This window comes from Arachis hypogaea, chromosome 20 (genome assembly GCF_003086295.3).
Source record: "Arachis hypogaea cultivar Tifrunner chromosome 20, arahy.Tifrunner.gnm2.J5K5, whole genome shotgun sequence".
In the NCBI taxonomy this organism is placed as follows: domain Eukaryota; kingdom Viridiplantae; phylum Streptophyta; class Magnoliopsida; order Fabales; family Fabaceae; genus Arachis; species Arachis hypogaea.
The window spans coordinates 4,779,684-4,847,631 of record NC_092055.1 but is presented as its reverse complement, the minus strand read 5'-3'; the positions used below and the strand labels follow the sequence as shown (position 1 = coordinate 4,847,631).

Here is a 67,948-nt window from a genome sequence, read left to right as displayed (position 1 = left end):
TATATGGATATCAAACATAAAAGCTTATTGCTGGAATAATATATATATGTGATTTAAATATTTTTATATATAATTAATATATATGTATGTATAAATAAAGAAATATTTAGAATTATTTAACAAAATTAATATATATGTATACATAAATAAATAAACTATTGTAATTTATGAAGATTACACATAATTTTTTTCTTTCAAATTAAATCAATTTATTCTAATTATATTATAATTAGCTCATGAATAATGTATAATTATATTATTTTAAGAAAATATCTTTATTATAATTATATCAAATTAATATTCAATACATTGTTAAACTAATTATAAATCATCAATATTTTTATTCATTCTAATTATATTAATTAATATAGTTTTAATTCTCATTCATGTTCAACAATTTTATTAGTAGATAGTTGTATTCACAATAGTTCATGTTATAATTCTCACACATTCTAATAATGGTTTGTTAATTATATGGTTATTTATCTTCTGCTTTAATTAGTGGATAATAATAATAATATTATTATATGGACACAAGATTAATTATTTAATAAATTAAATTTTAATTATTATGTTATATTTTCTACTAATATTTTTATTCATTAGTTATTTTACTTTTTATATTTACAGTAAATATTGAATGTTAAAAAGAAAAAAATAATATTGATTGTAACCTATTTTATTTATTTAGATTTATAATTAAATTTGATATAATTGTAGCACGTATCTATAATTAATAGTAACATGATACTATAACTTTAAGTTGTATAATATAATAAAAAAGAACGTAGCAATTTATATTTGCTTCCTATATAGCAATAATATTATATATATTTATATATCTCTTCTTTTAGCTCTTTCCTAAAATTATTGGCACATAATTAATGTAGATATATAATATATATACCGAATAATTATTTCCATTAAATTAATCATAAAGGTTAATAAAAAATAATAACATAATTTTTACTTAATTATAGCAAGTATCTCCATTAAAAATTTAAATTTTTCTATTAAAAAAATTGTATACAGTTTACATATAAATGAGGCTGGGATTGGAGACTATATATCGATATCAAATATAAAAGCTTATTGCACGCATTGTGGAATAAAATATATATATAACAAAAAATATTTAATATATGTGATTTAAATATTTTTATGTATATTTAATATATATGTATGTATAAATAAAAAAATATTTAATAAAATTAATACATATGTATACATAAATAAAGAAATTACTGTAAGTTATGAAGATTATGCATGAATGTTTTTTTCCAAATGAATTTATTTTAATTATATTACAATTAGCTCATGAATAATGTATAATTATATTATTTTACGAAAATATCTTTATTATAATTATATCAGATCAATATTCAATGCATTATTAAACTAATTATCAATCATCAATATTTTTATTCATTCTAATTATATTAATTGATATAGTTCTAATCCTTATTTATGTGCAATAATTTTATTAGTAGATAGTTATATCTACAATAATTAGTTGTATCCATAATTTTATTAGTAGATAGTTGTATCCACAATAATTCATGCTATAATTCTCACTCATTCTAATAATGGTTCGTTAATTATATAGTTCTTTACCTTCTGCGCTAATTAGTGGATAATAATAATTAATAATAATAATATTGTATGGACATAAGATTAATTAGTTAAAAAATTAAATTTTAATTATTATGTTTTATTTTTTACTTATATTTTTATTCATTAGTTATTTTATTTTATTTTTATATTTATAGTAAATATTGAATATAAAAAAGAAAAAAAATAATATTAATTGTTATCTATTTTATTTATTTAGGGTCATAATTAAATTTGATATAATTGTAGCAAGTATCTATAATTAATAATAACATGATACTATAACTTAAAGTTGTATAATATAATTAAAAAAAATGTAGCAATTTATATCTGCTTCCTATAGAGTAACAATATTATATATATTTATATATCTCTTCTTTTAGTTGTTTTCTAAAAATATTGGTACATAATTAATGTAGATAATATATATATTGAGTAAGTATATCTCTATTGAATTAATCATAAAGGTTAATAAAAGATAATGGCATAATTTTTATCTAATTGTAGCAAGTATCTCCATTAAAAATATTGGCTAATTATTACCGTGTACAATGAGTGTGTGTGTGTATGTATATATTTAAGGAGTAATAGTAAATTGTAACAATTATTTATCATCTAGAAAATTTGTACCTCAGACATAGTTCTTTTTCTATTTATTATTTTTCATGCCTAATGGCCTACGATTCTATCAACAGTATTACCTATGATAGATTATATAACGAAAAAGTTTGAAAAATAAAGGTAAGAGTAATGAGTAAAGATGGTCTGCAAGTGCTGTTGCAATATCACAGACACTTGGAAGATAACTGCACGATAAATGTGGTATATAGAGAAATTTTTGAGAACTTATAATAAAAAGGTAATAACGAAATCTCTAAATTAAATTTGTTAATGTTTTTGTACACTAGTTTACAAAATTATATCAATGTTAATGTACAAAATTATATAATTAACATAATTACAAAGTTGTTTATGAGAAGAATAAAATAATACATATTAGTGCACTACATATGATTAACATAATAATAAAATTGTTTATGATTACTAAACAATTTTAAATTTATTAATGTTAATTAAATAAACATCGACTGCTCCATCATTCCTTTGTGCATGGATGCACATCTCCCTTAATTCATCATCAGTGATCAGAATTCTCAATTCAACCTCCAAGCTCCTGTACGGAACCAGCCATCAGCACTCAACTACTTTGTCATATCCCAACTCCTTGAAATAGTTCTTGACGAAGAAGACATCAAGTGTATCCTCATCTAAATTTCCTAAACAAGTTCTATTGTCAGGTGAGTAAACCAATCTTCCATCAACATTCTTCTTAAACGTTCCACCATGATGGAACATGATATCCAGTAACTTTTCCATCTGCATCGAAAAAAATATAACATTTTATCTAACATATAGAATCAGCAAACAACAACAGATCATATTCCAAAATTGCTTACTAACAACTACTTCAGTGACTATGCCATTATAGAAATCATATTTTCAGTTCGAAAACAGAGCATTCCGAAAATCCCTACCCACACCATCCAGTGCAAAAAATTTTACCTACTAATATAGCATCCATAGTTTTTCATCAATCTACACTAAATTCCCAAGTAAAATCCATAATGATGGATACCTTACCACTATGGAAAACAGAACAAGACTATCTAATATACTGCATGCCTACCTCTGTCACAGGGGATTTTACGCAGAATCTTTGCTCCTTCCTTCACCGATCTTGAGCCAACGATGACCAAGTTCATCTGAACTCCAAATTGTTTCAGTTCGAAAAGTCTCGCCAGGACTCTCGAATTCCAGGGTTTGGCGCTTTCAGTTCGCAGAAGATGAAGAAGATGAAGTGATCTCTTTAAATATTGGGGGTTGGGGGTTTGAACGTTTTGTTAATACTTCCTAGTTGAAACGGCGTCGTCTAGTTATGGGTTTAGCGCCAAAACCCAATACGACGATGTTTCCCATCCTCCAGCGTGGCAATCATTCACCACGTCACTCCCGCCGGCAAGACATATGAATGGAAAATTCGAGAGGGACCACGTTGATGCATTTTGTGAATATCAGGGATCACTTTGGGGTTTAACTCTAATTCAGGCGTAGTTCTTCTTCTATTTTTTATTCTTCATACCTAATGGCTACTAGCTACGATTCTATCAATAGTATTACCTATGGTAGATTATATAATGAAAAAGTTTGAAAAATAAAGGTACGAATTATAAGGTTATGAAAAGTTTCATCTAAATTTGATAAGAGCAAAACGGCTTACATAGAAATGGTTCTTATAGATGATAAGATTAGTTGATTATTTTTCATGATTCTTTCAAGTGATGCTAGGTCCAGTTTAAAAATATTTTTTGTTCGTATTTTAAGTTTATTTAATAAGTAAACCCTTACACGAATCAAAGACAGTGCGATTTAATAGGTTTATAAGTGATAATAGCTTTTATATTTAATTTGTTTTACAATGTGATAAAATTCATTGTTCAATCAAGAATTATTTGAACAAAATGAATTATAATCTGTTGTTCAAATTTTTATGGTCACATTGAGTATATATGTCTAATTTATTGAAGAAAGTAGATTACTAAAACTAATTAATAACTATTAGAGTTAATACACTTAATACTAGATTAAGAAAAAAAAAACAATACATAACATGTTACTTTTTTATTAATCAAATTATTATAATTCAAATTAATCTTAACAAAACAACTTAAAATTATAATTTCAATCTTATCACGTGTATGACACGGGTCATTACACTTGTTATTCTTAACAATCAACTTTACATGAAGATCGTAAATTTTCACTATATTTTAAATTTTTTCACTTATCCAAATACTTATAAGCCCAAAAAATTTATCTAATAAGCAATAAATATTTTTATTGTGGAAAGAAATAAATTTTTAATACATTCAATACATAAAAAATATAAAAAATTGTAATATTTTTAAGATGCATATTAGAAAAAATAAACAAGAAGATGGCATCCAATGCAAGGACAGTATAATTAGTTATCCTATAAATTTCAGCTTTTGATCAGCTTTTAGAGGAAAGAGAAAATAAAAAATAGATAATTTTTTAATTTTTTAAATAATTATTATCATAAAAATAGATATTTAAATTAATTAAATAATAATAAATTTTTAAAAAAATTGATTAAAGACTGAAATTTAAAAAACAAGTAGCATTTTTTATGCAAGAATTATTCGCATCAAGCCAAGCCGCCAATAGAGTATGGAAAATGGAAAGCAATCAAAACCACAAAACAGGGGCCAAGTTGGATTGACTCAGAATGGTTGTTTAGTGTATGCTGTTTTGTTGAGAAAATATGCGAATAATTTAAAGTTCTGTCGTGGATCCAAAAACAACGTACGTTCTGCCCATTCCATGCAAAGTATGTACGTATTGTCCTCACTCGACCACATTTTATCTCTAGCTACCACGTAGGAACGAATGGATCACAATAATATCATAACACTTGTTTCTTTTATTTATTTTCAAGGGATAGCTCTGATCCAAGAGGAAGGTACGTAAAAGATACTAGCTAGCTACTTAATTGTAATATAACTCGAATGTATTCTCTTCTAGCAAACTAACATTCTCATAAATGTTCATGAAACTAGAGACAGTTGAATTTGGGACCAGACAGGCAGGGCACTCTTGAAATTGTCAGTGTCAAACTGGGTCATAGCTCAGTTAAGCACCTACTAATAATCATCATGGCGATATTATTAGCCATATATACAAACATGCAAATACTACCATATCTCCATGTGGTCCGATCCTAGCTGTGGTGGGAACTTTATATGGAAGTACCTTACCACGTTGGCATGAACTCATCCTTCAAAAATTAGAAAATTAAATAAATAAATTTAGGTATAGACCACACAATATGCTAATATGCATACATTAATATATATATATATAGTCCCACGTCTTGATATTTTTGCCTTCATAATTAGTTTAGCTTCTTACGTACTTAATTGTAAGGAGTTCCATGAGGGATCGAGAGACCTACATACACCTACTTCGTCACCAGGCACGGACCTACGTACTACAGGGGGCACCCCACTCCCATTTCAATTTTTTTTTTAATATATATATATATATATATATATATATATGTATGTATATAATATTTTTATTTTAAATTTTAAATAATTTCATTACAAATAAACGAAATCCAATTATTTAAAGTCTCAAATTCATTTTATCTTTTTATTATTTTAATTATTAGTTAACTTAATTAAATTTAATCTTCTCTTATTATCAAATTTTATCCATCACCACTTTTTTATTCTCTTAAATAATTTTTTTTGTTTTATATTTTTAATTTTCTTTTTTTATTCTTTTTTTAGTGGTCATCTTTTCTTCATCAAAAAATAAATTTTAAATATTTTTTATATAACTCTCTATATAACTCTATGTATATATCTTTTAATTTTATTATTTTTTTTAATATTTTTAATTATAAATTTTAATTCAAACAATTATAATTTAGGTATTAATCTAATTTGTCATAGTTTGATAATGTTGTACATCCCTTTGAAAGAGTGATAGTTTGATAATGTTGTACATCCGTATGAAACTTGAATAATTCCTTGAATAATAATACAGCGATAAACACGATTTTTGTCTATAAGTGATGATACAAAAACATCATGCATGTTAAGGAAAGATACAAAATAACAAAAGGCTGTGGATAGCGACGTGAAAATTGCTTTATAGTTAGGGTAGATAGGTAAAATCTAATAAATTGAGGAGTAAAATATTATTTTTATCTATAAAAATTAAAAATACTGACAAATTTATCTATAGAAAAAAAATTACCAAATATACCAATCAATAATGATATTTATATGACAAAATTAACCAATCATTACTTTGGTGTTTGACTCCGTTAATAATCCTTCTTACGTGGTATATTACAACATTACATAACTTGGGTGTTTTCATACGTGACCTGATGAACTGTTTGAGCATTGTAATGAATCCTAAATCTTAAAATTTCCTAAATTTAAAATTTTTCTCATTTCAAATCCTAGTCCTAGATTAATAAAATTCTTTAAAGATATTTCAATGTCAAGACAGAAACTCTTTACCTCACTTTTGAATGGAAGTTGTAGTGTATCTGAAAGCTCAATTTTAAAGCGGGTGCATGATAGGAAGTTTAATAGGAGATGCTTTTGTGGATTGAATGTGACCTTGTTGCAGTCAGGAACGGCAATGAATCTTGGGAAGTGGTTCGTCCGCTATCTCAAATAGAAGGTATACCCTTTGTACACTTTGTTTTATTCGAAGTGAATATGTCTCCGATTTAAGTTTTCTTTGCCATTGATAGAATTTAGATTGCAGCTATTTTGTATGGGTAGACGAAATCGAAGGTCAGTAGGAGGATTTGAGGAGAGCATGCATTTTTCGAAAAAAAGATGCATAAAGATGTTCTTGAAACTGAGGCTGAAGTGAAGATGCTTATAAAGTTAGGAAAGATTGAAGTTGAAATTAGTAGACTTAGATTGTGACTTGTGCTATGTCAATCATTGTGGTGTTTAGCTTTGTGTACAATGTGTATCTAGTTTTGAGTAGATTTTGAATATGAATAATTCTTCGTGTATGATTATGGAATGCCATAGCTAGTAGTTTCATGTCTATTTGATGTTGTTGTAGTTGATGTTATTGATTGTGTTGTCTTTATCATGACAAAAATACCTATACTCAATTGATAGATGGACATTTGTACACATGACAAATGAAAAAATGTTAAATATAGTCTTATAAAATATAAAACTTGCACAATATATTCCTTTATAATCAGTAATTTTCTTTAGTCTTTAAGGTATACCGAAATAAGATAAAACATAAGCAAAACAACATGCTATGTAAATAGTAACTGAGTTATTGAAACATGAAAAATAAGTACCATTATCAATCATGATGATCAATCCAAACAAAAATCAAAACATAAGCAAAATAGCATAAAGTATGTGACATATCCAACAAAATGACATAAACTACATATTAGTTGTCTACTGTGAACTAGAAGAAACAAAACACCCTAAAATTTAAACATGTTTGCTTCATGGATTTGGAGTAGAATTGTTGCTTCTGCTTGATTCTCCATTTAATTGTGCAGTGATTAACCCTTTTCTTGCTGATGGTTTAAAGCTGGTTTGGACCACCTAATTGAACATGATCATCTAGTTGTAGGAGTTAGCATGAACTCTATGAACCTTGAAGTAGTTTTCGAAAAGCAGTTTGCATGGTTTGAGGTGTTATAGTGTGGATCAACAGAGAAATTTGAGGTAATGGCCTTATTGATGGTTGCACATTTGGTGTTGGTGGCCTCACAAGTGATTAAGCACATTATGGTAGTTAAGTAGCATTTTGAATGGTTGGTGGAGGTCTTTTCAAATTATTCTTTTTTTTAGGGGGATCTTTTTGTACTTGGTGGCCTGACTAAAGGAGGTCTAATTGAAACAGGAACATGTTGTGAAATTGTGGAATTTTCTACAACTGTTGGTGCATATTAGTGTTATTTAAAATAAATTATAAAGTTAAGTAGTTAAGCACATTATTAGATGGACTTTCAGTTGAGCTAATGTTGTTTTAACTGCTTCAACAGTTTTCATTGTTTTCTCTCATAATATTTTTTTATAGTCTTATTGTCTCTTCTTCATCATCCACAGCACCTCTATCAGCAGAAGGTTGTTGAGTTGAACTTTGTCCTCCAACACTCCTAGTCATTGCTTCCTTCCTTTTGAGACAGTTACGACTGTTGTGACCAGTTTGCAATACAAAGTTTATGCATATAAAAGTGTCATCAATTATAATACTAAATTAAGTAGGGATGAATTTGTATACCTTTAAGCAATATTTACAGGTGATGAGACCATATTTTTTAGGAGCCCTATGAAGATCTGGGTTGGCCTCTTTTGGTCCATCATTCTTTTTGTCTCTTTTCAACTTTGGTCTCCTAATTTGCTTCTTGTAAGCTGGGGATAATATTTGTAAGAACCAGATTTTTAATAAATAGACTTTTTTGTTGAAAAAAAAGAAAAAGAAAAAGAAAAAGAGAGTTACGAGGTTAAACGTAGCTTTATGAGGGTAATTAATCCCTCTAAGTCAAATTTGACTAATGGATATTAAATACTATCTTACCATTGGGTTGGTTACCACACCAAAAACTTTTGAGCCACAAAAATGCTTTTAGTGACGATTGTGCGTGCACCGAGAAAAATTATAGTAACCGAAAACGGGAGTGGATCCTCTCCAGTGAAGAAAAAACTGGATGGTGTCAATTGTAATATTTTACCCTTTATTACTCTCTCTCTCATATTTAATTTTGGCCCCACTTATAAAGTTAACGGTGAGAGATCACACTGCATTTCCTCAAGTGTTGAAAAAACTGGAGAGGATCCATTTCCAACCGAAAACATCAGAACCAGTGGTAAAAGTAATTTCTATTCAAGTAAATGTGTCCTAGATTTATATTAGCTATCTCTTCATGATTTACTTCTTTAAGATTAGTTATTAGCCGTTAATTATTTTACTGTCCGATAAAAGTTATCCGAACCGAATTTCTGCCTACTATTCCGCAAATGATTCCTAGAGGCCCCGAATCCTCTTGCTTGCCATCCTAGTAACTCGGCCCCACTCATTTAGCCTGTGGATCGAGATTATCTCAGCCTCTCACCTCTCTCTACTGTATTTTTAACCACAAGTAATTAACCGCGGTTAACTGCAGATAAACACATCATTATGACGCTGACTATGTTTCCTCGAAATCACGCCCCTTCTCTCTTGCTATCAGCCCATTTATCTCTAATTTTTTCAGCCCTCTTTTACCACATTTAATTAGGTTAGACTTCAAATTTTTATTTAAGAAAATTACCAATAAAAAATCAATAACATTTTCCCATAAAGAGAGAGATAAGAACCGTAAGTGAGAAAAGAGGAACAGAGAAAATTCTGCACATACTACTCGTATTTTCAGCCCCTTATATCACCATTCATACACTATTCTTCAAGTGTTCTTCAAGGACTCAAACCATACAAGTACAAACTCTTGTCCGTTTTTGCCAATCTTTGCGTTTATACTGAATTCGGCTAGGTAAACTCTTGTTCTTTCTTCTTTTCTTTTTCTTTTAAAAAGAAACAGTAACCATGATAAATCCTTACTCTCCTCCATGTATAGACCTCTTGAAGCACCCATGGAGCACGCCTAAGGAGTTAAGGAGTTTCGAGCTCACCGTGGTTGAATTTTGACGTTTTGCGACACTTTAGGCCCCAAAACAAAACTCACCACCACCAGCTGTGTTTCTGCCCTTGTATGTACGCTTTCTAGTATGAGAAAGGTTTACTAACTGAATTACATAAGAGGTAAGCATTAGGATTAGTTAGAGTATGGTTGTGCTTGTTTTCGGTGCTTATATGAGCCACTTTGTGGTGAATTTATGCTTGTTTTGAATTTCTAAAAATTTTGTGAGTTACCACTGTTTTGGCTTGCTAAATATGTATAATTTACTGTTGTATTACCTCTGAATTTTGTGTGAAAATAGCCGGAAGTATAGAAGCGCTTGCGGTTTAAGTTTCAAGCTTTAAACGTCACAAAAAGTGAAGAAAAATATAAAAACTGCACCTCTAAAATTTTCAGTCACTAATAGCAAGAAAATTATGATAGAAAAGTATTAATAAGTAGTTACAAAAATAATTTTAATCCTATGGAACAAAGGAGGAAAGGTAAAAAGGGTGTTATGGTCATTTTTGGATAAAAAGAGAATTAAAAATATAATTTAAATAAAAAAAAAGTAAAATTCTGAATTTAGTGTCATTAGGGATAAAATAATAATTATATAAATTATTTGGGTTAAGATTATAATTTTAAAAGGTTTCGGTCCTAAATAAAAGGTTTAGTAAAAGTTAAAAGTAAAATAGTAAAAAACAGTAACTAGAATAAGTAAATAAAATTAATAAAGGGTAAATTTGGTTTTAGGTCCCTTAAGGTAAAAATTGGCATTAAATAAAATTATTAGGAATAATTTTAATCATAGGCAACTAATAGGATTAATCCGGCAAAAATTTATGCTAAATAAGGTTAAACGGTAAAAACTAGAGAACTTAGGGGCATATTAGTAATTTCAGGCATAAAGTCAAATTAAAAATGAATAATTAACTTAATCAAGGAGAAAAGGTATATTAAGAAAAATAAGAAGATACAATGATAAAATAATAACATTAGGAGTGAAAGCGTCATTAAAAATCAAATGAAAACGGTAAAAAGAAAAGTTAAATAAAAAGGACAAAATGGTAAAATGTGACCAGGCTGAGACATTTTAAGAAAGATCTGGGCACAAATTTTTATAAAAAGGGAAGAGAAGTCCCTTAGAAATAAATTCTGTTGAAATGTGCCGTGGAAAAAGAAACTGTAAACCCCAAGGTGCTAAGAAGTACCTGGCAGAGCGGACTTCCATTCCGCCTGACCAGAGACTATATGAACGTAGGGACGCCCGCCATATGGACTGCTACTCACTGGGAGCACCTTATATTTTTGGGTCATTCTTTATTAGTGCCGCGATTGTATTTCGGGCACCAGTGCGCGACCGACCCAGTGGAGTATCCATATCCGGACTTGGGCCGGATAACGTTGGGCTGCGGGTAGCCAACCGACGCATGAGCTCATGACCTGCATAGAACCATACATGCATCATATTTGTTGCTGCATTTCTTGCTTGTGTCTGCTTTTACTTGTATATGTGACTGTTATACTGTTATATACTTGTGATTGTATCTGTTTGTATGATTGATTATTTTTGTGACCTTATAAACGATTAGACTTAGGCTGCGGATCCCCTTAGGTTTTTCGTATAGTACCCTATTGGGAACCTTAGGTTCTCATCCTCTTTTTCCCATGTCCGCAGATGAGGACCGGCGTGATCTTCTTTGAGTACCCAGCGTTCGGCAGATACGTGGACTCCGCGACGAGGAGCGCGGTGTTTTGGGGTAGTCCACGTACACGCACTTACTATCTTCCCGACCATCCTTTCTCTCACCCTCTGCTCAGCCAGGAGTTTGACTCTGACATGCCTTATGATACACTACTATTCGAGTTTCACCCCGGCAGAACCCAGTATCCTTTTCCACCTTACCCTCTGAACATGGCAGAGCTAATACCGGAGTCTTCGATCATTGACATACCCGAGTATCCACCATGGTTCAACTCCGAAGAGGATCAAGTAGTTCCTGATGTACCTATGCCCGAAGCTCTACCACCATCCTCTGTAGCTAAGCCAGGATTCGACGGGTCAAGGGTTTCTGAAAGCTCTGGTTCTGCACCTTCAACTGAGTTTAGCTCAGAGGTGTCGATTGACCAGATGATGGCGGATCTGTACTCTAGCTCTTTTGAGACCGGGGAAGAGGACTCCACAGAGGATGCGAGAAGCAGCAATATCACCGACGCATCAGAGTGATTCTCTCGCTTCAGCATATTGTGACAGTAGATTCTGGAGATCCAGTATCAGCAGCAGCAGTAGTAGTAATGGTAGTGGTCTTAATAACAGTGGTCCTTGCCCTCGCTCTTGAATAGTCTTTTTAAGAGGGCTACCTTTTTTATTTATTTAATAATGTAGATCGGGTCCCAGTTTAGGGTGGCTCTTGTGAGCCGAGACCTATAAACATTAAAGATGGAGTATGTACATAATAAAGTAAGTAATTAAGTATGAACTTGTGTTTTGTGATGAATTAAGCCTCCGGACGTTTCATGTATGATATGAGTATGCTATGCTATGCTTTTCCGTTACTTGTATTAACTGCTTAATTTACAATTATTCCAATATGCGCGACTAGATACACGATTCTTGACTAGCGCTACAGGCTCATATGTATACACTTAATATATGGTCTAAAGTATCTAAAGTCAGCTAAATAGTAGCGTCTGGCTGCTAGCCTTGTTCATGACAGGCCAGAAGTTGGGTCGTTACAATATTAGAGGTAGATCCATGTGTTGCCAGTATTCTTGACTTGGTACAGGCCTGATAACAAACTGATATGTGCTATTGTATGTCTCCATAGAGAGTCAATTGTGTGCATATTCTTCTGGTCTCGTATGCTGGTATGCAAGGGCAGCACATGCATGCCTACAGGGCAATCCAATTAGTTGCCAAAATCTGCAACTACATGTCCTCTTTCCAATATCTACCATAACTTGTGTGGCAAGCACTGAACTTCATAGTTTTTTAGGATCATCTCCTGTGAGAAATGGCCTCCACTTGTTACTCTCTTTTTTCTCTTTCTCCAACCTACTCTGCTGCCTAGGAGTGATGACTCCACTATATCCCACCAAGGTCTTCTTGTTTCTAGCAATGATGCTCATTTTATAACACCTCTTCAAGCATAGTTATAATTGGCTTCCCCATCATCTTCTTGATCCTATAATTGAATGATTCACAATTATTGTTCGTATAATTGTCCGACTTCGGTTATTCGCTAAAATTTGACCTACTCCATTGATTTGGGGGGATTCTGTTCAGATACACCCAAGCATGGGGATTAACCCGTCTGATCATATCCATAACAACATTAAACTCCTGAGACATTGTGACTTTGGCACATCTCCACATAGCCATCTTCAACTCTGTATTTTTCTACTGTTTCCTAAAATTTTGTCATATGTGCACAGTACAAAATATGTGATGTGCTCCTAGTATTAAGGGAGATTGAGAGGTAAGTAAATTAGGTTGGATAGATACATTTGTCTTCTGAATGCTAGTTTATGGCTCTTGGAATGTTACTTTTGAAACTTGGGTGGGTACATTTGGTAGCTCTGTGGTCATTTTTAGTTGATTACTGCTTTTGTAATAGGGTGGATATTTTTGTCTTGTAACTCATCTTCTGTTTGGATCTCCAGTCCAAATATGTCAGCATCCTCGTCGTGAGTATTACCTGGTTCTGTCTCACTCAGTTTCAACAGTCTCTTTGCTCTTGACACAGAATTTTGGTCTATGCTTAATTGGAGTCCTACTAATATTTAAAATCTTAACTTCTAGTTTAGGAGCTTTGTTTTCTTCTACGAACTCAGAAAAAGTTAACTGGATGCTTAGTGAATAGTTCAACTCTCCTCCCATTAGCAATAGTTGTTTCGTACATGGTCACAATATCCATGTCAAATCCTAGCAACTTAAACCCACCATCCAACTCTTTTCCAAATTATAGCCAGTAAAACTCGCCCACATCAATGTACCCCTATATCCTTTACTAAGTCAGCTATGAAGAACTTATTTAAAGTATCCACATTCACTCTTTCAATCTCCGTTATCTCACCGCCAATATATGCTAACTTTCTATCACCATCCTTTTCAAACTTTTCTCTGTGACTAATAACCAATGTAATGTGGATGGTAACCATTTGTACAAAGACAAACACAGACAACAAAGTAGAATATCAAAAACATATCAAAACTAGTACAAACAAACTTTAATAAAAACTCCAAATCGACAACCATACATCCAAAATCGAGAAATTGACATCAGATGGATGACATATTACTACTTAGCTATGAATGACACCACGCACTTTCAAGAGGTAAGACGTTCCACACTAACAAGCACTCTCTCTTCAATACGATGATTATTGTCTGCAGCTAACCCACACAGAAATGGGATGGGATGTAATGTTTGAGTGAAGAAGAAGAATATTTTGTCTCTCCTAAAGCTCTTACCTGTATTTTGTAAAACGCGCGAATATGAATAGTCTTGCTAACTCATGATTTTTAATTTCCATTTTTTAAAATAAATTTCTAATTATCATTTATATTTTAATACAAAATAAATTACAATTTTCACGTATGAAGACTCCTAAGTCACGTAACGCCGTAATGTGCCACGTAGGGAGGGTCACTAACGTAGTCAACGCCAGCTAATGATTGGTTAGTTTTATCACACGGATGTCATTATTGATGAATAAATTTGATAATTTCTTTCTTTTATGGGTAGATTCGTCAGCGTTTTCAACCAATGTTTTGAAAATCGGTTCGAACCGACCGATCGAACCAGTCGAATCGGGAACCATTAGCAAACACGGTTCGGACAGAAGACAAAACCGTCAAATGCAAAAACCGTAGTTGGACCATCAAACCGGCCGGGAACCGGTTAGTCGAATCGAGCTGTGACCCGAACGTTTTTTAATTTTGCCAAAAAACGCACGCGTTTTGATTTTGCCAAAAGGTGAACCCTAGCACTCTTTCACGCACACACCCACATTGCAAAGAGCCACTCTCGAGCCTCCCCTCCAGCCCTCCACTCTCACCTCTCGCTTTCACCACGTCCAGTCTCCACCGCGAGCTTCCAACGCAACCTCCGTCCAGCCACCGCCTTCGTCGCAAGGTCCTTAGAAGTCACTCACCGTCGCAAGTTCCTTTCAGCCAGCTTTCCGTTCGCGCAGCCAGCTTTCCTTTCAGCCGTCGAAATCGCAGCTACCGCCAGCGCCAGTTGCCGTCGCGCAGTCTTCTCACTGGCGCCAGCTCTGTTCGACCCTTCCACCCGAGCCATTGTCCCTGTCGCCGCCAGCTCTGCACTCTTCCCTGTCTTCCACTAACCCTAGGTATAAATTTTGTTTTTTGTAATAATAATTGTTGAAACATTGATTTATTGTTGGTTCTAAACCTTGCTGTTGATTGCTTGAAGTATGATTAATTATTGAAGCATTGATTAATTGTTGGTTCTAAAGTCTAAATCTAGCTGTTGATTGCTTGAAGCATGATTAATTGTTGAAGCTGATTGCTTGAAGCATGATTAAATGATTAATTGTTGAAGCTGATTGCTTGAAGCATGATTAATTGTTGAAGCATTGATTAATTTTTGGTTCTAAAGTCTAAACCTTGTTGTTAATTGCTTGAAGCATGATTAATTATTGAAGCATTGATAATTGATTAGTTGTTGGGTGCTAAACCTTAATAATTAACATTTTTTCTTAATTAGATCCTTATATATGCACACACGCAAGCTAAGATTGAAGTATTTATAGTTTTCTGTATCTGTGTGTGCAGGGTTGCTTGCAATTATCCACACGAGAACATAACATTCAAGATAGATGAGAGTAGTAGCAACCCTAATTACTTGGAATTTGTGATTTGGTATCAACAGGGAATTAGAGACATAACTGCTGTCCAGCTTTGTGAGGTATACTATATATATACACATTCTCCTACTTTTAAATTATTCTGCTGAATCAAGCAATTATTGTCAAGAGTAGTTGAAATTTGAGTCTTCAACATCTTACACTAATGCTACTATCCTAGGTAATGAAATAGTGGTTATTGTTGTGACTCAAAAAATTATTTTCCATCATATATATTGCATTGGAATCACTAAATAGACACCCTCACAAAAACCATTACTGAAAACTCTTTATTGTGTTATATATATGTATGTAAGAATTAAGTTCCTAGTATATAACTAATATGTATAAAACATTATTGAACAATTAGTCAGTAATATTTAAAAATATTGGTTAAAAATATTGTATTAGACTATTAAACTAAAGGCATTAAACTGTTGACTAAAAGTGTTAGCTAATATGAATTAAAATTGTTGACTCCTAGACTTCTTTCATTGTGGATGGTACTAGCAGCTAGTATTATTGATCATACATATAACTATTATGCAGACTGAGAATTTTGAGTACAAGTTGCTAGATCGGAGCCATGGTGCAGTGTGGAGTAGCACCTGCGGCATTGATGGCATTGATTAGTTGATTAGTTGATTAGTGTTCATGAGAGCATGCATGTTCAATAACCATTATAGAGTTTTCATATCACCTACGTATTTGTTGTTTGCATATGTTGTAATATGAAATGAAATTTTGGCAAGAGACAACTTTTTTGGATGTCTGGTGCCATTGATTTATATGGCTCCGTTTTAGATGCATGAACAGGAGGAACCTTGGATGGTATTTTTCTGCATAATGTATTTATATTTTTTTATTTTATTATAAAACGATTTTTCGGTTCAATTACGGTCGAACCAATTGAACCTATAAACTAGTAAACCAATAGTTAAAGCGGTTCGATGACCAATTCGATTTTCAGAACCTTGTTTTCAACTCCCATGTGTAAAAATGGTACTTTACTCTAAATTAAAATACTATATTTATATAAATGTTTTTATTTAAAGACAAAATAAAATCTTATTAAAAAAATGTGTTATAATTTAACTAAATTAATTAACATAACAATAAATATAAATATTCTAAGCATCTTTCTAATTATATAAAAATATTCTTACAAAAATACCCAAGAGAAACAGCCGAAGCGAGCTGAGCTGTAAGACTGAGACATGATTTACGCGCAGAGCAACTACGGTGTTCGCTCAACCCTGGTGTACCGAAACACAATCTCTGACTCTTGACTCTTCCCTCCGTAACACGTAACGTGTACGTTTTACCGGCTCACCAGGTCACCAACCCCCCTATTATGCTATAAATATCCCCATTTCCCAATTCCCACTTTTGTATCAACTAATTAACCCGCTGAAGCTGGAAGCTGAAATTCTGAAAATCAATCTGCGTCTAGAACCTTCTTGTGATTCGTGCTGTGTATGGCAGTTAGATTATTGTCAGGGCATGAGGTATCAGATCTGTGTCTTGGGAAGCCAGCACTCAGGTCCCTTTCTATCACCGACACCTTAGCTGACGCACTCTCCGCCCTAAAGAGGATCGACGACACCTTCGTCTCCGTCTGGAACTGCAACCACTCCCTCGTCAGGTCGCACTTCCCTTCTCCTCCAACTCAAGAAGGATGTAAAGCCAAGGAGGACGATTGCAGGTGTGTTGGTAGGCTTTGCATGCTCGACATCATCTGTTACCTTTGCAAGCCGGAAAACCTCTCGGCTCCCGCCGCCGCGCTTCGTTCCCCAATTTCCCTTCTTATCACCGACCATTCCGCTCTCGTCAGCCATCTCGAGCCCAATGCTAGGTAATCTTCCGAATTTCTCTCATTTCCATTTCGATTTCTGTTACGTTCTTTTCTGTTAGGTCAAATTTGGGAATTCGTTGGTTGTTTTGAGCAGGCACCGCGGCGCATATGTGGCTCTGTGGAACTGTCAATTATTATTATTATTATTATTATTATTATTATTATTATTATTATTATTATTATTTTGGGTTTTGGTTTGACTTGGTCCGAAAAAATCTATGGCTGCATATTCTTCTGCGATGTGAAAGTAACTCTGCTTTTTTGGACCTTTGGCTTTTTGCTATCATGTACGAATCTGCTTTACAAAAAGCAGAAAGAAAAAACCCAAAGAAAAAAAAATAGAAGAAGAAGCAGATCTAAGATAGATTGGTCAAAATTATATTTTATAAAATATGAAAAATTAGCGGATCCTTATTGCCCTGCTTAGAGACATGAAAAAAACGTTGTTAGTTGGCGTCTCAATCAATTGATTAAACAATAATTGATTTCTTTATTATTATATACTACTTGCCGAGAACATAGTAGTAGTAGTAGTAGTATTAAAAAATTAGTAGCTAAATCCACTTTCAGCAGATCTAAGATAGATTGGTCAAAATTATATTTTATAAAATATGAAGAATTGATTTAAGTTTTTGTGCATTGACTAAATGTGATTTAATTGTTGTTATGCAGCTTATTGGATGCTATAGATGCTATGCATGAGGGAGCACAGAACCTGGTGATACCAATTAAAAGCAGTATCAGCTCAAGGAGAAAGTCCGTTGAATCTTTGGACTCCATTTTCCATAATAACAACCGCTCCTACTGCTGGGTCACCCAAGAGGATGTGATCCGCTACCTCCTCAATGCAATTGCAGCGTTTTCGCCTACGCCGGCTAGCCCAATCAACACTCTAAACGTTATTGACGATCAAAACCTCTTTGCCGTCAACTATGATGACCCTGCATCGTCTGCTTTAAACCTCCTATCGTTGTCCCTAATCCACCAAAGCTCTGTTGCGATCGTTGATCCGGAAGGCAAATTCGTCGGGGAAATCTCACCGTTCATGCTCAATTCTTGCGACGAAGCTGTTGCGCTGGCGCTGGCCACGCTCTCAGCTGGGGACTTGATGGCCTATATTGATTGTGGTGGACCTCCGGAAGACCTTGTGCAGATTGTGAAGGAGAGGCTGGAAGAGCAGAATCTTGGTGCGGCTTTGGAGCTGCTTGGAGATGAAGGGGGGCTTTCATCTTGGTCATCGTTTTGTTCAAGTTCATCAGAGGATGATGCATCTTCCGGGAAGAATTGGAAGCTTGGAGGGTACTCGGCGAGGGTAGTGAGGAGGTCAGAGGCCATTGTTTGCTACCCGTGGAGCTCTCTGGTGGCTGTGATGATTCAGGCACTTTCACATAGGGTCAGCTATGTGTGGGTTGTGGAAGATGATGGAACCTTGACTGGGATTGTTACCTTTGAGGGCATGTTGAAAGTTTTCAGAGAACACCTCAAGTCTATGTGCTAACACACCAAGATGATGGGAAACAAATAAAATAAAATAAAAAACACTTTAAAATCATTTGTAATTTTGTATAGACCAGCCCATGCTTTGTGTTTTGTTAAAAAAAAAAAGCAAGATAACTCGGTTTGTAGCTGTGTAATCACAGTCGTTTTTGGTTCGTGAATAGAAAACAAAACGGCTCTTTTTCGTATTCTATTACTTGCATGTGCTTGGGAGTTGGGACTACGTCTTTCTTTTTATTCTTCTGGGAATATTTTTGGAGGGATTGAATTTGGGTTCACTATAAGTTTGATATTTTAATTCTCTTAATTTATTATTTTTTTAAGGGATATATATGATATATGTTGCTTTTGAATTTTAATATGGAGGCATACTGGTGCTAGACGCTGATATGGGGAGGAGAGGTGCTTGACATTGGGGTGGTGTCAGGGAAAATATAACTCGGACCGTGCGACTGGGAAGACGCAACTACCTTCACCCATGTGTCGTTGGCTAGGTGCTCTCTAAAGACGGTGTCCATTTAACACAATCAATCCCCTCTATAAAAGAGAGTACTATAAATTTTATAATGTTAAACAAAAAAAATATTCTATAATTTTTCTAATATTACCCGTACTCTTTAATTTAGTATTATTTTGGCTTATAAATTTTCATTATTTATGGCTCTATTATTATTTATAATTAATTTTTTATTTATTTTGTCCTTTTTTGCAGGATCATAGTTTATATTATATAAAATTTTGATAATAAACGTAGTATATAATAATTACAATTACAAAAATTTTACAAAGTAAAAATAAATTAATATAAAACAAAGATAGAGTACATTAAAGAATAATACACTTTCAAAAGAACTCTATCATCCATTTCTATCACTCACTAAAACAAAAATAAAAACTTTACCAGCAATTATTTTTTTCCAACCCAAAAATACAGATCCCACACACTGAAAAAGAAGGGCTAATTTTTGTATATTGGTTAAATATATGTGTAATACATTGTTATTGGAAAATTAGGTGTTTTTTTTATATGGTGTTTTATTCAAATCGGACGGTCCGATTTGTTCGATAAAAAAAATAAACTACAAATCGGAGGGTCCGATTTGCTTGAAGAAGAAAATAAACACCAAATCGGAGGGTCCGATATGTATTTTTTATTTTTTTTAATTTGTTAAAATGAAAGTCGGACGGTTCGATTTCAACATTAAAATTTTTTTATTTTCGAAATTACAAATCGGACCGTCCGATTAGTTTTGTTTTCTTTTTTTTTCTTTTTTAAATCAAAACGGATCATCCGATTAGAATTTTTAACTTTTTTTTTTCAAACTCAAAACGGAGGGTCCGATTTCTGCTAATACCATATATATATAAAACATCTCTCTTCTCCACATTGTTGTATTGCTACATTCTCTTCTCCATATAAAAAATCAAAAGCGGAAAATGAAGAAGAGAAGTCGAAAAAGATGAACAAATTTGGATCTGGTCGACTATCTACGGTTCGGGAACTTCACTACTATATATATATACACACAACTCGGACCATGCGACTACTAGAACCTATTTCTCTAACGAACAAAATGGACCATCCGATTTGTTCCATGAGAATTCGCAGGGTCCGATTTCGATTATGTGAGTTTCATCTCCTCCAAACAAAACGGACCATTCGATTTGTATATAAATTTTTGGAAACAAAGAACTTAGAGGGTCCGATTTCTCCACACCAACTCTGATAAAAAAGCTGTCCCACAAAAGCGGGAAAGTGACTTTGCTGATTTTTTGGCTAACGGAAAATGTTAGTTGACCAAAAATATTGGTTTCTTAGTATATGGTTGATTCAACTGCACTATAAAGTATAAACACAAGAAAAATATTGATTATCTAATATTTTTTCTTAAAAAATATTCAAACTCAGTATTGATTGGCTAATAAAAAATAAGTTTAAACGTGTTATCAATCTATATAAATCTTCGTCGCTTTTTGTTCATATTCTTTAAGACTATTGCAAAAGAAAAAATCAAAAGAAATGAATACTATTTTTTTTGAAAGAAAATCAACACAACAAATAGAGCATAAAGCCAAGAAGCAATAGCTCAAATGGCATAGTCTTCCCATATTTAATTAAGAGGTTACGGGTTCGAGTCTCTATATCTTCAGTAAAAAAAAAAACAAGTGGAGCATAAAAGATAACAATACAAAAAAAACTAACAAATTAATAAAAATTAAGCAAAGCAAATAATAAGTAGAGCATAAAAGATAACAATACAAAAAAAAAAACTAATAAATTATGAAAATTAAGCAAAGCAAATAAAAGCAGACATAGATATTACTTTGTCATCTTTGGCATTGCCATTAATAACAAAAGGGGTTTGTATCTAACCACTCTTTATAGTTCAGAAAGGACATGTTGATTATCTTCTCAACTCTTTTTTTTTTTGTTCTGGAAAATTCTACGGTTTTGTTCCAATCATATATTTCAAATGATCGCACAAAAACTCATAATCCATCTCTTGCACTCCTCTTTTCTATTTAAGATCTCAGTCCAACTTTGGAAGTGCTCCTTTATCGTATCCGGACAAGTCCATTGCAAATAAACATATGACAACCAAGCACACTATACCTGCCAAGAAAAACTATAGCCAAAAAACAAGTGGTGGCCATATTCAACGCCATTGTTACATAAAACACATAAAACATCTTCTTGGTGAATGACTCCAAACCGACTCAATCTCTCTTTCGTATTGACCCTGTCAGTCAGGATAAACCAGGCAAACAATTCCACTCTAGGTGGAACAAGACCTTTTCAAATTGTTCTAGTAAAGTTGTAGTTTGATATATCCTCCGGGACTATTTCCACCTGCAACATTTGCACAAATGAGTTAGTAGAAAAAATTTCTTATTTATTATATTTTCAAACAACTCTATCCTCTCTTCCATATGCAAGTTTGACTAGCCTGAAAGTTTGGTGAAGCTCGTTTACTAGATCCAACTCCTATTGGAATAGGTCTTTCCTCTACTGGAAGTTTCATATCCAAGCTAACACATCCCAAAACCCACAATCCCCTATCACTGATCCTGTTTGGTTCGAAATTGAGAAGAGTCTTGGAAAGCGATCTTTCAAATAACCTCCATGAATCCAGACATTCTCCCAAAACCGAGTTTGTCTCCCGTCCCCCACCTCCATGGACAACCCAGGAATCATATTCTGCGTTATTTCTTGATTCTTGAACTGTAATTGACAGGTAATTTTTGTGAGGATAGAAGCTCATTTGGATTCAGGTTGTTACAGGAGCAGACCACCTTCTTCCATAACGGACACTCTTCTTTAGAGAATCGCTACCACCACTTAAATAGAAGAGCTGTGTTTCGTATCATAGCATCCCCAACTCCCAATCCGCCTAACTTTTTAGAAGCATGTACCACTTCCCACTTAACCAAAGTCATACCATTCCTTCCATCCCCTTCACTCCATAAAAATCTCCTCTGCAAGGTAATTAGTTTCTCTGCAATAGCCTTTGACATCTTATACAAGTTCAGATAATAAACCGGAAGGCTATTCGACACCGATTTGATAAGCACCAATTTACCGGCTTTATTGAGTACCTTGGCCTTCCAGAGGCTAAGTTTCTCCTCCACTTTGTCTATTACTAGCTTCCACGTCTTAACTAACCTTGGGTTTGCTCCTAACAAGATGCCCAAATATTTAACCGGAAGAGTGGCTTGCTTACCGCCCAACACACTGCACATACGTTGTACCAATTGCTCATCACAGTTAATAGGAATCAAGCTTGATTTATCTAAGTTAATACTTAAACCTGACATTAACTCAAATCAACGAAGCAACCTCCTATAATTCTTGATCGTCTCTTCCTCAGGAGGACAGAATAAAATAGTATCATTTACAAACTGAAAATGCGATAACTTAATACGATATTTTCCAACCAACAACAGCGGTACTGTTTCTCACAGTCTCTCCAATTATCCTATGTACGACATGAATAATAAGTACAAACAAAAATAGAGACAAAATATCACTTTGTCGCAGACCCTTTCCATCTTGAACGGCAAACCATTTACTATTTAAATATACTCCCAACGTCTTTGAATTCCAATTTCCAAAAAAAGTGTGTGACCAGGCCAAGTGATAATCAGGGCTTTGGCAAACTGCTTGCAAATTCGATTATTACTTATTAGCTTATACTTTCTACGAATTTAATTTTGATTTTGACGTGCTATCCGTAGTTTTATACGTACGCATATATAATTATATAATATTATATTAGTAAAAATAATTATATTTTATATTAATTATATAAATAATTATTTAAAAAATAAATATAATTATACAATTATATGAATGATGACTTAAAAAAATAAATATAATTACACAATAAAATAAAATATTTTACACGGTTAATCAAAATTAAATTCTACTCTTGAAATGTCAGATTCAATTTAACTACGCGGTATTACCTGAATGAAGAAGGTTCACGGTAGCTGGGATTATCAAATTTGATATGACCCTTTTGGGAAATGCCTTTCACGTTGATTATGCCTATCTCAAATTTTGATAAAAAATACGTACTAACTAATAACATTTTATTAGTGAAAATGACTTGTTCGACTTTTGTGCTCTACTTGTTGACAAGTTGGTTATGGTTAGAATTATCAGGAAGTCAATCCAAAGATTTGGATCTTAGATTTAGGGACTAGAGAAGAAATATTGACAAATTAGGGGACAATTCTGCCGACCAGGATCTACAAATTATTCTAATAAATATTCTGACTAAACTAGACATTATTATAATTAATGAATTTGATCTCTGATAGTTGGCAGGCTAAACTGAAATTGACCGAGAGTGACAATAAGATAATTAAAAATACTATGTGATCCGTAACCAAAAAATTCGGAGATAAATACTAATGCAGATGATCTAAGAAACACATGACAAAAACTCTACTGAACAAAGCTTTCCCATCTATAGTTTGATAATTTTGGAGATAATAAACTGACTTGAGCGTTCGATTTTTTTTGTAGGTTCTTCACATTGCTCGGACAAAAGAGGAATCCGTAGTGCAGCACAAAGGAGGAGGGCGTCATTGGTGCTCTTCTCATTGTGGACAAACTACATTTTGGAGTCTAATTTCAGACTGAAATATTATGTATACACAAAAAATCAGTTATCAAATTAATTATTATGTGTTTATATATAAATATATATGTTATTTAATTTCTTTTTAATATGTATTCTTTATTACAATATGTATTTTATATCGATAGTTGATTTAGTAACGAGAAATGATGCAAAATTTTATTAAACATCTAAACTCTAGAATTTAATTCCATTTTACCTAATAAGCCACCCCAGCACCTTGCACATCATGCAATTTATGTGCCTCTCACTATTTTGTTGTACTTCCTAGTTTTTTTTTTCCCTCGTATTTTTTCTTTTTGGGCATGTCCTTGACACTATTTCTAAACTCTTTGCCATGCCAATAATATGACAACCTGGGTCAGGAATAAGCCCAGCCCATTTATCAGGAAGAAGCCCATTCTATTCATCAAGAAAAGGATCGGCCAAAAGTGGTCAGGCCTATGCGAGAGTGGCAATTACTTTTGTCTCTTGAATTCTCTAAGCTATTAAGATTAGGGTTATATGTATACCAAAAAAATAAGATTAGGTTATATATTTTTATTTTAGCATTTCTTAGTTTTAAAATTTTATAAAGAAAAATATGGGATGAAAATAAAAAATAAAATTTTATTTTAAAAATACAAATCATATACACTTTAAATCTTGTAAATATTATTTTAAAAATCTTAAGAAAATAAAAAGAACCAGATAAAGTTTGCTACTTTGCCTCTCCTTCGAAACAATAGCACACCATAAAGGGGACACCACCGAAAATAAGACAACACAAATTAATGAAATTATAATAATAGAACGAGACAAAATGAAATATAAAGAAAGAAGGGAAAAAAAGACAAAGCAGCTCCTGTAGGGCCTTATCCAAAAGGAGTTCATTTTTCATTACATACAGTGTAATAACTACTAGCGTTAAAAAATAAAGTTGGGTTGGTTTAGTAGTTAGTTAATTTATTTATTAATATATTTAAATAAATGTATATAATAATTTATTAGTTAATAACACACTCTTAAATAAAATTTTAATTTATAACGAATTAGTCTTTGACTTATCTGACGAACAATACCGTACAAAACCAAAAACTACTAACATTTAAAAAGGTGTAGTCATGAGTTGGACACCACCTATTTTATTTTAAGTCATATTTTTAATTCTCAATGACCTAATCTATCTTTGCAAATATGAACCCACCACCTAAGATATTTTTATTCCATGTCCTTGTACGGTGATTAATAAGTCCCAAGTCCCACCATACGCCAAACCCTTTTGCTTTGCCTTTAATAACCCTTCTATTTTCCTTATTCTTGAGGAATAATACTATTGTGTTGTAGTTTTTAGTTGATTTAAAATTTTAATGTGAGGAAGATTTTAAGAATTAAGCAAAAATATATGAAAGAAAAGCTGTAGTACTATTTGACCTATTAAATAAGGTCAATTATAGTATACTGATATAAATTCATACAGAGAATACAAATATTCATTTTAAGTCATACAAATTATTATTTAATAATACTAGTGTCACAATATACATGTGTAGTTATTTTTAACTACAAAAATTTAATCTGTACAAAATAAATCTTTACAGTAGTGCTTCCCAATAAATAATCATCCTTTAATTTGACACTTAGCACGGACAATAACTTAAGGTAATTAAAGTTTAAACAAATCTTTGCTTCTAACGATATCAATGAAGTCACGTCAAAAAGGGTAAAACTATAGTTTATAACACTTTAATCAATGGTCATCTTTACAAATCATTAGTTGTATATGCTAATAAATTGATAATAATTTTGGTGTCTAAGCTAAATTGACAATATATGAAACCATAGTGGATATTGACACTCGAATTAATAATATTGTTTTCAATTTAAGAGATCTTATTTTTAATATAAACTATATATATGTATAATAAGATTTTGTGAACTCTTATATCGGTTGAAAAAGAGAATTATACATTTTTTCATATATTTTTGTATAATATGTCTATTTTACACATTTAAAAAAAGAATTATACATTTAATCTGATATGAACAGGTAAAAGTCGGTTACGAATTATAGCTCGACAACGTTCCATTTACAGCTATAACCGAATATTACTATTAAATCAGCATTCATGTTCTTCTTATAACGTCGGATACATGGAATTAATACTCGGACGTTACATAAAAACGGTCAGCTACGACCAACCAGATATAAGGAGAAGAGCAGAGGCCAAAGAGGTAATCTATCTTTTCTAAGAAGCTTATACACAAAAATTCTCTTATTGACTTGAGCGTCGGAGGTCCTTTGCAAGTACCACCACCTCGGTTCCATCTGCCGTGTTTCGTGTCCCTATCACAAGAAGTTTGCCGACCTTTGTAGAGAAACGAGCCATACCTCGGTATCAACAGGTCAGAATATTTGGCGCTAGAAGGAGGGCCGATTTGAGATATCATCTGGAATAAGCACCAAATTCCTTATGGCTGATACTCCTCCTCCTACCCCATCCGAGCTCCTGAGGATGGTGACCGAGTTTCAACAAGCAAACCAACGGATGGCGGAGGACAATCAGCGCATGCAAAATCAAATCGCGCAACTGGAACATGCTCGTCTGGAGCATAATAACAATAACCACGAACAACACGGGAATGATGAACGGCAATCGCTACCAACTCATGTCTCTGATACACCTCAACACAGAAACGACGAGGAGCAACAGAATGAAGAGGCCCAACCTGAAGATGAGGGAGAAAACCCCGACAACTCTGTAGGACCGTTCACAGCTGAGATAATGAACTTCCAGCTACCCAGACAGTTCACTTTGCCGACCACACTAACCCCATACGACGGCCTGGGAGATCCAAAACAACATGTTAAAAAATTCCGATCAATCATGATTGTTAACGGTGCTTCTGATCCTATTTTATGCCGATGTTTTCCTTCTTTTTTAGATGGTCCTGCACTTGAATGGTTTTGTTCTTTGCCTGCAGATTCTATATCACGTTTTCAGGAACTAGCCAAACAGTTCGAGGACCATTTTGCAGCTTCGGCGATATATCTCCACGACTCTGACTACCTAACGACCATCAAGCAGGGTCCACAGGAAAGTCTAAAGGATTATATAACTCGGTTCACTAAGGTCGCCATGAGTATTCCGGATCTCCATCCCGAAGTACACCTTCACGCCATTAAAAGCGGCCTACGTCCAGGAAAATTCCAGGAGACCATCGCGGTGGCTAAGCCGAAAACTTTAGCTGAGTTCCGTGAAAAAGCCAAGGGACAAATAGACATCGAAGAACTCCGCCAAGCACGGAAGTCAGAAAAGTCGGCCACTAAAGACGACGAAAGAGCTCGGGATTCCAAGAAGAGTTTCAAATCGGTCCCTCGTTACGAATCATATACCCAATTTAATACCAAGAGGGATGATATCATTAAGGAAATACTGAATTCAAAGTTGATTAAACCTCCCCGCAAGGCAGGAAATTACCTCGAGCCCAAAAATGTCGACAGATCAAAATACTGCACCTTTCATCAGAAGCATGGTCACACAACTGATGAGTGTGTAATCGCCAAAGATCTCCTAGAACGGTTGGCACGACAAGGCCATCTTGATAAATTCATTACAGGTCATATGCAGAAAAGAACGGCATCCAACTCAGAGCAACCCCCAACAGGTCAACCATCAAAGGAAAAGGACAAAGCCCCGACTCAACCACGGGGAGTAATTAATTGTATTTCAGGAGGCTATGCCGGTGGGGGAAGTACCAGCTCAGCCAGGAAAAGAACTTTCCGAGCCATGTTAATGGTCGGAGATACTGACCATAGTTCGACACCAATCCCAGACATTCCAAAGCTGACCTTTCGCCCCACCGACTTTAATTCCAGACACACAAATTGCGACGACCCCGTGGTCATCTCTATCCAACTGGGGGACCTTATTGTTCGGAAAGCATTGCTTGATCCAGGGAGTAGTGCTGATGTACTTTTTTTTGCAACATTTCAAAAAATGAAATTGAGCACTAACATTTTGCAGCCATATTCGGGAGACTTGGTCGGATTCTCAAGAGAGCGAGTACCCGTCCTGGGGTCTGCATGGTTGCAGACTACACTAGGCGAACAGCCACTATCCAGAACACAGGATATACAGTACCTTGTCGTAGATTGCTTTAGCCCTTATAATGTTATCTTAGGGAGACCTTTTTTAAACAGATTTGCTGCTATTGTTTCTACATATCACTTCTGTGTCAAGTTCCCTGTGCAGGATAACATTGTTGAAACCATACATGGCGACTTGCAAGAAGCTCGACAATGCTACAACATAAGTTTGAAACCCATCAGAAGAAACACTGAAGCTCGGATTAACTCAATACAATCCGAACAACCAATCTTGACGGAATTAGACCCAAGGGCCGACTTTCAGGAACGTCCCATGCCTAATGAAGATCTTCAAAAGGTCACCTTAACCGACGATCCATCAAAGTTCACATTCATCGGAACTTCAATGGACGACGAGGCCAGAGTTCAGATAACTAATTTCTTGCACGCGAACTCCGACCTTTTCACATGGACTTCCGGAGACATGCCGGGGATCAGTCCGTCGGTAATCACACACAAGTTAGCTGTTAGTCCGGCAGCCCGACCAATTTCCCAAAAAAAGCGAAACCTCGGCGCCGAGAAGCGATCAGCCTCCATGACAGAAGTCAACAAACTCCTTGAAGCAAAATTCATCCGCGAAATCAGATTCACCACGTGGTTGGCCAATGTCGTCATGGTAAAAAAGAATAACGGTAAATGGCACATGTGCGTCGACTTTACTGATTTAAATAAAGCATGTCCAAAGGATGCTTATCCTTTACCTTGCATAGACACATTAGTAGATAACTCCTGTGGTTATGATACTTTAAGTTTCATAGATGCATATTCTGGTTATAATCAGATCCTTATGCATCCATCAGACCAAGAAAAAATAGCTTTCATAACTGAATATGGAAACTATTGCTATAATGTTATGCCTTTCGGTTTAAAGAATGCAGGGGCAACATACCAAAGACTGATGAACATAATTTTTGAGCAACAAATAGGCAGAAATATCGAGGTATATGTCGACGACATGGTCGCCAAGACAAAGGTCGGCCAATCCCACATTCAAGACCTTGAAGAAATATTTGCTCAAATCAGAAGGTATAACATGCGATTAAACCCCGAGAAGTGTGCCTTCGGGGTAAAAGGTGGAAAGTTCCTCGGATTTATTCTGACAAGTCGGGGAATTGAAGCAAATCCAGAGAAATGCCAAGCAATACTTGATATGAGCAGCCCAAAGACAACAAAGGATGTTCAGAGGTTAACAGGCAGATTAGTGGCTTTATCAAGATTTTTACCATGCTTGGCCTTCAAGTCTTTCAACTTTTTCCAATGTTTAAAGAAAAGTGCGAAGAGCTTTTCCTGGGATGAGAAATGTGAAGAAGCATTTTTGAGCTTGAAACATTTCTTATCCAAACCACCTATTTTGCAAAAACCAAAGCTCGGCGACCTGTTATACCTATATTTGCCCGTCACCGAGATGACCATTAGTTCTGCCCTTGTTACAGAAAACAGCAAAGACCAGCAGCCGATATATTTCGTGAGCAAGACACTACAGAATGCGGAGCTTAGATATCCAAAACTTGAAAAGCTCGTCCTTGCACTCATATTCTCAGCAAGACGACTCCGACCTTATTTTCAGAGTCATACAGTCATCGTCCGAACAGAGCATCCACTTCGACAGATACTCTCCAAGCCCGAATTAGCAGGGCGACTGACTAAATGGTCTATTGAACTCTCCGAGTTCGACATACAATTCCAACCTAGGGGATCTATTAAATCACAATGCCTGGCTGATTTTGTGGCAGAATTTACTAGCACTTCATCCGATGAAAGAAGTCGGCTCTGGACACTATTTGTAGATGGAGCTTCAAACCCTCAAGGGGCAGGAGCAGGAGTACTGCTAGAAAGCTCGGATGGTATAATCCTCGAACACTCTCTCAGATTTTCATTCAAAGCAAGCAATAACCAAGCAGAGTATGAGGCCCTCATAGCTGGGCTCAGGTTAGCCACTGATTTAAACATTAGTGATTTAAAGGTTTACTGTGATTCATTATTAATCGTGCAACAAGTAAATCAAACTTTCCAAACAAAAGATCCCACTCTTTCAAAGTATTTGCATATTGTTCAGACGTTGTTAAACAAATTTTCTAAAATACAAATTGCCCATATTCCTAGAGAACAAAATCATAGGGCAGATGTCTTATCAAAATTAGCAACAACGCAAGCACACACTGCTACACTTTTACAATCAACCTTAGACAAACCGAGCATTGAATCAGCCAAAATTTTAAACACCTTGAGTAAAGATAGTTGGCAACAACCTTACATTCAATACCTCCGCAACGGCTCTGTTCCGGAGGAAATTGAAGACAAAGGTAAATTCAGAAGACAAGCTTCTTTTTTCACCTTGATAAATAACACTTTGTATAGGCGAGGTTACTCTCGACCATTGTTAAAATGTCTGGATAGGTCAGAAGCCGACCTTCTCTTAGCCGAGGCTCACGAAGGAATCTGTGGCATACACTGTGGAGCTCGGAGCTTAGCACAGAAAGCCCTCCGAGCAGGATTTTATTGGCCGACAATATGGGAGGACAGTAGGCATAAAGTCAGAACCTGCGACAATTGTCAGAAGCACTCGCCGATCATTAATATGCCTGCTGAACATCTCCATCACTCAGTGGTAAGTTGGCCATTCAATCGATGGAGAATAGATATACTCGGCCCTTCCCCACTGCTCCGAGACAGGTAAAATTTTTAGTAGTTGCAGTCGATTACTTTTCTAAATGGATTGAGGCGCAGCCGCTTGCAAAAATCACCTCATCACAAATGATAAGTTTTGTGTGGAAACATATAATTTGTAGATTTGGTATACCTGGCCATATCGTAACCGATAATGGTCGACAGTTCACTGATAGCACTTTCAAGGAATTTTTACAGAATTTAAAAATAAAGCAACACTTCTCTTCTGTGGAACATCCGCAATCCAACGGCCTGGCAGAAGCAGCAAATAAGGTCATCCTGCAAGCATTAAAGAAAAAGCTTGACAACACAAAAGGCTTATGGGCCGAACTTATCCCTGAGGTTTTATGGGCATACAACACAACAATCCACTCAACGACCAAGGAAACTCCCTTCAGGCTGGTTTACGGATCCGAAGCAATGATTCCAATGGAGGTATCTCAAGAATCTATACGAACGTTAGCCGAAGATCACGAGCAAGCTCGACAAGCAGAGCTTGACCTAATTGAAGAAATTAGGGAAACAGCAGCTATTCGGCACAGAGCCTTACAACAACAAGTGGGCCGACGATATTCTCGAAAGGTAATCCCAAGATCGTTCAACAGCGGGGACTTAGTACTTCGGAAGACTGAGCAAGCTCGCCGACCTCCTTCTCATGGGAAGCTTGCTGCAGCCTGGGACGGCCCGTACCGAGTATCCGAGGTACTAGGCCGAGGGGCATATAAGTTGGAACAGCTAAATGGCACGCCAATTCCCAACACATGGAACATCAACTCTTTGAAACAATATTACAGTTAACAATAAGAAGCATACCAGTACTCTTTTTCCCACCTTGAGAATTTTTCTCCCAAAAAGGGTTTTTTGCTCATAGGGGGTTTTAATGAGGCTGGTTCACCTGAAGTACACTTGTACAGGTATCATTATAAATAACATTCATTCTGTTTTACATATTTTATGCCATGACCCCCACAAAAAACACCAAAAAGGGGAACTACTCTAAATTCTTCAGATGCAATATTCCTATAAAAAGGAATTACTAGTAACACGATAAGTCGCATTATCATAATACGGATGCGCAAATATTACAGTCATCAAGCCTTAACACGGCTACATCAAAAAACTGATTAGGAAAACAACGAAACCTAATCTACCAGTTTATAATACTGAATCACACAAATCAAAACATGGAAACATATCCAGCAGAAACATTTTTTCGCTAACAGAACCAAAAAATAAACTCCTGAAGAATTAGTCGGCGAGATTATCATCTCCCTCCTCAACAACTTCCTCGTCATCCACAATCTTACCACCTTGGATTACTTTACCAGGGTCCATGGCACCGAATTCTCCGTCAGGAACAAGGAACTTCGCCTGATTAACAGCTCGCTCGAAGCCTTCTGCAAAGGCATCTAAAATATCACCTTGCTTGTTTTCTTCAAAATTCTTCATCTTCACAGATAACTCGGTCAATTGATCATTTACGGTTGACAGATCATTTTCCTTTTCTTTCAATAGTGCAGAAATTCTTTCATGACACTCCTTTTCAACTTTAAGTTCGGTCTCGACCTCGGATAACCTTTTCTTCAAATCCTTAATACTCGCCTCACTCAGCACCAATTGCTCCCTTAACTCAGCAATCTTCGAAGCCTCAGATAATTCCTTCTTGTGTTTTTTCTCCTGACTACGACCAATACTGGCCAACCGAAATCCTAAGACCTGAAAACATAAAGCTAAAATCATATTAGAAGAAAGCACAGAGAGAAACACACAAGCCATAATATATTTCAGAAGAATACTACCTGCAGATACTGATCAACACCTAGGTCCCCAACCTCTCCGACCCGACCTATATCTGCCCTAGACTGCACAATTTCATCCGCAACAACACTAAAGGGAAATTTTCTGTTCCATACCGAGGAATTCTCCTCCTCCTCCCCAAACAAGTGTAATTTCTCTTGCCTTAAAGTAAAATTTGGCAAATCATCAAGTTGCAATTTCTCATCTTCAACCTGCACCTCATTCTCGACGACTGCATCCGATTTTCTTTTCTTGAAAACAATACCCTTCTTCTTCGGTAAGGGCTGATCAACCTCAGCCCCACCATCTGCTTTCTCGGCATTTGATGAGGATCCCTCAAAGTTTTTGCTTTTGAATCGGGATCTCAAACTAGAGGCAGTCACTCCGGGGAAGTTACCAGCTGAAACATTAGTAAGAAAACTAATTAGTAAAACTAAGCAGTTAAAAACAATTTTGAGGAAAGATAACCTCCAAATTCTCTCACCAAAATATTCTAGTACAACCGATTTATTTTCTTCCCAAGGAAGAAGGTCAGACACAGATATCAACCCACCCTTGTCAACCATTTCAATAAAAAAAGAGATTATACACTCATTCCGACTATTGATAAGTTCAGGACCCAGGATATGCTGTGGGTGGCAACACCAATAAAGCGAAAATTTTTCCCCCAAATGTTCGTCAAGGTAAAACGGGAACTCTTCATTTACTGATTTAACTTTCAAAAATATTTCTTTAAAATCCTTGAATGACGATTTATAAAGTTTGAAGATAGAAAATCCAAGGGTACTGTTTAAGTTAATCCATAAACCTTTCCATACCCCTTTAGCTTGAAACAAAGAAAAAAACAGCTCTAAATCTGGTTTAATTTCAAGAAAATCCATCAAACCCTCAAAACATCTGATAAAAGTCCACCCGTTCGGGTGTATTTGAGATGGCGCACAATTGAGTTGTTTCATCACATTACATTCAAAATCAGAAAACGGGAGTTTCACTCTTAATTCCTCAATCATGCAACTATAAACATAAAAATATTCAAAACCATTTTGTCTATGGAAAACACGATCTGCCCGGCTGCATGGCAGCAACTCTATGTGAAACCCAGCCCTCACTATCCTACCCATATTTACCCGGTTCACACTCTCCATATCAGAAAATAACGAAGCCCGTATATGAGCATCACTGTCAACCCAATCATATTTCTCACAATCGTCAACCTGTGGAAGCAACTTTTTCTTCTTCTCACTCATTTTTACCAAGTACGACAAAAATTTAACAAGAACAGAAGGAGATGAAGAAAACTTACTAACCTCTTCTACTCATTGTCACTTAAAAGCTTCTGCCCCCAAACATAAACGCAGTGTTTTGTGAAAGCTGGAAACTCAAACACTAATTAAATTAACTTTTTAGTTCCAAAATTAAATCTTATCCACACATGTTAAAATTACTTTAACGGTCCAAAAGTAACTTTGGAAGTTGAACCAGACAAAATATTAAAATAACACAATGACCAATAAAAGTACGTGCTATGAATTTATTTCAAACATCCCTTTTCACATGCCAAGGTCAAAATCTGATAAGACACGTTGACTTGGGGGCTGAATATGCCGAGCTATAACTCGCTAATCAATAAAAAGCTCAACCTGTCCTCTTCAGATCAGGCCAAGCTTGGGGGCTGTGATATGAACAGGTAAAAGTCGATTACGAATTATAACTCGGCAACGTTCCATTTACAGCTATAACCGAATATTACTATTAAATCAGCATTCATGTTCTTCTTATAACGTCGGATACATGGAATTAATACTCGGACGTTACATAAAAACGGTCAGCTACGACCAACCAGATATAAGGAGAAGAGCAGAGGCCAAAGAGGTAATCTATCTTTTCTAAGAAGCTTATACACAAAAATTCTCTTATTGACTTGAGCGTCGGAAGTCCTTTGCAGGTACCCACCACCTCGGTTCCATCTGCCGTGTTTCGTGTTCCTACCACAAGAAGTTTGCCGACCTTTGTAGAGAAACGAGTCATACCTCGGTATCAACAGGTCAGAACATAATCAATACAAGTATCCAATATATATATATAGTTGTTAAAATTCGGACAAAAATAAACTTTTAGAACATACATTAAATATGTTCTAAAATTACGCATGTATTTCACAAGTTTTATAGTCCAGTGAGAATCAGAATAATGCGATAAATTAATTATTTAGAATTTAGTTTAAACATGGATATTCATATTCAAATACAATATATGAAAAAACTTATTTCGCGTGTGTTAATCGTTAAATAGGAGTTATTTAGATAAAGACACTTAAAACGTTTTTTTTTTTAGATATTTTTTATCAATTAAAAATTAACATATGTAATCAATTAAACTATATTATTTTTATTAAAATTAGATCGAATAAATCGATTTGGCCAAAAAATCGATGAACCAAATTTTAAATCGGGCTAAATTAATAACTTTTTTATAAAAAATTATTACAATATTCTTATTATAGAAAATAAATGACTAAGATACTCTTATAATTAATTTTGAGAATCCTAAATTTTAACCTTACGATGACACAAAGAGAAGAGAAAAAAGAGAAGAGAAGAATTAGGATGTAGAATTCTCAAATATATATATATATATATATATATATATATATATATATATATATATATATATATATATATATATAAAACAGTATTTTAGTCATTTTTTTATAATAGGAATATTGTAGCTATTTTTTATAAAAAAATAATTAATTTAAATCGATTCAAGATTTAGTTTATCAATTTTTGGCTAAATTAATTTGTTTGATTTAATTTTGACAAAAATAACACAGTTTAATTAATTATATGTATTAAATTTTAATTACTAAAAAATATTTTTTAAAAAAGATATTTTAAGTGTCTTTATCTAAATAATTATTTTATTAAATACATATCCAATTAAATTTATTATTCAATAGTACATAAGAGATGACTCATTTTCGATAAATATCAAATAATTGCTATTAAAATTAGAGTAATAATACTTAATCTCTAAAAATAAAAAGTGGAATATGCATATCATTAATAATGTTGCGACTAGGTGAGTTGATTGTTGGTGTGGCAACAAAATCATTGGAGCCTCTAAACCATTTATTTCCTTAATTTCGGTGTACAATCATTTGCATATATTTTATTGGTACAACCCAAGTGAAATTAAATTAAGCAAGAGCTCCCCTTCTAGCTTCAATCATGAATCATAGGAAGCATTAATTGGTGACCGAAAATGAAAGAATAGTGTATATGAATTTTGAATGTCCTTCAAGCTGCATAGTATTAACCTTCGCCATGAATTGCATTAATTTAAAAGGGACGCATATAATTATTGAAACTTTAAAGCGTGATGAATGCTATCTTAATTTACCATTAATTATTTGTCCTAAACCGCTAAGACGTTAGTTGATTCTTCTTAATCAAATAGTGGATAGTAGTATAAAAGTGAAAAAAAAAAAAGCACAAATATATAAATACATTGAAATAAAAGTCTACCTTATCATCTATCAGAAATGATTATTTTAACACAAATATATTATCTTAATATATTGGTTGCAGAATATCCCGATTTAGATAAGCATTAAAAATTTAAAATAGAAGAGTAGATACTAAATTGTGAAATTTCTTAGCTCTAATAAACGCAGTTGTTAGCAAGAGTATATATAAGAATAAAAGTGTAAAGAGAAAAGTCAATCATTGTTGCTGCCAACTTTTTTTTCTCTCTCTCCCTCTCGAATTGTGATTAAATAAAAATAATAATATCTTAATCTTAGTATTTTTTTTGGTCAGATATAATAATTTTTAGTTTACTTTCTATGTAACTCATTAATAAAAAAAAATTACTGAAATAAAAATGTTTAAAATGTTTTTTTTAAAATATTTTTTAATAATTAAAATTTAACATATATCATCGATTAAACTGTGTTATTTTTTATTAAAATTACGTCAGACAAATTAATTTAATAAAAAAATGATAAATTAAATCTTAAACTGATATAAATTAATATTATTTTTTATAGAAAATAATTACAATACTTCTATTATAGAAAATGATTAAAATATTTTTATTATATATTAATTTTGAAAATCTTAAATTTTAATTTTTTTTTCTTCTCTATCATCATAAGGTTAGAATTTAGAGTTTTTAAAATTAATATATATATATATATATATATATATATATATATATATATATATATATATATAATAGAGGTATTTTAGTTATTTTTTTATAATAAGAATATTGTAATTATTTTTTATAAAAACAATAATAATAATTTATATCAGTTTAAGATTTGATTCATTATTTTTTTGGTCAAATTAATTTATTTAGTCTAATTTTAATAAAAATAAAATAACATAGTTTAATTAATTATATGTATTAAATTTTAATTATTAAAAAATATCTTTTAAAAAAAATATTTTTGACATCTTTATCTAAATTGTTTCCTAATAAAAAATATTAAGTTAACACCGAGAATTATTTTTTTCGTGTCAAATTTAATAAAGTTGAGTTGAGAAGAGTAAGGGGTTAGAGGATTTAAACCTAAAAATAAAATTAGAATAAAACTTAAATCTATTATATTCTACCTATTGCTATTTCTAGAAATTACCAAAATTAAACAATATAATACATAAAACGGTATTTCTAGAAAAGTGTATAATACATAAACACAATATAATATAATGTTGTTGTTAATTTTTGCAATTATTAAAGACAACTTGATCATTGAGTATTACCTTATAAGATTTTTAGTGGAATCCAAAAAAAGGTAAAGAAAGGCAAATGCAGAAAATAGAGGGCGATGTGAAGATTGTGAATTGAAAGAGTGCGGAGCCATCAACGGTGCGTGAAGAAAAAGCTATCAAAAAATTAATAATGTAAAACACCAAAAGGGCAAAAGTGGAAAATCAATGAAAATAGATCCGAACATGGATAAGGTCTTTGTCAGATTCACGGATTTGCATGATTACATTCCTTCTTATATCTTCATTTATTTCCTATTTCCTTAATAGTATCACCGCTACTTATCCAAAACTATATTAGTACAATTTAGCTTTATCCAAATCTAAATTGAAATCATGTATTTTCATTTACAGGAATTTAGGACATTCATGTCAAGAAGTTCCATTAAAAAATACAATTATCTAAAAAAATTTAAATCACTTAATCAAGTAATAATTGAATCTACAACTTAATCCTATATCAATTGTTGGTTTAAATGAAAAGTACCTATAAAATAGATTCATATGTATTAGATTAACTTAGTATATAAACAGTAATGTTAGGGAATAAAAAAATTAAGATTTATTTTATTTACTATTATTAATTATTATAAAATAATTTTAATTTTTTTAGTTAATTCTTTTTTATGTTATAAATTTTATTTGTATTCAATTTATATATTTTTTATCTTTATATCTCAATAGAATTAATAATATCTTATTAAATCAAATTATTAATTTCTAAATTTTATTAATATTTTTATAAATAAAATGAAAAATTTTTATATAATTTTTTTAAAGACTTATAAAATTATTAATTAACATATTAATAATTATGCACATATATTTTTACATAAAATTAAAAGTTAAAATTATTAAATTATTATTAAATTATATTTATTAAATTGTTTAACGATTTTTAAGTATTAACTCCGTCCATCTATCATTTATTATTATTATTAGGGTAAAATATACTTTTTGTCCTTAAAATTTGACAAAAGTTTTAAAAATATCCCTAAATTTTATTTTGTTTTAATTTTGTCCCAAAAGTTTTCGATTTGCATCAAATATATCTTCGATGACTAAATTTTTAAAAAATTTAAGACCAATATAATAATAATGTATGAAAATTATGTTTGATTTGCTTGTGTTGAGGAGTTGTTCTTATGAAATTGTTGTTGAATCGGTCTTAAATTTTTTGAAAAATTAGCCGTCAAGAATATATTTGATGCAAATTGAAAACTTTTGGGATAAAATTAAAACAAAATAAAATTTTTATAAAACTTCAAGGATAAAAAATATACTTTACCCTTATTATTATTAAAGCAAAGTAAAAATTTAGGTAAAGTCGACTTCATGTGAAGTTGATAGTGGATAAGCCCTCTGCAGTAAAGTTTCCACCTATTAATAAATTATGTTGTAAATGTGAGAGGGCGTGTGGTGAAGACACGTGTCCTTGGAAAGCAGAAGAAGAGAATAGAAGGCGGAGGAAGAAGGCAAAGAAGAATCAATCAGCATCTTCATACTCTCTCTCTCTCCATCTCTCTCTCTGACAGAGAAACCCCACTCCTCCTCAGCTTCAATACTCTTCTTCTTCTTCCTAATTTCCATCAGAATATTAAGTGATACAAACAATAAAGTATGAAACTTTGTTGTTGCCTTTTTATGGGTCTCACTCCTTTCTCTCTTTCTCTCTGATTCTTCTTCTCTTCTTCCTCATTCCTTTTCTGAGTTCTTTTTGTTTTCCATTGAAAAAGCAAAGGCCTTTAAAATGTACATAGGAACTTCCATGCGAAGGTCTTTCAAGGATTCCTTGAAAGTCCTTGAAGCTGATATTCAGCACGCCAATACCCTGTTAGTCTCTCTCTCTCTCTCTCTCTCTCTCTCTCTCTCTCTCTCATGAAAATGTAATTCTGATTGAGTGCATCTAAATTGCTGTCAATTAATTAATGGTTGAAGTGATTTTCGATTTTGATTAGCGAAAATCAGTGTGCCTTGTTCTCTCTCTATTTGTTTCTTCAGAAACCCCACCACTGATTCTGTCAAAACTGAAAAAGGCTGTGGTCAAATTTTTCCACCTCATGTTTTGTTAGGTTGCGTGTGATAAAAACGCGCACCTGTGTGTGTTTTTGTTTTTTCAGTTATCAAATCTTTTATAGGTTAGTTTTTTATTTTTATTATGTGCCTTATCCATAAAACTAAAAGAGAGAACTGTGACATGTGATTTTGAGGAGAACATTTTGTGATGTTAATAAATATTGGCATGTGTGACAATTCACAATTTCACCGTTTGACAGTTGAAGTTATCTCTCTTGTGTTGTGATGAGCCTTTTAGATGTTGTTTGTTCATACTTCATAGAAGATAATGGTAACACTCTTTAAGTTCTTAATGATGCCCTTGCTAAACTTTGAAAATTATAATGGTAATAATAATTAGTAACTCATAGGTTTCTAGAAGGATATCTCTTGTTCCTTGTCTCCAGCTTATATCATTCATTTACAACCACCATTTCAGAATATTTGTTGATCTGGACAAGGTGGTGCATTGAGATACATTGATTTTTCAATGTGTCACTTTGACCAAATTGTTAAATATTTTGAAATAGAGAGAGTATATTGGCAGTTTGTGACAAAAATTCATTGCTTTATTTATGTGCAGGGCATCAGAGTTTCCAAAGGAGTGTGATGGTGCATGCCTTCAGATGAGAATGTCATACAGTCCAGCTGCACACTTGTTTCTTTTCTTGGTGCAATGGGCAGATTGCAATCTTGCTGGAGCACTTGGCTTGTTAAGAATCCTAATTTACAAGGTACAGATATAGATTAGTTATTGGGGTTTTTCATATTGAGCTGAGAAATTGGGATAAGCTGAAAAATGTTTCTCATGGTGCAGGTATATGTGGATGGAACAACTACCATGTCTACTCATGAAAGGAAAGCTAGCATTAGAGAATTCTATGGTATTTGTTCCTCTATTTTGTTGTATGATAAGTTGTTTTGCATCTTTGTGTCAGTTAATTTTGCTGATTTGTTGAGTTTTTGCATTGATCAGCGGTAATTTATCCGTCTTTGTTACAACTTCAGAAAGGGGTTACAGATTCAGAGGATAAGAAACAGAAGGCTGTTTGTATGGAGAGATATCGAAAAAGAGACGATGAGGATCATCAACAACATTCTGATATAGACATTGAAAGAGAAGAAGAATGTGGAATATGCATGGAAGTGAATAGTAAGATTGTGTTGCCTAACTGCCTCCATGCTATGTGCCTGAAATGTTACCGTGAATGGTACTCACTCTTTCTTGGTTGCTACTGCATCATGATTCTTTGTACTTCATCAATATATTTTTGCAGTTGAATGTTATTTGGCAGTGTTTAGGGTGCTTTCATGCTTAGTTGTTGATTAGCACTAGAATATTGTTATGAGAAAGAAGGCAATGAAGGGCAATATTGACTGCAATATTGGTGCTTAAGTTGTTTGCAATATGTTCTTATATGATTCATCAAAAACATTATCTTCAATTTTAGATATCCATTATTATCATCCGATTGAAATTTGGTTTGGTACATGATACTATATCTACTTAGTGTTTTGGGTCTTTACATTGATCATTCTTTTGCAATTGCATACCAAACTTAAAGAGTTGCTGCTGCAGCTGCATCAGTCACTCTATCTCATTTATGACATGTTTTTCAGGAGAACAAGATCCCAATCATGCCCCTTTTGTCGCGATAGTCTGAAGAGAGTGAACTCGTGCGATCTCTGGGTATTTACCGATAGCCGGGATGTAGTCGACATGGAAACAGTGACAAGGGAGGATATCAAGAGGCTTTTCATGTACATAGATAAGTTGCCCTTGATCATTCCAGACTCGCTTTTCGATCCCTACGACTCTCAACTAAGATAAAGTAAATGATCTTGTTCTTGATGGGTAGTTTTCCTTTCACCTTAATGGCATAATAAATTTAGTTTTCATTGTTATAGAGTTGCAGTGTGTGGCAGAAGAATCATCCATCAACCCGAGTTTACTATGGGGTTGGTGGTGGAAGCTGAGATGCTAAATTGTATCTAGCTCCATTTTGTATATTCATATTGTACAGATCGATCGAATTACTTGTTCACAAGATATTTGCATTGCCTGTATCAATCAATCATGTTTAAATGTTGATCTCTTTGATGCATTTTCTGATGCTAAGTTCAGTTTCACTCAAAAAGCAAGGCAAAGAATTTAAGGGACCTTGATGATGCTAAAGATACTTCTTAACCCAAAAGCAAAGATAGTATCTTTTACTTTGTGCAAAATGTGGGTGAATCTATCATTGCTTGCCCACTAAAAATGTAATGTGGAATGATGTTATAGGCAATGAAGTTATATGACAGCATTAAAGAGAAAACTTTATGTAGTCTTTTCAATTTAGAAATTGCCCAAATAAACTATTATTAGCTCAATAGCTCATACTTTTTTTTTGGAAAAAAATTTCTTTTAGATTTGGTTAATCAACCACAAGTTTTAATGATTTAAAAAATAGTCTAAATTTCAGAAAAAATATATTTATTTTATATTTAACTTAATACTAATTATTTTTTTTAAAATATTGACCTCCTGCATGTTTACTTTTCCCAAAATTTAGCAAGTTAATTTGCATATGTTAAAATGAAGAATTACATGACTCATAGGTCAGGGATTCATTTCAATTTTAATTTTTTCTTCTCGTTGGAATTCTTTTTTTATTTAATAGAGAAAAGGACAAATAGTCCCAGATCTTTTATTCTGCGGACATTTTTGTCTTTGACCGTTGAAAAATACTTTTAAGTCTTTAATCTTCATAAAACTTGGATGGATCAGTTCTTCTGTCCAAATGCCTTCGTCAGGGACCGATTCGTTCAAATTTTGTGAAAGTTATGGACTTAAAAGTATTTTAAAATGGTTAGGAACGAAAATGTCCGCAGGGGAAAAGATCAGGACCTATTTGTCCTTTTTTCTATTTATTAATATTCCAACCACAGGAACAACTAATTCTCTTCTATTTGCCACCTCCAACTCTTCAACTAATCACATTCAAATTAATTCTCCCTCGTGAACTCACAGGCACAGCAACCTTTTTAAGAATTGTTAGTAGCTGCTTAGTGGGCTCTGGTTTTGAAATTTAAGCCCACAGTTTGCTCAAACCTGTAACGTAAGTGTATCCAGCCTGTCTTGTGCTGTCCTTATCCATCTTCTAATCAGCTCCAATGAGTTTATGTTTATCACTCCCTTTTTTTGTTGATAAATTCGGTTGAACCGGTTTCATGATTCAAATTCAACCATCTCAATTTGCTTGGCTGACATGTTTTGCCCGTTATTGTTTATTCTACCCTCCGCATTCATGGACACATCTAAAGCTAACAATAGTAAAATGGCTAATACGTGTGACAAGTGACAAAAATGAAGGACTTGAATTAGCAAAGCAAAGCAAAGAAGACGGTGGGTCAAAGCGATAATAACCAGTGAATGGCCATTCCCTATTCTAACTTTCGGTGTGTGCGGTGTCCGTAACGGTTACCCAAACAAATAAATATTTGTCGCGTTTATTCGGTTTCCATGTGAGGTGTGTGACTGTGTGAGTCTCTCATCCAATAAACTAAAACTCACACAGCGACATAAAACAGATAACACTTTCACATCACATCTCATACGCAAAAAAAACACAAAAAACAATTAAATAAATAAAAATAAAATGGGGAAAGGAGGTGACGGCAGAGAACAACGAGAACTGGTAGATCGGGACGGTGTTGTTATGGCCGGAGATTTCTTCTGGTCATACACCGACGAACCCCATGCCTCACGACGTCGTTTGATCCTCTCCAAGTACCCTCAAATCAAGGAGCTTTTTGGCCCTGATTACACCGCTCTCTTCAAGGTTCTTTCTTTTTACCCGGCATTGCTTCTTTTCGTTATTATGATGCGTTTATTCTTGTGGATCCGAGATTACAATTTGTATATTGCATTGTTCAGGAACCATTGGATCTAAACTCCTTATTATTAGGTTAGATGAAATGCGATTAACCGGTTCAATTGAATGATTCATGCAATTAATAGATCCATTTGATGATATCTTACATGTTTCTTTCTTGACCATATATCAGTATGCAATGCATGATTAAGGTTCTCTGCATCTGCAAGTTTAATGATTGTGTAGGGTATGTGTTAATGTGATTGAAATCATGTTCTTGCAGATCGCTCTGGTGGTTTCGCTTCAGCTTGGTGCTGGCATTGTGCTTTATGATTCCAGCTGGTGGTTGATATTGGCAGTAGCATACTTTTTTGGCTCATTTCTCAACCACAACCTCTTCTTGGCTATCCACGAGCTTAGTCACAATCTGGCCTTCCAAACTCCTAGCTTAAACCGATGGCTTGGAATTTTCGCCAACCTCCCGATCGGTGTACCGATGTCTGTAACTTTCCAGAAGTATCACTTGGAGCACCACCGCTTCCAGGGTGTAGATGGCATTGATATGGATATCCCTAGCATCGCAGAAGGACGTGTTGTGACGAATATTTTTGCAAAGACCATTTGGGTGTTTTTACAGCTCTTCTTTTATGCCCTCAGACCACTGTTTCTCAAGCCGAAACCTCCGGGTACCTGGGAATTCATTAACTTCACTGTTCAGATAGCCCTTGATGCAGCAATGGTTTACTTCTGGAGCTGGAAATCCCTTGGATATCTGATACTTTCCACATTTGTTGGTGGTGGGATGCATCCAATTTCCGGTCACTTCATTTCGGAGCACTATGTCTTCCATCCGGAACAAGAGACATACTCTTACTATGGACCTCTGAACTTTTTCACCTGGCATGTTGGCTACCATAACGAACACCATGATTTTCCAAGAATCCCTGGAAACAAGCTTCACAAGGTGAAGGAGATTGCACCAGAGTATTATGATAATCTAGAATGCTACAAATCTTGGAGCCAGGTCATCTACATGTACATTATGGATAGAACGGTTGGACCTTTCAGCCGAATGAAGAGAAAGCTAAACAAGAAAACTGAATAGATTCTTCCCAGACAAGCATATTTGCTGGGTTTTCTTCATAAGAATCCACTTTTGATAATGTTACATGTAATAGAAGCATGAATTAAATTTTTTTTGTTTACCCTAGTAGTCAGTTTTGTTTGCCTGTGTCCCATTTAATGGACAAGAAAACTAGAAAAGGCATATCCTTGGCAGAAAATGTTATAAAGGATAACTACAATTTTTTTTATTCTGGTGGCTGAGAATTTAGCTGAAATGCATCATTCCTCTTATTGACTTAAAACTAAGAAGTCCTTCTAGTCATTAAATTTTTGCATGGGGTCCTTTATTAAATCCTTAAAGGTGTATTACTGAACATAATAATGTGATTCCTAAACAAACTATTAGCTAGCAATATCAACAACAAAGCCTAGCAGTATCAATAGATGTTGAGGCTTGGCCATGGTCCTTTATCTCTGCGAAAGTCTAAAATAATAAAGACCATGAAGGATCATTCCCTACCTTTTTTATTAGGTCGTATTTGAAAGAGAGCCTGAGACTAAGACAAAGACTGAAATAAATTTTAGTATTGTGTTTGGTGTAGAGTGGGAGACAGATTAAAATAAGAATGAAGTTCTAATTTAATTTGCACAAAGAGTAAATTTGAAATTAATTAATTAAAATGAAGGTATTTTAGGTATAAAATGTTATTAAAGTTTCGGTTTCCATCCCTAAAAATTTCAATCCCTACTTTTGGGAGTGAACATCCAATCCGGTTCCTGTCATTTTTCTCAATGGACATCGCAACCCTTGTCTAAAAAAAAGGGACAAATCGGTCCCTGTCCCATACTTCCGTGAGACGTCGCGGTCCTCTGCCATCTTCCCTGACCAAAACAGATGGAAATTGCCTACGTCCAGTTAACGTTGCTTCTCAATGGACATCGCAACCCTTGTCCAAAAAAAAAGGGACAAATCGGTCCCTGTCCCATACTTCCGTGAGACGTCACGGTCCTCCGCCATCTTACCTGACCAAAACAGATGGAAATTGCTTACGTCCAGTTAACGTTGCTGATGTGGAAGTTAAGACTCTGTTAAGTTCCACGTTGTCCATTAGGGAATGGACAGGGGTCGATCTGTCCCGCTTTAGAAACCTAAAACTACGTCTTTTTTAGGTTTCAATCCATGTTCCATTAGGGAATGGACAGGGATCAATCTGTCCCGCTTTAGAAACCAAAACTACGTCGTTTTTGGTCTTCACTGAAACAAAATGGTTTGAAAGTGATTCCACGCAGCTAATCTCTCACTCTTCTCCTTCTAGGGTTTTTAGGGTTTTTTAGGTTTTTCTAGGGTTTTCTAGAGTTTTTTAAGGTTTTCTAGGATTTTTTTTTGGTTTTTTGGATTTTTTAGGATTTTTAGGGTTTTATTAGGTTTTTAGAATTTTTAGGGTTTTTTAGGGTTTTCTAGGGCAATTACAAATCCTAGGAGACCATGATTGGTAGTGGAGAGCGTTGTTCATCATCAAACCGACGAAGTAGAGACGATTCAGGCTGAAGCTTGAATTCTAGTCGGAGTGTTGGAGCTCCGAGGAAAAAGAAATGGGTTATCCCAATTTGTTATTGTGGTTCTTATGCAATTTTATTCATGTAAGAGACGGTGGAAAGATTCAGACAGATTATTCTTTCGCTGTCCATACTTCAAGATAGTTGTTTAGGGTTTAGCTAATTTTTTGTTTTCAATTTCTATTCCATAGATGCTAACAAATGTTAAACATTTTCGTAGACTGAAAAATGGCATTGCAACTTCTTTGCATGGTTAGATGATTATGTTACTTCATGTGGTGAGGATGATAACAAGGTTGTCTCAATTGGGGCATCAAAGCAGAAGCAGAATCGATTGGAAGGTCATAGTTATGTGGTGGATAACAAAGTTAATGAGTTGGAGGAAAGATTAATTGGTTTGGAAGATCAGCTAGATAAGTGTAAATTAAAAATGGATGAAAGTAGATGTATTAGGTATGAGTTTAATTTGTTAGCATTTCTTGGTAGGGTTGTAATTGCAAGCTTGTTCAAAGCAAGTGTGTAGAATTTTGATAGCTGAATTTTGTTATTTCCTAGAGTTGAGTTGTGAAAAACACTTTTGATAATGAATGAAATAAGAATTATTGTGGTGAATTTGCAAAATAAGAATTATTGTGGTGAATTTGTAAAGTTTTGGTTTCTAAAGCGGGACAGATCGACCCCTGTCCATTTCCTAATGGAACATGGATTGAAGCCCAAAAACGACGTAGTTTTAGGTTTCTAAAGTGGGACAGATCGACCCCAACATGGATTGAAACCCAAAAACGACGTAGTTTTATGTTTCTAAAACGGGACAGATCGACCCCTGTCCATTCTCTAATGGCCAACGTGAAACTTAACAGAGTGTTAACCTCCACATCAGCAATGTTAACTGATACGTAGACAATTTTTGTCTGTTTTGGTTAGGGGAGATGACGGAAGGACCATGACGTCTCACGGAAGTATGGGACAGTGACTGATTTGTCCCTTTTTTTTGGACAAGAGTCGCGATGTTCATCAAGGAAAATGATAGGGATCGGGTTGGGTGTTCACTCCTACTTTTGGAGGTACTCAAATACTAAAATTTTAAGAACAGAGACTGAAGTTTTAATACCAATCTCTGGACTGACAAACATGATATTAAGTTCCAATCTCCCAATACTTCAAAAAAAACGCTACTTTGTAGAATTCAAGACTTTTAAGCAATACCCAAATACCAGACTACCAGTGGTAGTTTCATATTGGGCTGCATAACCTGTGTCATGCTTGAAATATGAAGGAAACTTATAAGAGGGGTAAGGCGTGAAAGAATTGTTATGGCTAGCGGAAGGCAAAGTGGTATTATATTCAGCAAGTTATTACATAAATAAAAGAAGTCAAAGTGAATTATCATAAAATAATAAGATCATATAAGGATCCAATTAAGTAACTTTTTATGCATGTTTCTTCCAAATTCAAATCGCACTAGTGAAGAATCCATTAATAGTGATCAAGTTGCTATAAGAAGTGAAGAACAATGGTGTTGTCAAAAGGGGCTAATATATAACATATGAAATGGAAGTAACCAATTTAGGAGATTGAAAATGCCAGTATGGTGGCAAAGGCAAATCTACTATTCATTTGGCCAGATGAAAAAGAATGCAAAATGTTCTTTAGATAAACCTCCTGCCATTCACCATGTTCTCAGTTCCAACTACCAAAATTTTCCGGATTCCTTGCTTTCGGCTTCTACTATCTCTAAGGTAAAAAGGGCAAAAGCATTTTACGTTGTTTCCCCAAAAAGAACCTTAATCATGCTGATGTGGTGTAGGATGTAAGATCAAAACACAAAATCCTACAAATATGTATCTTGTAAGTATAAAAAGAATGGTTAGGTTTGTTCATCAATTTCCACTATGCAGAAGTGCCAGGCATCTCTTCAGGTGGGTCAACGGGTTCTATGGGTTGTGGCTTCGGCTTCTGAACTGGGGCAGGCTTGGGTGGTCTGTTGGGACAAACTTTATCCACCTCTTCTGTTACAACCTCAAACTGCCACATGCAAGATATAAAATCAAATTATTACATGTAAAAGTTGATGTATGGAAAAACTACTTAAAAGCAATTTGGAGAACAAAATATCAGTGATACATCATGCAGGCCAAATCTCGAGACTATAAATTACAATCTTATCTTTATAAACGATACTGAATGATTTTTGAAGAGGGGATATAACACATTCAGTTTCTCACAGCTTTTATGCTGAATACATAAAATAATAAGAAAAACAATGAGGAAGAAAAGAATTAACTATTACTGAAGAAATATCAGGTTAAACCGAGATAAAAGAACCCATTTTCAAAAGATTCTGAGCCTAAGGGCCCTACTTTTATCTGAAAGAAGGGGAGGCTAGGTAGAAATATAACAATTTAACCAAGATTTAGTTTATTAAATCAACCTGACCTTATAACCGCATCCAGAAACACAAGCACGGAAACAGTCCTGTACATGAAGGGATACACCATCATTAATTTGAAAACACAGCAATTCCATGATTAATTTTAAGCCATTAAAAAGCTACAAGTTAACCGATTGGCACTTGGCAGTTTCTATTTACAAAAGACTTTTGGCTTTCCCTCCTATTGGGAAAATTCACCTTTCCCTGCATACATTTGTTGGAATTTTCAATGAAACGTGTAGAAAAATTAAGTGAAAGAACTCATCAAAGGAAAACTCAGTTACAATATACCAAACCAGCATCCAACCAAGTTGCAGGTATTGTTCATTAAAATGGAATCTTGAAATGTGACAAGACAGAAAATACCTCTGAATAACTAGCAGCTCCAGGAGAACGATCGATATAAGCACTCCACTGCTGGTCCTTTAGTACAGGGTCCTTGAAACACATTTGATTACAATCCTCCAAACCTGGTTAACAAATACACGATCAATTGTACATGAGAACCTAGTTCTTGCACCATTGACAAAACAGATTCAGAGTTTGAAATGCCAAACTCTCACATCAACGTTTCTTGCATTATCAGGCAACCCATAATGTATGGTAAGACCCAGCCCGTTTATATGCATTTTGTGTTACTTCAATTGCATAAATTATCACTAGTCTTACTTCTTTTCGCAAAAGTGGTTTAGCTGTTGTAAAATCAATTTAAAGTCCAATATTAACTTATTCCAAAGGCAAAGCCTAGATAATTAAACCTAAACAAATTTTAGAGTTATTTTTAAACAATACATTAAGAATAGAAAATTACAAAAGCACATTCACTACTGTGCTAGCATGATGCAAAATCACAATGAACTGCAATTAATAATGCCTACATTTTGAGAAGAAAATATTTTTTCAATGTTTCCTTTCGTAACGAAAATTAAATAATGCAGCAAAATTATCTCACATTCCTCCCACGTTTCTCCATCCGAGTCGCAACCCTTTTTGCAGAATACCCGCCCTACAATAACACAAGCAATGCTTACGCTATGTGAGAACCAAAACTTACACAACAAACAAATTGATTAATAAGCATACATCAGAAAACTTGCATAGCCATAATAAGGTCACAAAATGGTCCATTCGATGGGAATTTCCTAAAAGCATAACATGAATGAACAATGTCCTAGATTATCCCAACAATCCGAAAATGAGGCGCACTTAGTGCATTGAATGGGGGTACTTTAGCTCCCCTAAGTGTATATGAATTTCAATTTTCAAGGGAAGGAAAGAGCTTGATGGGTAAAACTTTGTCTATTTTATTCCACAAAGTTCAAACCCTTGGGTCCCCTTCTTTTCCCTCCAAAATCGAAACTCACCAATATAATCTAAGGAAACCATATTGATTACTGAAGGATATGTTTGTATCACTCTACTGATACTACTTATGAGTATCAACTACGATAAGTAAATCCATTCAGGGTAAATCCAGATTTTTATTCCAAAAGGTTGTTCTAATTGGGGAGTAATAAGCAACGGTCCGTAACAATTGAACTAAAACACCAAACACCAAAAATCAAAGAATAAGAAATAAAAAAACAACAAATTCAATAGATAAGAAAGAGTATATTGAATGAGTAGAGAAAAGAGATACAAACAAGGAATTTGAGTGAGGGCAGCGTATTTATTGGTGCATTGGTTTCCACAGGGAGATGCCCACTGCTGAGGTATCATTTTTCTTCTTCTTTCTTCAAATCCTCAACACAAAGTCACAAACAGAGGCGCCACCAAAGTAAACAGCACGCCAGGTAATTCCGTAATTCAAATCCCAAACATGGCTACCTTACCATCGGTTCGGGACTCAAGATAAGGGCATTTAGGTTAGTACATGTTGTAGAATAAATAAGGAAGATAAATAATATCAAGAAGCGCAAATTAATATAATTAGTGTACGTTCTGTGCCCTACACGAGAGATAATTCATAAAAAGAAAATTATATGGTACAGATCTAAATTTGTACAGATTTAAAGATTTGTTTACTTAAACCACATTTTTTAAAATTACACTTTTTATTTAAAATCGTGACTCTTCACAAAGAAAAACGTCACTTAATGGAAAAAAGTAAATTAGAAGATTTAAGAGAAGAAATAATTAAGTTATCAAAATTAATAGATCAAAAATTAATGATTTTAACTAATGTTAACTGTAATGACACCGAATTCTTAAAATCAATACAAAATGATTTTTCTCAAAATCTTTATTTTACTATAAGTTTTATTGAAGGACTTCAAAAACCTGAAAAAACTTATTTTTCACACGGAATTTCTAAGAAATGTTACCATGGAAATGATTCCCCACATCTTTATCATACTTTTAACCCACAATTAAATTCTATAGTAGATATGCTTGAAGAAATATTAGTATCTATAAAATTTCAAAGAAATAAGGAAAAAGAAAATCCCAAAGAAGAAAAATTTCAAAATATAATCAACATAACAGATTTAAAAGTAAAACCACCACTAAAATTATGAATATTGAAGAAAAATTAGAAGAAGTTACAATGCTTTTTAAACAATTAAAAATGGCTCAAGAAAATAATATTATGGAACATGGATTTCAGATAGAAGAAGAATTAGTAAATTCTGAAAATATAGAAAATGAAGAACACATCCTAGATTATTCAAGTGACGAAGAACCAGCAATTCCAATACAAGTAAAAAATGAAGCTGGAACATCTAGGGATAATCAATCTCAATTTAAATGGGAAATAGGTTTTGATAATTATGTTTTTAAAAAAGGATTTATAAATAAAGATTCAAAATATACAAAAACACCATCAAAATACGTTCCTAAAATCCAGGAAATGGAAAGGGAAAGAATGCTCGATTTAGACTGTAAAAAGAATGAAAAAGAAATTTTCGAAAACTGGTTGAATTCCTTCTTATTAGAAGCCTTTACTAATCCAAAACTTAATGAATTATCTGGAAGAGATATTTGGAATTACATAGGGTTTCACACTAAAGGAGCTATAAGAGATTATATGACATCAATAGAAAACCAAATAATAGAAGAATTAGCAACAAAAACAACAGCTTATGATAAGATATTATATATAATGATGATTCTATATAAAGAATTTTTTGGAAAAAATATTATAGATCATAAACAAGAAGTCTATAATAAAGAATATCAAGAAGCAAAAAATCATTTAGCTAACATTCAGATATATGATCTATGTAATGTGGAGTCTTATATATGTGAATATAGAATACATTATTACAAATTAAAAGAAGAAGATAAAAATCATTATCTTAGTATGTATATAACAAAACTTCCATATCCTGCTAATGAATTTATTATGGGAAGATTTATAAGAGAAATAAATAGAGGAACAATTGAAAATAATTTTGGTGGAGCAACCTCTGCAATAAGAGAGGAAATAAAAGAACGTTGTATGCAAGAAGCAACTCAAAAAAGATTTGCAAATATAATTAGAATTTGCTGTCAGAATAATGAAGAGATACCTCAAAAATATGGTCTTAATAAAAATTTTCAAAGAAAAAGAAAATATCAATTTAGAAAAAGAAAATACTATCCAAACTGGAGAAAAAAGAGGTATTTTAGAAAAAGAAATAACAATAAAAACAAAAGACAAAAAAGTGATTATTGCCCGAATAAAAAAGAAAATTGTAAGTGTTGGTATTGCCAAGAAGAAGGACACTATGCAAATGAATGTCCGAAAAAGAAGGATAAAAAGGATCTTACTAAAATAGAAATTGCTAAGTCCTGTTTCATGGAACGATTAGAAGAATTTGATGATAACTTAGACTATATTTTTGAATATGTCTCGGAAACAGACTCAGAGACTGAGTAATAATGCTACATTTATTACTATAAAAATAACAGAAAAGTTTATAAATGCTTTCATAGATTCTGGAGCAACGCAATGCTTTGCTAGTTCAAATATAAAACTTGATTGGAAAAAATTAAAGAAACCATTAAGAGTTAGAATAGCTGACAAATCAATACATAAAATTAACCAAAAAGCAGAGATGGTTGAAATTTTTATTCAAAATTATAGGTTCATTGTTCCATCTATATATATGTTAGACTCTGGAATGGATTTTATCATAGGAAATAATTTTTTAAAGCTATATCATCCATTCATTCAAGAATTAACATATATAGTTTTAAAAGCACCACACGATTCTTCAATAAATCAAAAATCAAAACGTATAAAAATACCAACTACCACTATAGATAAGATCTTAAAATTTAAAATATTTTCTATATTAGAGACATGTTATTTAAATTTATACTTTCAGATAAATATCCCAAAAAATAGTCTTGAAATAAAGATAGAAGAACTTTTGGATGAAATTTGTGCTGAAAATCCTTTAGATGTTAAAAATACAAATAACGAATTAGTAAGTATTAAATTAAAAGATCCTACAAAAGAGATAAATGTTCCAAATAAAATTCCTTATTCCGCAAGAGATAGAGAAGAGTTTTCATTAGAATGTAGAGATCTTTTGGAAAAAGGAATTATAAGATTAAGTAAAAGTCCTCATGCGGCTCCAGTCTTTTATGTCGAAAACAATAATGAAATTAAAAGGGGAAAACGAAGAATGGTTATTAACTATAAGAAGATGAATGAAGCAACTATTGGTGATGCTCATAAACTTCCAAAAAAAGATTCTATTTTAGAAAAAATCAAAGGAGCAACTTGGTTTTCATCTCTTGATGCAAAATCAGGATATTGGCAGCTTCGTTTAGACGAAGAAACAAAGAAATTAACTGCTTTTACTTGCCCAACAAAAGAATCAACAAGTGTGTTACTCTATGAATGGAATGTATTACCATTCGGATTAAAACAAGCCCCAGGTATTTACCAAAGATTTATGGAAGAAAATCTAAAAGAGTTAAATGAATTTGTTTTAGTGTATATTGATGATATACTAATTTTTACAAAACAGGATAGAGAATATCATCTTCAAAAATTATTAATAGTTTTAGAAAGATGTAAAGAAAAAGGATTAGTTCTTAGCAAAAAGAAAGCAAGAATAGCAAAACAAGAAATAGAGTTTCTTGGATTAATTCTATCTACTCAAGGAAAGCTAAAACTTCAACCAAATGTCCTAGAAAAGGTAAATTTATTTCCTAATAAAATAGAAGATAGAAAACAATTACAAAGATTTTTAGGATGTATAAATTATATTTCTGATCAAGGATTTTTAAAGAATATAACAGAATACACTAAAAGCTTATTTCCAAAAATAAGTACTAAAAAAGAATGGAAATGGGATGAAAAAGATAGTATACAAATTCAAAGGATTAAAGAATTATGTGAAAAACTTCCAGAACTTTATATTCCAGAAGAAAATGACTACTTAATAGTAGAAACAGATGCTTCAGACATGACCTGGTCAGGATGTCTAAAAGCTAAGAAAGCTATAAAAAGTTTGGAACAAGGAAAAGAATCACTAGATTCTAAAGATTCCCTAAAGGAATTACTTTGCAGGTATATTTCAGGGACTTTTACTCCAACAGAACAGAGATATACCACTCATGAAAAGGAAACTCTAGCAGCAATTAAATCTCTTAAGAAATGGAAAATTGATTTACTACCAAGAGAATTTACATTAAGGACAGATTCAAGCTACCTAACAGGTTTCATACGATATAATTTAAAAGTTGATTATAATCATGGACGATTGGTAAGATGGCAATTATTTTTGTTACAATATCCAATAAAAATTGAATATATTAAGGGTGACAAAAATGTTATTGCAGATACATTAACAAGAGAATGGAGTTCGTCTACAACGCATTAGATCAAGAAATTCAAAAATATGAGCAAGAGCTCGAAAAATGCAAGCATTGTCAGCAAATAAGGACACAGATCCAATCCCTCAAGAAGGCCATCGAAGCAATGAAATCAACACAACAAGCAGAAACATCAGAGTTCAGCCAGCTAAGCATGGTGGACAAATCAGGTGAAGAAAAAATTTCAGAAAATAAAACAATTGCTGAAATCATTAAAAAATCCACCCAAGATAAAAAATATTATGTAATTTATAATGGCCCCATGAAAGGAGTATATGATGCCTGGAAAAAAGCAGCACCATTCACACACCAGTCAAAGATAATTCATAAAGGAGGGTTCCTAACACTGGAAGAGGCAAAGAAATTCTTCAAGGAATATGAAGCTCTCCATCCAGAACAAACCCTAAAAAGAGCAGATAAAGCTCCAATTCAAACCCAGAGAACAGGGATAATAAGAAACATTCCTACAAGGGCTGAAATCAAAGAAAAGAAAAGGGTCTGTAGATCTAATCTCAGAGAAACCCTTAACATAGTCCTGAATTGGACTGACGAAAAAAGGGCAATTTTGGGATATTATCCTGTTGCCAAAGAACAGCTAACAAAGCTGGTTATATTTCCAGATGCTTCCCCATTTGACACCTATCAGTTTTTCCAGTATGGATTAATTGATACAATCTTAATTTTTAATGATCTAAAAATTATTAGTGAGTTTTCTGCAGGATTCGTTGATGCAGTAAAGAGATTTAAAAATATGATTGACAATGTAAATCCAAGGGATATATCCCTAAAATTTACAAACAGTCAACCTATTTTTAATGAAGAAGAAGAATGCTTGGTTCCAGCACACCAAGTAATATTCATGTCCGTCTTCCCAGGAAATTTTCAACCAATTGATCAAATTCAAGATTTAACAATTTACAGTCATGAAGGAAGGCTAGCCAGCACATTAGCAAGGGTCTTTGAAAGAACTCAAAAAATAACGAAGGAATCTCACACAAGGATTAATTATAAAAGTAGAAATACTCTGCTTGTGTCCAGTAAAAGAAAAGAAATTGAAGAAAGAGAGATGAAACTCTTGGTAGAATTTGAATCAGCATTCTACAACTTATCTGGACTTTTAGAAAAGCTCCCTGAAGGGATAAAGAGGAATCTCTGCTATTTGATAAAAGACAGAGAAGACCACAAGTGCCAGCTATGTGCCTCAGAGTTATCTGAAGAAAGCAATAATGAAACGGAATCAACTCACATGATGAAGGAAGAAGACAATACATCTGACGGTCACATGATAAAAGAAGAGGACAGCACATCTGAAGCATCTCTCAACATTATTGCATAGTGACGTAAGCACTTAGGTCATAGAGCACCAACAATGTAGCTGGTGAAAGAGAACAAACAATGACGTAAGCAATGACGTCATAAGAAGGGTAAGGATGGGAATTGTCCATCAAACCCAACTATTATAAATAGGCTGCTTAGGCAATTGTAAAGGCATCAGACAATAGGAAGCAGGAGGCTAAGAGTACTCATATGCTAGGAGAACAAGGAGGAAGCTGCCGAGGCGATTCTATAGTCTGAGGAAGAATCCCCTTAGGGAAAAATAGTTCTAAACTCCCCTCTGGAGTTAGTATCTACAATCTCCTCTCTGGAGATAAAAACCCCTTATGTAAAATATACTGAATAAAGGAAGTTTTTCTCCAGAAAGGTACATCTTCATTCTAGTCTTTCAATTATGAATTATTTAGAAAGTTTAGAATTAACAGAAGAATCTGATTATTATAGATTAACTGCTTTATTAGATAATGAAAAGCAGGCTGTTCTCAAAACAGAATTAAATCTCAAATCAAATGAAAATTTTAATAAACAAAATCTTTTAAAAGAAGTTTTTAACAGAAAAAATATAATATACTATGGAAAAATTCAACTTGAAGCTCCTATAAAAATAAAATCTGCCAATGGAGAACTTGAAATAGCTTTGATAAATAATAAAGAATTGAGTAAACAGATTGAGAAAATTAAGGATCAACAAAAAAGATCTAAAATTGGATGGATTCATATTAGTACTATACAAGTCTTAATTAAATCTACATATATGAAAGGAATTAATTCACCAATAAGTTTAGCAATCTGTGACAAAAGAATTACTAATGACCCAATAGATCAAATAATTGGAATTGTTCATGGAAATTTGGCAAACGTAAATGTTAAATTTAATGCCCATCTTGGATATGCTATACCTTTATCAACTGAAAATCTTGGAAGATCTGTAAGTTTGGCTTATAAATTTCATAGAAAGAATCTAATGGAACAAGATGATGAATCATTTGCAATTACATATGCAATAAATTATGCTTTAACAAATAGCCATCATAGTATAATATTTAAAAACAGAGAAAGAATTTATGTCGATGAATTATTTCAGAAAATTGTAAAAACAGAAATACCAAAATATAAAGCTATTGAAAACTCAGTTCTATTACTAAAAGAACCATCAGGAAAATTGGTTTCATCAAATTTTCAAATAAGAGAATCTAAAATTAATAGTCCCTTAAGTTTATCTAAGTTAAAGATTAAAGAAGAAGATTCTGAAATAAAAGAATTAACAAAAAAGGTCGAAAAATTAAATAAAACCCTAAATACTAAATTATGACAATAAATAAAGAAGAAATATATGTAACTTATCAAGATAAGAAACAAGAGCTCTTTGAAAGAGAAAATCGTTTGAATTATTTGCAGTTCTCTGAAATAAATCAAAGAGCATTTAAAGCTCTAAAAATAATCTATGACAAGTTAAAAAGAGAAGTTGAAGAGTTAGAAAAATTAATAGAATCTCTAGAAAAAAGTAATGAAGCAATGATAGAATTTGCAGAAATTCTAAAATAAATAATGAAGCATGCAAAGATTGAAAGACCAGAAAATAAAATAAAAAGAAAAAGAGCGAAAAAATTAAAAAGTAAAATAAAGGAGTATAAAAAGGAATTAAATAATCTTCAGATCGAAATTGATGACCTTATAATAAAAAGGATAGAAATAAGAATAAATATAAACAAGTTGGAGTTAAACTTAAAAAATTTATAAATGCCTGGAAAACCATATTATGACTTAAAAGAATTAAAGCTGTTAAAAGAAAAAATGGAGAATGAGGTTGAAAAATTAAAAAAATATTTAGAAACAACGGAAAGGGTAGAAATGAAAGAAGTTTTTGAAGATTTGAAAAAATATATTAAAGAAAAAGACAAACAGATAAAAGATTTTATAAACAATAATCCATGCAAAAAAGAATATTATAAACTAAAACAAGATTAAAAAACTATAAAAATGAAATCAGAAATATAAATACTAGTAATAATAGAAATTTTTAACATCTTCAAATCTATACACATTATAAACATAAAAGAGTTAAAAATTGGTATCAGAGCCAAGTTAACGATTAAGGGTAACACTTTTTCTTTAAGCAACACTTTTAGTGATACGCTTTTAAACCAAATAAAAACAAAAATCTGTAAATCTGTACCAAAATGCATCTGTACACTAGATGGACCCTTCATAAAATTATATAAAATTTTTTATTAAAATTTAAATAAAAAATATATATAGTAATTATTATTATAAATATTTTATAATTTAAAAATAATTAATATTTATTTTAATCAATTTGGATTGGTTGAATAGTTATCTCATTTGTCTGCTTAAGTGAGTATTTGGAGTTCGAATCTCACCTTTAATAAATAGAGCATCAATATGTGGTGAATTAATCCTCGACTTGCCGAGTTAGAAAATTCGTAGAAAAAAAATTATATTTATCTTTAAAATAGATTAATTTTTTTATTAATAGCAATACTTATGGAGTTTTGTCTTTGTTGAAATTTACATAGGACAATTTATTTGTTGATATTGTATTCATTCTTGAAGTCAAAACAATATGATCAACATTGTTACTTGTTAAAACTTCACATTTTATGAAATGATTTTTAAATTTTCAAATTTATAAACTTATGTCATTACAAAAGTTATTAAATTGATTAATATTTCTTGATAATATGGTGTACCGAAACACCATTGTTGAGTATTAGTTAGTGTGGAGAGAAACCAATAATAACTTTTGTTATTCAATATATAATTTATTCTATTGAAAAATAAATTAATATTTACTAAATTTATAAATACATTTTCTTCTAATTTCTTACACTATTTTATTTGACAATATTTACCATTAAGAAATAGCAAATGACCATACTATCCCACAATATATATGATGTGCAAAATAATTTCTTATCTTGAAATTAATTCTGGTTAGTGAGATAAAATTTAAAATATTTTTTATTTTCTTCCTCAAATTTTTTATATTCTATTCTACTTAATATACTAAAATTGGGTTTTTCCCCAACTAATGAAAGTGAAGTGTCACTTTCTCATGAACTCATTTTTCCTCCAAAATAAATGCATTTAATGAATAATGCATAATTATACCAATTTAGAAAAATATCTTTATTATAATTACATAAAATCAATATTTAATGCATTATTAAACTACTTATCAATTATTAATCAGAAATATTTTTAATTATTTTAATGAATAATGCATAATTATACTAATTTAGAAAAATATTTTTATTATAATTATATAAAATCAATATTTAATGCATTATTAAACTAATTATCAATCGAAAATATTTTTAAACATTTTAATTATATTCATTTTAATTATATTGATATCCTTCTAATTCTTATTCATTATCCAATGATTTTATTAGTGACAAGTTGTTAACCCATTTATATTGATAATAATAATAATTTTATTAGGATAAATATCAAATTCTATTCCTAATATAAAAATATAAAATTTAATTCCTTCCATTTTTATTTTACCACTATAAATGACCATGTATGCTATAAGAAAATATCATTCGTTTACCAATTACTCTTTCATTTGATAGTTTTTACAACAATTCTTTTTCTTCCTATGATGCGTCGTTGCAAGAAGACAACTATCGTAGACACAAACTACCACACTCTCCAACTTTCGTGCTCATCATTCGGAGCTATATAAGATATGTTATCCATGAAGTATTTATAGACCATGGTGTTATCATGTATGCATAAATAAAAAATGTTTCATATTTAAATTTAAGTCATTTACCTGTTTGTGGTATATTGTAGTGTGAAATTACTTTCAATATGTGTTGTGTAATGATATTATGTTCTAATTTAAGCTTTTACTTTAGAATTGTATTATGATTTTATCTCATAATTTTTTCTTAGATATCAAGTTGACGTATTTTTATTTATTATTATTATTGAAACGGATGTGATATGAAATGTACCAAAAAAAAACTCTCACATTCAATTTATTTTATTGTAGTCTTCTATCTATTCTATTTATTTTTATTTTCTTCTTATTCATTTTATTTTCTTTTTAAATGTTATATAATTTATTATAATTTATACCAATCTATCTACTTAATATACTAAAATTAGATTTTTTCCCAACTTATGATGGTGAGGTGTCATTTTCTTGTGAATCCATTTTCTCTCCAAAATGATTGCACTATTTCTCTCTTTTAAATTTATTTTTAAAAATTATTTTTAATTGATATGATATATTATAATTAGTATTTAATGAATGATACATAATTATACTAATTTAAGATAATCTCTTTATTATAATTATACTAATCTCTTTTAAATTTATTTCAGAAAATTATCTTAATTATAATTATACATAGCATTTAATGAATAATTTATAATTATACTAATTTAAAAAAATATCTCTATTATAATTATATAAAATCAATAATTAATGCATTATTAACCTAATTATCAATCAGAAATATTTTTAACTATTTTAATTATATTAATTTTAATTATATTGATATAATTCTATTTTTTATTCATTATCCTAAAATTTTATTAGTGACAAATTATTATCTTATTGGTGACTTATATAATAATAATAATAATAATAATAATAATAATAATAATAATAATAATAATAATAATAATAATAATAATAATAATAATAATAATAATAATAATAATAATAATAATAAATTATATTTTAAAAAAATATAAAATTAATTATTAATAATTAGTTATTAATAATGATAATTATATGATTAATTTTTAGTAATCATTAAATATATTTAATATAAATAACCAAGTTTAATTAGTTAATAAATGAAAAAAAATATTATTGCATGATTGTAATATATATATATATATATATATATATATATATATATATATATAACCAATTTAATATTAATAACGATAATTATCGTTATTATTCAATAATAATAATAATAATAATAATAATAATAATAATAATAATCTTTTCTTTTATTAAAACACTCATCTAATTGAATTAATATAAATATTTAATGAAAATAAAAGATAGATTTTTTGACTTAAAAGATAATACAATCGAATATTCTTGAAGATTTTAAAACTGTGAGTATATATTCTTCCTATATTAATATACGCATGTATGTTACCTTATTTTTTCCATAAATGGAAAATAACATTTACCCGTTAAATTTGTTAGTTGCTCAACTGATTCATCTTATTTATTGTGATTGAGATTGATATATAATCATAAACATTTTTTTTCCTCCATTAATTTTAGTAAAGAAATCCATGACGTAAAATAAAATAAAATAAAGTCAGTATCTACTTTTTTTCTCAATATTTTTTATATTTACGATAAATATTAAATGTAAAAAAATAATATTAATTATTATCACTTTTATTTATTTACATTCATAATTAAATTTAATATAATTATAGTAAATTTTTATAATTATAACAATTTATATTTGTTACATATACAGCAATTATATTATATATAATTATATATCTCCTCTTTTATATATACTTAGCAGGTATTTCTATTTATATAATCTACTTAATATATTAAAATTGGGTTTTTTCTCAACTAATGAGAGTGAGGTGTGAATTCCTCATGAATTTATTTTCCCTCCAAAATGAATGCATTTAATGAATAATGCATAATTATACTAATTTAAGAAAATATCTTTATTATAATTATATAAAATCCATATTTAATACATTATCAAACTACTTATCAATTATCAATCGAAAATATTTTTAATCATTTTATTAATAATAATAATAATAATAATAATAATAATAATTATTATTATTATTATTATTATTATTATTATTATTATTATTATTATTATTATTATTATTATTATTATTATTATTATTATTATTACTTCTACTTAATATACTAAAATTGTATTTTTTCCTAACTAATTAAAGTGAGGTGTCAATTTTTCATAAATTCATTTTTCTTCTAAAATGAAAGCACTATTCTCTCTTCTAAATTTATTTTAGAAAAATATCTTTATTATATTTATATTACAATTAACATTTAATGAATAATGCATGATTATACTAATTTAGAAAAATATATTTATTATAATTATTATATAAAATTAATATTTAATGCATTATCAACTAATGAAAGCGATATGTCAATTTTTTATGAATTTATTTTCTCTCCAAAATGAAAGTACTATTCTCTCTTCTAAATTTATTTTAGAAAAATTAAAATTCCATGCTGAATATAGGTGGCAAGTTAAAAAAAATAAAAAAATTAATGGAATTAAATCATATTTCTATAACATATATAAGAATATATATTTTTAGAGAAATTCTCCACATACAAGTATTTTTTTATACAAGTCTTTACAAGTCATTATATTAACACGCTTGAACTGCATGTTCTTCTTCTTCTTCCTCTTCCTCTTCTTCTTCTTTTCTTTCGTTTCTTGCCTTTTCTTTCTCCTTCTTTAACCGTTACTGCACAATTTCACTGCACATTCTTCTTCTTCTTGCTGGACGTTCTTCTTTTCCTTCTTCTTCTTCTTTTCTTTCGTTTTTTGTCTTCTCTTTCTCCTTCTTCATTTACGTGCTTTTCTATCTGTCGTTTTTGAAGAAGAAGAAGCAGCAGAAGATGAGGAGGAGGAGGAGAAAGAGAAAGAGTTCTGAATTATGCATAAGGTGTACTTCAACAAATTTTGGATGTATTTCTTAAATCCTTTGGGTATAGTTTTGTAATCCTTTGGGTGTATTTCTGTAATCCTTTGGGTGTATTTCTATAATTGTTTAGGTGAATTTCTGTAACCGTTTGGGTGTATTTCTGTAATCGTTTGGGTGTATTTCTGTAATTCCATTATTTTCAAAACGATTTCAAAGCTTGATTTCAGAAACCATAAAAATAAAAAAAAAACGAAGCAAGAATACCAGTGATAAACGCAAGTAAAACAACTAATGAAAAGGTAAAGAAAATAACGAAGAAATACATGGAGGAAGAGGAAGAAGAAGAAGAGGAAGAAGAGGAAGAGGAAGAGGAAGAGGAAAGAAGAAGAAGAAGAAGAAGAAGAAGATGATGATGATGATGAGGAGTCGTTCATTAAAAGAACTAATGAGAGTAGTGCTTTGGAAACTGAATAACGCATTAAAAGGCCCTTATGTGTAGCAACTTGTAAAACTTGTAAGTCAAAAAGACTTGTATGTGTAGCAGACCTCATATTTTTATTATATAAAAATTGAATTTCTGCACTTCATGATGGGCGTGGCATACTTCTTAGCGTGTTTCTTAATTTATTTTTTATAACTCATTGAATACAATTTATTACAGTAAATTAATTATATCAACTAATTGATTTGATTAAATATTTAAATATCACATGATTTATTATAATTTATATCAATCAAATAATTGTAATTTATTATATCAATTATTTTAATTCATTAATTTATAAGGTACATAATAACATAGATGATTTGTTACTTATACTGATTAAATACAATAAATACATATTAATTTAGTTAAAAAAAATAATTGTCTCCTATATCTTTTTATTTTTTTAATTCATTAAATCTAATCAATTATAATAAATTAATTATATCAACTAATTAATTTAATTAATTATTTTTTAATTTATTTTTTGAATTTAATAAATCAAATAAAATTAATTATACTAATTATTTGTATTGACTAATTGATTTGATTAATTCTTAAAAATATTTTTATTTAATTTATTTAAATATAACTAATTAGTTATTAAATTTTATTAGGATAAATATCAAATTCTATTTCTAATATAAAAATACAAAATTTTATTCCTTCCATTTTTATTTTACCACTATAAAAGATCATATATGCTAGAAGAAAATATCATTCATTTACCAATTACTCTTTCATTGGGTAGCTTTTACAACAATTTTTTCTTCTTATGAGGCGTCGTCACAAGAAGACAATTATCATGGATACAAATCAGCACACACTCTTCAACTCCATGCTCATCATTCAGAACAATATAGGATATGTTATCCATTAAGCATTTATAGACCATGGTGTTATCATGTATGCATAAATAAAAAAAAATCGGTAATTAAGCTTAAGTCATTTACCTATTTGTGTGGTATATTGTAGTGTGAAATTACTTTCAATTTGTGTTGTGCAATGATATTATGGTTTAATTTAAGCTTTTATTTTAGAATTGTGTTATGATTTTATTTCATCATTTTCTCTTAGATATTAAATTGATGTATTTTTATTTATTATTATTGAAGCGGATGTGATATAAAATTTGTAAAAAGAAAAAAAACTCACATTCAATTTATTTTATTGTAGTCTTCTATTCTTTTATTTCTTTTTATTTTTTTATTCATTTTATTTTCTTTTTAAATATCATATAATTTATTGTAATTTATACCAATTAATTAATTGTAATTCATTATATCAGTTAGTTTAATTCATTAATTTATAATATACATGATAAAATAGATCATTTATTATTTATACATTTATTTTTCTAAAATCTAAATCTGAATAATTATATTTTCAGTTTTTGTTATGAACAAAATATTATTAATAATGAATAATAATTAATCACTCATACTTTTAATCAAAGTGTTTGGATGATTTTTATATTTATTAATATTAATTATTGATTATTTTTTCATAAATAAATTATATTATAATTTTATGTTAGTTCATAATTGATTAATGATTAATGTTCATGAAACTATGTTACTCTAAATTTTATATTTTATAAATATTTTATTTAAATATAATTTTTTAACATAAAAATGTATTATTTTTAATAATATCATAATTTTATATTTTTTAATTATTCTAAATGAATATTTTATCAAATACTAATTAAAGCCATTCTTCCATTTGCTTTTACTAATCTATTATCTAACTATTATATAAAATTAAATCGTATTAATGAATTTAATATTAAAATTAATTTGGCTTTTTATTATTTAGAGTGTTTTTCAATCAATAATTTTATACTCTTTACTTTTTTGTTAGTTTCATTTTGAATTTTAATTTAGTACTCAAAGGTAGTGAAATTTCATTGATACTGAAATAAAATTACAAAAGGGTCTATAGGTAGAATAAGTAAAATAATGTGATACACACATTGCAACATCCAAATAAAAACAACTTAGGATCTAAAATGTTTATCTTTCTCTTTCTCGCCGTCTATTATATTATCTATTCTATCTATTCTATTATATAAAAATCAAATTTTTACCTTTAATGATAGAATCAACGTAGCATGCTTCTACTTTATTTTGTTTAACTCATTAAAGACAATTCATTATGATAAATTAATTATATCAACTAATTGATTTGAATAGATATTTAAGTATCACACAATTTAAAATTATGTATATTAATTATTTGATTTAATTTTTATGATATATAAATTTAAGAAATAAATTAAAATAAGATAATTTATTACTTATTTAAATTGAATACAACAAATATAAATTAATTTAGTTAAAAATTTACTATTTTCTAATCTTCTATACATAAAATGACAAAACAAAATTATAAAAATAATCTTTTTATCACTTTTGCTATTTTAATTTTATTTTCTTTACTTTTTTATGTATAATTTTATTTTATATTAATTTTGTTTATTTAATAATAAAATATACTCATATTAATTCTATCATATAATAATATATTTTTCTCCTATGTTAATCGAAGAATTTCAATAGTTATCAACTACATCTAATAGAATGACTGAGAAGTGAGAACTACGAGAAGTTAAACCCAGGTTCAAAATGCTGAAACAAAGAAAAGAAAATAGTGGATATATGATTAGAGAAAAATGTATAATAATGACAAAATATACTAAAATTGGATTTTTCTCCAACTAATAAAAGTGAGGTGTTAATTCCTCATGAATTCATTTTTTCTCTAAAATGAAATCACTATTTTCTTTTCTAAATTTATTTTAGAAAAATATATTTATTATAATTATATTACAATTAACATTTAACAAATAATGCATGATTATACTAATTTAGAGAAATATTTTTATTATAATTATATAAAATCAATATTTAATACATTATCAACTAATAAAGTGAGGTATCAATTCCTCATAAATTCATTTTTCCTCCAAAATAAAAGCACTATTCTCTCTTCTAAATTTATTTTAGAAAAATATCTTTATTATAATTATATTACAATATTACAATTAGCATTTAATGAATAATGCATAATTATAATAATTTAGAAAAATTAAATAAAGTCTAGTAATTTATCTTCCGACTGCACACGTGTGTAGAATAACTTTTAAGAATGAGTCATGTATAGTAAATATGGTCGATGATTGTAAAACTGTATACTAACATTGATATAATATTATTTGAGGTATATGTTTTGCAGGCATCAAAGAAAAGTGTTGAATTATTTTTTAGTAGATTTAAATTATTTATTGTTTATTAGAGAATTTTGTGTATTGGAATTCTCTAATAATTTATTATTTATTTTGAGCTAATTTTGATATGTTCTTACTTGACAGTAAAACAACATATAAAAATTTGTTGGTGGGTCTAAGTATTATTAAGTTATTTATGGTCACATTAAGTATATATGTTTGATTTATTGAAAAAAGTAGATTACTAAAACCAATTAATAACTATTTTAGAGTTAATATATTTAACACTAGATTAAGAAAAAACAAATAATACATAACATGTTATATTTTTATTAATCAAATTATTATAATTTAAATTAATCTTAACAAAATAATTTAAAATTATAATTTCAATCTTATCACGTGCATGGCACGAATTAATACACTTGTTCTATTACTAAAAATCGGAGTTTTTATACTTAATGATGGAGTTGATGTGATATTCTTTTGAGAAATTATTTTTCGATTTATTTCTTTTTACTTATTAAATACAATTCATTATGATGAATTAATTATATCAATTAATTTATTTAATTTGATATTTAAATATCACACAATTTATTATAATTTATATCAATCAATTCACTGTAATTCATTATATCAATTATTTTAATTCATCAATTTATAGGATACATAATAAAATAAAACTTTTGTTACTTATTCTAATTAAATATAATAAATACAGATTAATTTAGTTAAAAGTTATTATCTCCTGTATAAAATAATAAATTTATTATGATATTAATTATGAAATAATGTTGTTATTAATTATTGTTATTCTATTATAGTAGTATTAAATATTATATTACATACAAATTTACGTAAGAAAGGATCATTAAATTTATGTAATGAGCCAAAATCAAATCATAAAATTTAAGGACTAAATTAAAATCATTAAAAAAATTTGTATTGCTATCGTATAACTTTGTGTTGCTGTCATATAACTTTTTATTGAATTTATTTTTTTTATAATTAAATTTATTTTGTTGACCAGTTTTTGATGAGGTCTTTTTATTGAATCAATACCCTTTTAAAGTTTGTGTCAAATAATTTATAATTTAAATAGTTATAATGAAATTTTTAGTCTAACTAAAATATTTTTATTTTTATTTTATTGATACAGGATGGCGTATTCTAAGTATGTAAGGGTGAGTCTGAAATAAAAACTCTATCTTCTGTAATTTATAAGAAACACAATTTTAAAATTTTTGGCACTAAGAAATATATAAAAGAGGTTTGAGACGAATTAATTTCATCTAAATTTAAGAAAGATAAGTGGATTGTGATGAAAAACTAAAACGAGTGTAAACGACGTAAGAGAGGAATATTTATTTTAGTAATTATTTTTTAAAATATTCATTTCAGTAATTATTATAATTAATTTATTTATTAAAATAAAAAATCCACGTAATAAACCAGTTTATTTCAGGGATCAACAAGTCTAGCAATGTCATCATCACTTGATCCATATTCTTTTTTGCAGAAACATCTTCATCACTCGTAGAAATAGATCTTCTCAATTTTTTTAATAATTGAGGGAGTAAATATGATCTCTCACAATTAATTTTATAAATAGAATAAAAAAATATGAGAAAGAATAATAAAAAATTAGAGATTACATTTTTTTTTATTTCTTTTTTACAATTAAGAGGATCTATTCTCATCACTCATAACCTATTCTCTGTTTACATGAATAAAAAATGTAAAATGATGATTGCTCATTATTTTTAAGTTAAATTTTGATCTTTATAATAATTTTATAATTTTTTTTGAAATAGTAATTATTTTGTATATATTTTTTTAAATATTC

General features: G+C 31.2%; 4 protein-coding genes across 4 annotated transcripts; 3 read left to right on the top strand and 1 right to left on the bottom strand.

The window, feature by feature from the left end:
- Positions 1 to 16,930: 16,930 nt before the first annotated feature.
- On the top strand, positions 16,931 to 19,279 carry LOC112782467 (CBS domain-containing protein CBSX5). Its single transcript, XM_025824857.2, has 2 exons — positions 16,931 to 17,591; positions 18,264 to 19,279. The coding sequence occupies exons 1-2, from the start codon at positions 17,215 to 17,217 to the stop codon at positions 19,087 to 19,089; spliced, it is 1,203 nt and encodes a 400-aa protein (XP_025680642.1). The 5' UTR covers positions 16,931 to 17,214; the 3' UTR covers positions 19,090 to 19,279.
- Positions 19,280 to 39,016: 19,737 nt separating this feature from the next.
- On the top strand, positions 39,017 to 41,753 carry LOC112785026 (E3 ubiquitin-protein ligase AIRP2). The gene is made up of 5 exons (XM_025828431.3): positions 39,017 to 39,439; positions 40,245 to 40,395; positions 40,479 to 40,545; positions 40,638 to 40,872; positions 41,282 to 41,753. The coding sequence occupies exons 1-5, from the start codon at positions 39,357 to 39,359 to the stop codon at positions 41,490 to 41,492; spliced, it is 747 nt and encodes a 248-aa protein (XP_025684216.1). The 5' UTR covers positions 39,017 to 39,356; the 3' UTR covers positions 41,493 to 41,753.
- Positions 41,754 to 42,859: 1,106 nt separating this feature from the next.
- On the top strand, positions 42,860 to 44,831 carry LOC112785025 (sphingolipid delta(4)-desaturase DES1-like). Its single transcript, XM_025828430.2, has 2 exons — positions 42,860 to 43,485; positions 43,802 to 44,831. The coding sequence occupies exons 1-2, from the start codon at positions 43,303 to 43,305 to the stop codon at positions 44,621 to 44,623; spliced, it is 1,005 nt and encodes a 334-aa protein (XP_025684215.1). The 5' UTR covers positions 42,860 to 43,302; the 3' UTR covers positions 44,624 to 44,831.
- A 2,678-nt stretch (positions 44,832 to 47,509) lies between these two features.
- Positions 47,510 to 50,513, bottom strand: LOC112785058 (uncharacterized). The gene is made up of 5 exons (XM_025828464.3): positions 50,215 to 50,513; positions 49,524 to 49,577; positions 48,938 to 49,041; positions 48,577 to 48,615; positions 47,510 to 48,165 (listed from the first exon to the last, which is right to left on the bottom strand). The coding sequence occupies exons 1-5, from the start codon at positions 50,288 to 50,290 to the stop codon at positions 48,031 to 48,033; spliced, it is 408 nt and encodes a 135-aa protein (XP_025684249.1). The 5' UTR covers positions 50,291 to 50,513; the 3' UTR covers positions 47,510 to 48,030.
- Positions 50,514 to 67,948: the final 17,435 nt, after the last annotated feature.

Excerpts from the sequence above, each read along its gene's own strand:
- LOC112785025 (XM_025828430.2), top strand. The coding sequence starts at position 43,303 with ATGGGGAAAGGAGGTGACGGCAGAGAACAACGAGAACTGGTAGATCGG. Across the intron at positions 43,486-43,801 it reads ATTACACCGCTCTCTTCAAG|ATCGCTCTGGTGGTTTCGCT; the intron begins GTTCTTTCTTTT and ends ATGTTCTTGCAG.
- LOC112782467 (XM_025824857.2), top strand. The coding sequence starts at position 17,215 with ATGGCAGTTAGATTATTGTCAGGGCATGAGGTATCAGATCTGTGTCTT. Across the intron at positions 17,592-18,263 it reads CATCTCGAGCCCAATGCTAG|CTTATTGGATGCTATAGATG; the intron begins GTAATCTTCCGA and ends GTTGTTATGCAG.
- LOC112785026 (XM_025828431.3), top strand. The coding sequence starts at position 39,357 with ATGTACATAGGAACTTCCATGCGAAGGTCTTTCAAGGATTCCTTGAAA. Across the intron at positions 39,440-40,244 it reads ATTCAGCACGCCAATACCCT|GGCATCAGAGTTTCCAAAGG; the intron begins GTTAGTCTCTCT and ends ATTTATGTGCAG. Across the intron at positions 40,873-41,281 it reads CTGAAATGTTACCGTGAATG|GAGAACAAGATCCCAATCAT; the intron begins GTACTCACTCTT and ends CATGTTTTTCAG.
- LOC112785058 (XM_025828464.3), bottom strand. The coding sequence starts at position 50,290 with ATGATACCTCAGCAGTGGGCATCTCCCTGTGGAAACCAATGCACCAAT. Across the intron at positions 49,578-50,214 it reads TGCCCTCACTCAAATTCCTT|GGCGGGTATTCTGCAAAAAG; the intron begins GTTTGTATCTCT and ends GTGTTATTGTAG. Across the intron at positions 48,616-48,937 it reads GAGCTGCTAGTTATTCAGAG|GACTGTTTCCGTGCTTGTGT; the intron begins GTATTTTCTGTC and ends CTTCATGTACAG.